The sequence below is a fragment of the Saccoglossus kowalevskii genome, chromosome 9 (assembly GCF_978046115.1).
Source record: "Saccoglossus kowalevskii chromosome 9, keSacKowa6.1, whole genome shotgun sequence".
Classification (NCBI taxonomy): Eukaryota; Metazoa; Hemichordata; class Enteropneusta; family Harrimaniidae; genus Saccoglossus; species Saccoglossus kowalevskii.
Genome location: NC_140649.1, coordinates 5,577,385 through 5,638,332, shown reverse-complemented (window position 1 = coordinate 5,638,332; position 60,948 = coordinate 5,577,385). Strand labels below are relative to the sequence as shown.

The window sequence follows — 60,948 nt, the reverse complement described above, 5'->3', positions numbered from 1 at the left end:
GTTGGAATTTAGTCAGAACGATATCCAGGTGTTACAAAAGAAACTCGACGAAACAATACACGAGTTAAGAAAGGTCAATTATCGCAATGACGAACTTGATAACTATATTAGACATGAAAACTTACGATTTTATGGAATAGGTGAGCAACCAGGTGTGGATACAGAAATGGTATCAAGGAAATTTATACGTGACGAGCTAAACATACCTGAGCCAGACGCCATGGCAATTGAATTTCAACGGGTTCATCGGCTACATGGCCAACGCACGATTTGTTAGATATAAAGATCGCGAGAAAGTTAGAAAATCAGCGGGAAATCTGAAGGATACTGCGTATTCGGTAAGAGAAGACTACAGCCAGGGAGTTTTACAAAAACGACGTGAATTGATGCCATTGCTTAAACAAGCCCGACGTGATAATAAAAGAGCATTTCTCGTCACCGACAAATTGTATATCGATGGTAATATTTATAACAAAGTACAAAATGGAAGGAATAAAGAAACTGAGAAGAACGATGACTAGAACGTAAGGGGGACTCATACGTACGTACATAACGATTTTGAATTACGAATTGGGTATTGGAATGTACATGGGCTAGGTGATAAAACTCAGGATGACGAGTTTTTAAGTTGTATAGCTGCATATGATTGTTTATGTTTAAGTGAAACTTGGCTACCTAGAGAAAAGCAGGTCGATATAAAAGGGTACGTGACCTACACTTTTCATAGGAGTAGGAAACACAAAAGGGCTAGGAAGGAAGGGGGAAGTTTTCTCATTTTCATTCGATTAGAGTTTGCAAATCTAATGGAATTAGTGGAAAGTAACGATGATTTAATTTGGTTTAGAATTTCGGCACAAAAAAAGCAGGAGAACTAGAGATTTGTTTATTTGCTTCACTTACATTGTACCTGAAAATTCAACAGGTAACGTACTTAGGAATGACAATATTACACCATTTCGCTCAATTGAACAACAACTATGTAAATACAATGATTAGGGTGACGTAATCATTTGTGGGGACATGAATGCCAGGACTGGAAACATGTGTGATTATGTTAAATTAGATGGAACAAATCATTTACCATTGCCGGACGATTACGTCACTGATGACCCAATTGAATTGCGTCAAAATAGTGACAAAGTAATTAATAAATATGGTGAATTATTGGTAAATATGTGTATTAGTACTAGAATGAGAATTTTGAATGGAAGATTTGGTACAGACATACCGGGGAAATACACATGTTTCCTAATACGTAATGGCATAGCATTAGGTGTCAGTACAGTTGATTACGTGATGGTTTCTGATTCGATGTTAACAGGTGATTTTTTGAAAGACTTTAGGGTCGGTGATATCACACGGCATTCTAACCATTCACCTTCAATATTAATGGTTGTATTTTGTGAATTTTCTGAACAGGAAATCAGAAATAAGTATCAGGATGGAAACGTGTTCGATGCTGAAAGCCATACGGCGATAATGTATGACTTGAGGGGTGAAAGTCGGGCAGATTTTATCGAAACATATAATACACCAGCAATAACGGCTGAGATTAATGAATTCAAAAAAAAATAATTATAATATTGACAAAAATGGGGTTGAATTGGCACTGTGTGATATCGAGAATATCTTACACAAAGTTTCGAAAACTGCAATGATAGAGAAAAAACGTTTTAGAAAAAGGCGTGGGGGAAAAATAAATATAAAGAAACCTTGGTTTGACATTGAGTGCAAGGAAATGAGAAGCGAGGTCAACGAACTTTATAAACAAATAAATAGGGATCCGACAAATCGAACGGTATACTGTACTTTGGCGAATACAAAACGTGTTTATAAGAAAATGCTGAAACGGAAGAAGCGGGAATAACGGAAAAAACAAATTATTGATTTGGAATCAAGTTGTTTTTCAAAAGATTATTCATTTTGGGGTAAATTTCGTAGGCTTACCCAGTCAGAAACTGGGACAAACCCAAATATTTCCGAACACAGATTGGTTTAATTATTTTGAACGTTTGAGTAAAGTGCCAGTGTCCGAGACAGTGGGCTCTGAAATTCCCACCCATGATAATACACAAGATTATATTGATACTGTATAACTTGATATGGAGATTAGTACGGAGGAAGTGACAGCTGCAATAGATAAATTAAAAATGAAAAAACAATTCGGGTTTGATGGCTTTAGAAATGAGTTATTCAAAAATAGTAATCAAGATCTTATCAAGTGTTATACAAAGGTCTTTAATTGATTTTGAATAGTGGGCATTTCCCAGAGACTTGGTCAAAGTCACTGATTTGTCCAATTTTAAAGAAAGGTAACATACACGACCCCACTAATTATCGTGGCATTTCCCTATTGAGTTGTTTCGGTAAGTTTGTTTTTACAATTATTATTAACGAAAGAATAGTGAAATGGCTTGATACAAATAATATTCTCAGTGATAATCAGGCAGGCTTCCGGGCAAATCACAGCACTGAAGATAATATTTTTATCCTGTCAACGCTAATTGAGAAATATAGAGCCGCTAGAAAGAGATTATAGATTAAAGTTATTAGAGTTTGTTTTGTAGACTATAAAAAAGCATTTGACTATGTTGACCGAGCTAGTTTATTTTTAAAACTTGTTAGAGTGGGCTTTAGTTGTAAAATAGTCAATCTTTTGCAGAGTATGTACAGTGTGGTTAAATATTGTGTAAAATTACCGCATGGTTACACCAAAACATTTACATCTGAGATTGGGGTACAACAAGGGGGCATATTAAGCCCAATTTTATTTGCATTTTTTCTAAACGATTTAGAAATGGCTTTGAATAAAGCACCATTTAATGTGGTTGAATTGGATGATTATCCACCAACATGTCTTATGTATGCCGACGACACCGTTATTGTATCTGATAGTGCTTCGGGTTTACAGTTGTTACTTGCCAGATTCCAATTTTATTGTTATAAGTGAAAAACGTTTGTAAACACCACTAAAACTGAAATTATTATTTTCAATAAGGATATTGTTGACTGTGATGACGATAACTTGGATTTTAAATTATTTGGAAATCAAATTGATATTGTTGTAAATTATACATATCTAGGCGTTGTCTTTGCCGAAAATGGTTCATTTAAGTTGGCATGTGCAATTTTGGCCGGAAAAGCTTCAAAGGCAGCGTACGCGGTCAGGAAAGGAATTGGTAACGAGATTTCACCAAAATTACTTCAACAAATATTTGACTCGAAAATTAAACCAATTTTTAACTATGGAGCGGCAGTTATAGGCAATCGGTATTGTAAACCAATTGAAGATGTTCAGTTAAAGTGGTGTAAATATATATTAGGTGTGGGGCAAAATACAACCAACAGTGCAGTTATGGGTGAACTCGGACGATATCCACTTAGTATTGGCAGAAATCTAATCCGTATTAGATTGTGGAAACGTATTCTGAAAATGTCATCTAATCGACTCGTTTACAAAGCCTATAGAGAGTCTGAAAAAATGGCACAGATAGGAAAGCCATGTTTTGCTTTAGCTATTAAGAAATTATTAATTAAACACAATATGCATACTGTTTGGGAGAATAGGTTTATCTCCCAAATTACCGATGAAACAACGTTGTTAATTGGAAAGAAAGAGAGAGATTGTTATTTCAAAAGTTAGAAAGATGCTTTATTTGACGATGTTCGTAGATCCCCAAACAGTAGAAATAAGTTACGAACGTTTCTCCAATTTAAAACAAATATTTTTTATGAGAATTATTTGGATATCGTCTGTGTTCCCCTGTACAGACAAGCTTTAACTAAACTCCGGTGCTCTAATCATAAGTTACACATTGAGACCGGTAGATATTATGGAACTGCAGTGGAAAATAGAACCTGCCAAATATGTATAGATGCTGTTGAAGATGAAACTCATTTTCTGGTAGTTTGTCCAGCATATAACCATATTCGAAAAACGCTTTTTGATCGAATTAACCGCATTGAACCACAATTCGAGTTCCTTTCGCCTATCCGTAAACTTACATATATTTTTCTCAGGATAACCATGAAATCATCCAAATTATTGCAAGATTTGTATACACAGCTTTTCAGATTAGATATAATTTGTTAGTGTGAGTTCTCCAATAGATGAGTTGTATATGTATGTATATATATATAATAATATAATGGAATGACGAGCAACTTGTCTCTAATGGAATGACAAGATCGTGTCTTTTTGTTGACACCTACATACATAGATATATCCCTTGGCCAACAGAATCAGAAAATTTAGTAACATAAGACGAAGGCAATCACCTAATATAATGAATTCAGGGTCTAATGACTCTGGAGCTCGAACATGTTTTCCCCATTCTTCAATGAATTTTGTTCAGAATGCATTGACGTGAACATAGTGGTAGAACAGGTGAAGAAGAGTTTCATTAAGCCCTTTACAAAATGTGCATGAACATGATTCAATTCTTGGGGGTATATCTTATTACCAAACGCTTCAGCGTGGTATTAAGAGTTTGTTTTCAGGGGTGGGTGATACCAAGGTGGGAAATGGATGCACATATGGGGTTAATTCCTTGAATTGCAATATAGAGGGTTCAGGCTGAAATACAATATACAGTGTTTTCATGTTTCGTCTGATATTTCTGTGGTATTCTGCTGCTGTAAGTAATGCACGATTTGTTCCGAAATTCAGTATATTGTGTGTATTCCAGGGTTATTCGTTTTTTTTGCTGAAAACACCCCTATTTTTTAGTGGCAGAGTCGAATAGTCTCACTCCCACTGGGAAATCTGCCTTGTTGCTTGAATGTGAGTTAACTAAACACATTTTCCAGACCGGCGAATGAGTATGCAACAGCCAATTTTAACAGCCTGTCATGTGATTTTAGTCTGAATGTCAACATGAAAAGAGGCTAGTCCATTTTACGCAGGAGTAATTGGGAGTAGAATATGTGAGGGATAGTATCAACAGAGATGTGTATAGTGAAAAGTAATATCTATCCTTCATTTGCATCTCTGAGCATTTCTGTTTTAGTATATTGGTTTGAAAATGTTGAACTTGCATGATTTGCAATGTGTTTTTTAATGGGACTCCCCTATTGATCGAATCCCGGGTTTGAACGAGAACGGCACACCACGTGATTCGTTTGAATACAATGCTGATGGCAAACATGCTTTGTTACTGCGGTACTCCACTGACGGGATGACTTACTCGTACTGCATGCTACAACTTCGCTTGTGATGTTGCTTGTTAGCCATGGATTACATGAATCTTGATTACCAGTCAAATGTTGCTCATTTGACGTTGGTAATCTTTATTTGGAACTGAGTAACTTCCTGTACTTCGTACTATGATAAAACTCAGTCAACATACATCAAGTTCTCTCAATCGTAGTATTCCATGTGATGTACACCTAATATGCCAAAAATGTTGCTGAACGATTTGAACTGAATAAAAATAGCAGACGAAAATTTGTTTACAAAATAAAAATACTTCGGTTGCCAATGAAAACCGGTAAAAAACAAGCAATATGTTTTCGGCTGTTATCATGGAAGGGACATGAACGTGAAGCTAACGTCTGTTTATAACTAAAACCGGGCACCTTATACGAGGTTCGCAAAATAACATGGCAGTCATTAGAAGTCACTTTATTTTATTGTTAGGACGTATTCAGCCGTTAAATGTATTATTTCCAACCGTTTTGCGATAGTATTTTCTAGATTGGAGGCAGTATTTACATTTTATTCAAAGTTCAAAGCTGCGTTGGGATTCCGTTGACAGTGGTAACAATGTCGGCGCCGGTGATCTCTTACCAGTGCGCAACGTAGCCAAAATAAAAGGCATGATCATTTGGGCACTGCTATTACAAGACTTTGGCTGTTGCCATGGTAGCGGTGGGTCAGGATTGTTTTTCCAATTAGTGATGGTACGACCTGCCTGTCAAGTATGAACCGTGACAAAATCAGCCAAGCCAAATAAAATCACAGAAGAGTCAAAAAGCCATTCCTGCTGAACAGTTACTCTAACTTCGGGATAAACTTTCTCATTAATGAAAAAAGATATCAAAAATTCAAATAGTAACTTTTTGCCCACACTCAAGCCCAGTACAATGAGCTATGTCTGAGGTGTTGTATCACAGGGAGTTGGTCAAACTTATGTATTTTAATAAATTATTGAATAATAAAATGTTATATAACTTTTCTTTTACCCCCCTCCCCTTCCTGGTATCTATTTCAAGTATTTTTGTCAGGTTCAAATCGTTCACCAGCATTTTTGGCATGTTAGATGTACATCACATAGAATACTAGGATTGGGAGAACTTAATGTTTGTTGACCACCTGGAATCTGAGTTTTATAAATCTTGAAGGGCTCTCGGAAGATCCACCCGCTGCCTGGACTCGCAGTAAAATCTCCGATTAATATGGAGCCGCAACCATCAACATCGATATACCATGAGGTTTCTGCTGGCGACGTTGCGGCGTTACTCAGTTCCAAATAAAGATTACCAACGCCAAATTAGCAAAATTTAACCAGTCTATCCACGACAAGCAAGCAACATCACAAACGAGGTTGTAGTGTGCAGCTCACGAGTCAGCGACGACCGATTTCAACGAAAGTCATTCCGTCAGTGGAGTACCGCAGTTGCACGGCATGTTTGCCAATGCACAGATCTGTGGAGGAACTTTTAACTTCAACATCAACCGTGTATCGTAGTCGCCCAGTTTAAGTTCTGGTTCTGTCGTGGTCCCAACTAAAGGGCGACAGTCGTCGTGTCGCGTCCTGTTCGATATGGGATCATAGCGACGTATACAACGCGTGTAAAATACATTGTTTATTTACATGAAATTCGAACACGCGTTGTGCTACGACCACCGCGCTTAAACATCCACGAGTTTATAGACGTCTGATTATTTTATTTTCACACGTACAGCGACACGCGTTCTACACTGACAAGCGTTGCTAGGTCGCAGCACTGTCTTGGAGCATATTAATGGGCAATTGGGTTCCCCGATCTAAATTTCTATCCCGGTTTGTTGCACGTTCTTTTTTTAATATGAAATAATTAAATATGGGACATGTGTATAATAACAGAACCCCACACTCTCCCCGTGGCTTCGCTCGTGAAAGTACGGCAGCAGGATACACCGCATCACTCGTGAAAATAACTTCCATACGCAATGAAAGCCACGGGGAGGGTATCTGTCACAATACTTCATTATCACTGAAAACATTTTCCCCCTGAAATAAATTCCAGTGAATATGCCATTTCCCTCATACTCTATTGAGACACGGCGCAGTGAAAATTGGATTCACATGTAATGCTTGAAAACATGTCAGAAAAAATAAATTAAGTGAAATTCTACGTGACTTCATAATAGTTGGAAATGAACACATTACACCCGACCCTACCACTCCATATACAATGTAAACTACACCGCAAAACATCCTTTCACCCACAGTTACTACCGTGTTTCACCAGTGTATTCTATTTGACGTCAGGAGAAATTGAAATAAACAAATTAGTTATAATTTCAGCCTCTAGTTGTCCACTGATTAAATAAACTACCTCATCTTTATGTCAACTTGCAGTTATTCGTTGCCTACATTAGTGACTTCAAAATATATGTTTCAATCCCAGGAATTTCACTCGCTATTAATTGCATGGGAGTGGCAGTCTTTAATGAATTTCTATTGTCATGTCAATTTCTTGCGATTACTGTAACCACATACCGCCTAGGTGCTGTAATTAAATCCTGGTGTAAGCACCATATGAACTATGAACACTGCATGTGAAGCCAGCTGTGGGGTATATTCAATCCTATAGATTTCTCATTGTTTGGTAACTATTTACTGCAAATGCAACAAAAATCAATATAAAAAAAATACCCACACAGTATTCTACAGGTTACTTGTAGAGTATTGTGTTTGTAACCAGGATATTGTGAGAAATTTTCCCACTGAAATTACCTTAATTTTAAATCAATGGTAAGTTTAAATGGTAAAAAAATACTTCCCAATTCATTTATAAATGAATTAAATGCTTTTATAAAGAACATTTCCGATCGCAGAGAAATGAAATAATGTTTTACAATACCCCAGGTAACTGGTTTAATTTTGCACTGACTCAGACTCCAATAAATGGTTTACCTATCTCAGTATTCTCATCATTGGTCCTTGTAAATTTTGACATATCAACATTTTGTTTCCAGCTAGATGGTATCGCTGCAATTATCCCATACCATTTCAGATAGCAGTGACGGGCACCCCTCTTGACAAGATCCCCCCCCCCCCATTGTAAGACTTGACTATGTTTATTAAAAAGATGTCCAACATACTGAAATGCAGCTTCACAAAAATAGTTGTTAAAAATACTTTTACCCCCTTGAAGAATATTATAATTATTCCAGATAGCTTGGTTGAGGAAATGCTCCTCATCTTTGCTTTCCCCAACCACAGAAATCCAGGCTGCATCATTCTAATATTTAGACCCATAAGTACAATAGGTAAACGTTTTATTTTAAAATTGGCTCTCAACAGTGATTTGACTCCACCAATACTGTGACATTTTCTATGTAAAAAACATTTTCATGAATGGGTATTGTTGTCGTGGTAACGCCTCAGCCAGTTTATACCTTGGACCTTAACTATAGCAAAAATGTCGGCCCCACCTTCTCCTACTTCCCCAACCACGGTTTTCCGTGCAACCCGATCCTTCCCATTCCACATAAATTGAAATAACAATTATATTAGGACAGGCTGTACGATTTAGTACATATTGGAGCCTAGGAATTCCCATAGATTTAATAATCTGTACCTTTCCAAGCAGAGTTAGTTTTCTGAGTTTCCAAAATTTAAATGACATTCACAGTTTCTCCATGGGCTCAGCAAAGTTCCTTTCAGTAGCTAGTTTAAATAAATTCCTACAATTTAAATAATATTCGGTCATTTCACTTTCAGAGGTTTGCCACATCGCTTCACACTGCAACTGTCAACTGCAAGACCCGACAATTTCTCAAAATTTTTCAATATTGGAAAAGTCTCCTACAGGAAGGGCGGCCCATCAATAAACATGTGAGGTCGTCTGCAAAAGAAGCATTTTTAATGGTTCCAAAACCCGGTACTGGGATTCCCTTAATTTCTCCATCTGACCGTATTATTTATTAGCATAAACATATTTCTATAGTAAGAATGAACAACATTGGTGATATTGTCTGAACCCTCGTCCTAGAGCGAAATAACCAGTATTAACACAGCTAACATTGTTTGAGTAAAGAGTTTTTGTCGAGCTATTAAAGCTGGGTCCGAAATTAAATGTTTCAAGACTTTTGAATAAAAAGGACCATTCTAACGTGTCAAAAACCTTTTCCAGGTCTATTGTTAACAATATTCCTGGCTTAGTTTCCTCATCCATATAGTCAAAAATGTTTTCTACAAGACTGACCACATCTCCTATTTGTCTATTTTTGACATAGGCCGATTGAGTATTATGAATTATATCTGGGAGAACGTTTTCTAGTCTTTTGACCAAACACTTTGTTCAAATTTTTTAATCAGTGTTGAGGAGCGAGATGGGGCGCCAATTTTTAAGAAACCTACTACCCCTACCATTTTTTCCAACAATGTGATGACTGCCTGTCGCTGAGATAGGAATAATTGACCATCTTTATAGGTGGTGTTTAGGGAATTAACTACATATTTAGACACCAATGGCCAGAATTTGCTAAAAAACTGGCAAACCATCATTTCCTGGCGTTTTATTCACAGGCAGAGTTTTAATGATTCATTTGGCTTCCTCCAAGGTGACAAGTGCCACACAATTTTGGTGTGTAAGGGTTTTGAAGAAAAGTGGATTGGATGTTAAAATCAATATCGGTTTTTAGGGTGGAGGCGAAAGCTGATGGGCCCTATGCAACTGTTGGGTTTGCTTCCACGTCTGTCTTTAGCGTGATCTAATACAATGTTAAGATCCCCCCCCCCCAGATTACATGGATATCGTGGTCAGACAGACTTTCTCTAATTTCTTGGAAAATATTTTTGGAAATGTAATACGGCTTTTCTCATCATTAGGAGCATATGAATTGAAACCCCCGTAGTACCTACACTTTCTTTTATACTGACTCGTTTTTCTGTTTTAGAAAGGAACACAAGCAAAACAAAAAAACAAAACAAGACCCCCCCCCCTCCAGCTTAGGCCACAGCCACCAAACATAGCCTGTAAATCAGAGTGCATCAATTGAACAAATACCAGTGTTACACTCCCGCCCCGTGGGCTCATAGTTCAAAACAAATCATCTCGCGGAAGTTCGCTATTTTACTGCTAAAAAATCCAGAGCGAGCCGGTCAAAGATTCGTTTACATGTCGTAACCTTTGACCTCCTCTATATAGTTTCTTTATCAGTAGACCATGTAATTCATCGCATTTCTGACAAAGTATCGTTGATCAGTATAATTCAGGCTTCAAAATGGAAGATTACTGTAACAAATGCATTAAAATAAAAAACGATTTGAATATTATGTTACTGCTCATGCGAAATATGTCATGTTTGGCTATTTAAAAAACTGCATTGTGGTTTTCGAAAATAATTATTAACAGTCTTTGAAAAGATAAAAAAGTGTTGAAAGGTAAGTTAGATACTATTTACGATGATATAAAAAATGTATTTTACCCAATCACTCAATAAACACCTTAAACTATAGTTTGACAGTTCACTGATTATAAATGGGCATAACCTGAAGAAACGTCTCCTGATACGGTCGTCATAGCAATATCAGACTGAATGTTACAACCACGCTGTTTAAAATGTCGTCGAATGATGCAGGTTGCCAATGCCGTGAGTGATAATAACAGAAGCAGTATTAGTGTACACGTAAATATCGCAATGAGCCAAGATGCAATGGGTGGATCTTCCTCAGCATAACTCACAGATCCTATGAAGAACTCTAGAGAATTCCCAATTGTGACCTGTAATAACATAAATTAACATAAATAGTATAGAATCATTTTGGAATGGTGAAAATTAAAGGGGTTATTCAGTTAAATAAAGACGTCGATATCATTGTTTCAATTCAATACAAAGCAAGGTAGGTTCATGATTAGACACACTGTTTACAAAAATAAAGGCCACCGTAAACCGATGAGGTGTGAGCTCGTGTGGCTTATATCCAGACCGAGTTAATCTGAGATTCGATTTAGGAATATTCTTCATTATTTTATCTATATATTTTCTGTTATTAGTTTTTAATTTGCGAATTTTTGTTTTGTTTTATTTGCTGTTATTGAGTTCGTTTTTATATCGTCGCCTTAACTACCTCTGATTCAATGTTTGGTATCACACAGCGCCTTACAAAAATGTTGTATGATTTGTGCATGCACAATTTATAAAATTTCAAGATGGTAAATTGTGATGCAAATTGCCTGCTGAAAAATCTGTCGCAGATAGTGATTTGGAGGTGGGTTTAGCCATTTTTATGCAAAAATATTTTCTTTCATGAGTAATAAGAATTGGAGAACATAATTTATTCGAGTTATTTGCTATGTGAGATATAGAATATCGGTCAATAATAGAGAACAGTATTATGCATTACATAACACTTTTTTTATCCACTTTTGTGAATTCTCTTCTTTTTAGGTATATAATACCTGACTTTAATCTGCTCTGCAGCAGGTTATGTGTTGCAATTTCTCTGTCACTCGTATCTTCATATATCACCCGATACTTCACTGAGTGTTAGTGCGTATTTACACTTGCTTTCTATGTGCTTAGCTTCTTCTTGTTGTATTTACGGATATATTCTTTTTTAAATATATTTTTTTATATATTCTTTAAATTTAAACATTCTAATATACGTTTCATCCGACCGTCCAGCAGTCACATGAACTGATGATTGTTGGTTCCATTCGGTAGGTGTGCAATGCCGACATAGCCACACATTTGTCAAGATTGAACTAGTGGAGTTTTCGTTTGGTAACCCGTGCTCTTATTGGTTGGTTCTTACAATATATTTCCATATGCATCCATTAATATATAAATTGGAGCCTATACCTACATCAGATTTCAATCAGATTGATTGAATAAATCCTGTTGTCTAATTAAAGCCATCATGATTAGTTCAACAAATTAATAGCAACCGTAAATGTGACACACATGATGCATAACTATTTACCCATAATTCTGCCCCGCTTTTGTCATTTCCTCCATTTGGCGGATGTGCAGGTGGCACACAGGTCAGCTGATTCCATGCCAAGGAAATCACTTCACAAAATTCACTACCAATCATTACTCTAACATCGCTTTCATCCACTGCCAAATTTAAATCCTCGCCCTGTCATAATAAAGAGATGTTTGCGGGTAAACGAATCGACACCAGATTACATACATACATACATGCCCCCCAAATATCACCCCAAACCTAATAAGAATAGAGAATTGCAATTAAAAACATCCAATAGTAACACGGACAATTCGTGAAATTCATTATATACTAAAAGGCCTTTAAAGTTGTTTGGAAAAATACAATGCATTATAATATGACCCCTCTCACAAAACTTGATGATTTAATATTATTGTAGTACAGATTGTTTAAGTTAATGTATAGGAAGCAAATGTTTTTCATGAAAGCTTATCACTGATAGGGGCCATATATTTGCTTATCGTACACAGAGAATACATGTCATCATTGCTGGTTATACATTGCATCACACAAGATACAGACCTACCATGATTACGATAGGATCCTCCCCAAGTCCTCTGTATTTTTTAACACCATCAAATGGATAGAATGCTGGGTTGGGAAAATAGGAAAATGGTCCAAATATTGTGTCTTTTAGATGTGTTGTATTTTCCACATTATCCATTATAAAGCCATAATCTACTAAATATGGTTGCTCTGCTGTTGGTTCAATGTTACTTGCCCATATATTTGGTGCTGTACACAGCATCTCACTGGAAGATTTCACTGTACATGGCTGTAAAGGAACACGATACAAGGTATAGTGCATTAGGAAAATCAATACATCAAAGTGTTAGATTATGAGTCACGTGTCTCTGCACATAAATGACATTATGCAATAAATTTTAATCGTACACAAAACATACAACTGTTACTGATTCTAAACTAAGCAAAACAACTAAAAACAGTTCTAGTGATTAATGTTAAATGCTGAACACATTGAGCAATGTGACTATGCTACATCACATCACATGGTTACTTATTCACCAATAACTTGTTCTAACACAGAAAACTAGACGCGATTAGTAGTAACTAACTCATTCCCATAACTTATATAATCTGTACGTCAATTTATGTACGATTGTAATATTTATTGGAATAAAATGAACCACACTCAAGTTAGTTAGTCGAATTAAAGTGAAATGTGATACTAATTTTATATGATTGAACAAGCTTAGACGTTTTAGAAAAGTTGAACATGTTCAATGAGCCTAAGCTGCATTTTTAGGTGAACAAGAAATATTAAAAGATGATATGTGAACTTACCGCGTCATAATGATGCATATTTATATATACTCTCAATAAGGGCGTTTGTACAATATTCAAATTATGTCCAAGAACTGTAATTGTTGTTCCGCCACTGAAACAATAAATAATATATGAATAGTGACTTATCTGTGACCAATGAACTCACACGAACATTATACAACTATGCGATTTGCAATCACAAAATAAAATCAATTTCTTTTCGCTTTCTTCTTGACAGGATCATTAGCATATTTACCACCGTGGTTAATATTTTGTTATACATATTTGGCTTATCTCTTGCAAAACCCAGCGTGAAGAATATTATCATCACATAATAATAACTATTTTAGATCATAGTTTTTCACATTGTGGTGTGACGTTAATATCCGTTTTCATGCTAAGTCATTCCTATTTTCTACCATAAAACCCACGATAAACTTTTGCATTACTTAGTTCTAATCGGTTCACAAAAAACGGTACCAGTATCAGCTTGATTAATGTCTTGCAGCTGGCACTGACACATTTTTAAAAATTGTCAGCCGTTTATTGATAGCAATGGTAGCTGAATGCTGAATGTGATAATAGGAACACAGTAGTTGAACATTTATGATGCAGAACATATCATAAACCCAACTTTGGTTTTCGGTAACAATGTGTCTGCTATATAATGAGCTAAACGTTTGACCCACGACACATATCATTTTCCCTTCCGACAAGATGTGTGAATACACCAACGTTATCTATTAATAATCGTAGTATAAATTATTGAAGCCAAATTGGATTCGTCTCGGGACCAAATATTTAAATTTACAACATATTTTTATTTTCAAAATTTGCTAGTTAGCAATATGTTGGTAACATATTAACTTAAGGAACCTATAATGTATAATGTTCACACGTATACATCCACGTGTAAATCAAAATGCAATTGTTGAAGCTTTTCAGTTTATCTAATACCACAAATTTACTAAGAAATGTGTAGTGAAGACATAATGGAGAAAATTTTAAGAATTGTTAATCACATTTCATTGATGTCACATTTTACGTATACTATCATTGTTCATTTCAAACTTTATAGCTTCCTCTTTCACGGAATTTTAACCAATCAATGCATATTTGAAATTAATTTAATGCTGAGCGTATGATTTCTCTCAAATTGTCTAGCATATTTACACAATATTAACGATACACAGACCCATTTGTATAGTATACAGACCATTTAGTTCAACAACTGCTTAACCAGCAGAAGGGATCAGATGCTGAAAGAGTATCACACTGTCCTGTATCATTGATGCTATTAACATATAGAGCAGACTAAGATTTGAAAACAGAAAAAACATACTTAATGAATGCCTTAGTTCTTGATATTGTTTGAATAGTTGGATCTTCCATATATATGAATAGCAACTCATCATTTGATATTTCTCCATCATCAAAATACATCTTGATAGTCCCAGAGCGATCTTTATATTCTGATGCCGAGGTCACACACAAAGTAGTATTGTAACTTGTACTGAATATACAAATGAAACAATGCAATGGTAAGTTACACAACATTATAAACTAATTATTTATACAAGAGTACTTTATTGCATACCATGTACCGGACATAATTAAAATACAATTATAGGGAAAATATTTAAAAAAACACATAAAACTATTACCACAAATATTTAGCACAACATTACTTTAAAACAATGGAAATAAAAGTTGATGACTATTTGAAACAAATCCCCATGCTGACATTGTTTCTACAGACATCAAAAGACTAGATTAGAAGTAAAATCAAACAGTCTCTACCAGTAATTACGAACTTTTCAGTCAATCAAGAAATGTACACTAAAGTAAAACAAAAGTTCACTGCCTTGGAATAAAATAATATAGATCAGCATCTAGACAATTGAAAATTACAACAAATTATAATATGCATATTGTGTTTCGAATCCCTGGGTTTCCAATATGAGAGAAAGACTTGGCTTTGGGTCAGAAGGTTCAATTTGTAATAAAGAATACAAAAATCCACAGTATCCACGATATATAATCATGATATATTTTACATCGTTATGTACAATACAATACAATACAATACAATACAATGCTGGAAGTCTGTAGATAAGGTGCGTAAATTTAATGACAATAATCCGATTGATATTTTTAATGAACCACTTTTTCACAATGCATTTATTAATCATCCTATTAGAAAGGAACCTTTTGCACTCCGTCACTTTGTGGACGCGGGTATAACCAAAGTCTGTGATCTGGTCCATGAAACAAATCAAACGTGGTTAGAAGTTTCAAACATCTCAGATAGAGTAAATATAAATTCTGAACGCATTCTGCAGCTCAGTCTCAAGGTTATTCATGATTCCATGCCTACCAAATGGAAGGATACTGCGAACAATTATTTCAAACGAAAAAACAATCGTGTTTATGCTCTCTCTCATCTCAGTTTTCAGCTACATTTTTCTGATGAGCTGAATCTAGCACTTCATAAACTTGAAAAAGGCGCAATATATAAATATTTAATTGAAGTTCTCAGTACTAGTGGTCGTCAACAACAACCAAGAAACGTATGGTGTGACATACTTAGTCTGCCTGAAACAACTAAACCCAATTTTCAGGACTGTTATGCAACACTAATTACGACGTATGACGGAGATATGCAGTGGCGCATATCCCATGGCGCCTTTGCAACTGGTAGTTTCCTTTTCAAAGCTCGGTTATCAAGCTCGGATAAGTGTATTTTTTGTGGCGAGGTGGATACACTTGAACACATCTTTATAGAATGCCCATCTAATAACGATCTATTGCATACATTTAAAATAATCACGTCTGGTCTGCTTCAAACAGGCTTTCGTATGCCATTCTGGTGGTTTTTAATTCTGCCACCGCGTCGTTCCAAGGGTTTTCTTTCCCGACAAGCACAACAAATGTTTTGCCTATTAACAAGCATGGTGAAAGCTGCAATTCACACCAGTCGTCGAAACAAGAGGCAACAAAAAGGTGTCAGTTATTCTCTAGAAATTTTCAAAACGAGACTTATTTTGAGGATCAAAACGGAATATGAATACCACCGTTTTAAAAATCAGCTACCTAAATTCGAAACATTTTGGGCAGTGGACGGTGTGTTATGTGACATTCAGAATGATGCACTTCAAATTCATCTGTAAACCTAGGTTTTACTTGTCCACTTCGCTGTTTAGGGCCTTTGCCCTATTGAGTCATATCTGGTCTTCTTTTATCCGCTTTGGTTATTGTTGTGGTACTCCCTGGTTTCGTGACATTAGTCGTGTCAGAGGATTTTGTTCTCATGGTGGATATCAGTCTACACACACAAACACTGAATTGCCACCCTCCTGGCTTGTCATTTTCCTCAACACACTGAACGCGCGGGTGAACGCGGTGCTTTTCAGCGCTCCCCAGATTATTACAGGTTTTGGCCTCACGACTTAGAAGTGTCGGTTTTCAGCTTTAAAACATATTTTCAGGTCCTGGGTACGACGTTAAAATTGCATCCGGTTGCGGAGTTTTTGTACTCGGGAGAATGAGGTTACCCTTTGCCGCAACTACCTCCAGGTCACCCTTGGGCAAGGTGTAGCACCTGTCAGCCTTGGGTGCCAACTTCCCACATAATAAGTTTGGTGAACGTCAGTAAGGGCATACGGTCATAAAAGCCTTGCACCAACTCGGCCTCACGTTTGAGGTATTACCTATTAAAGGCAGCGTTTACGTTTTTTTTAAATATGTATATATGTGTCCTGGGCAAGAGTTTAAACTACATCCGGTTGTGGAGTCTATGGACGTGGGAGAATGAGGTTACCCTTTGCCACAACTACCTCCAGGTCACCCTTGGGCAAGGTGTAGCACCTGTGAGCTTTGGGTGCCAACTTCCCACATAACAAGTTCGGTTGACGTCAGTAAGGGCATACGGTCGTAAAACTCCTGCACAAACAGATCCGCACAGGTGGACAATTTTTCATGTAAATATGTAGATATTAGTTTCAGTTGTTCTTAGTATTTGGCAAGGGGGATCGTAACCTCTTGTGGTGAGAACCAGTGTGACTGGCCTGCCAACGGGGTGCTAAGGATTTCATTGGAAAAGTTATCAGTTACATCCGTTAATGTAATTTCGTTTTACATACCCGTAAATCAAAAATCACAATACAATACAATACAATATACCATCATAATCGTCTCTGGACTTGGAAAAATGTATTCTTATGTGGTCATCATTAAGCCTGCCAATTAATTCAGTGTTACTAGTCCTTAAGAATATACAGTAACAGTAGCATTGTGTTATATTTCTGCTGCTAAAAACATATTAAAACAGCAAAATACCCTACTTGGCCTACTCGATGCAAACAATTACGTAAAAAAACACCCGTTTCATCACAAGGTCCAAACTCCCTGTCACAAACAATAAATGACATGTAGTGTATGATGGGGAATTAGGCCATTATGGATTGAAGCGGATCAAAAAAAAAATAAAAAAATGTGGTTATTGTAATCAATATACTGGTATATTAAAATTATAAACTTTCTGTAGATTTGATAGAGAAGGCACATAGACATAACTAAAGATTTTCTGGTATAGGTAGGAGCACAATTTATGTCCTAGATTTATGTATACTTTAGGAAAGTTCATTAAACAGAAAGTAAACCTAAATATGAACATTTTATAGGTTTGGGGACAAAAATGTTTCACCTAAATGTAAATCTATATTCATTTGTTAATATTTTCCCAAAATGTTCAGACAAATCTTTCAAGTATATAGGATTACTAGAGACCAATATAATTTTTTTTTACTTTTATCTTATTTGTTTTGAAAGTCTTTTAAAGGTGCATTACCAACGAAATATGATCATGATTTATCGTAAACTAAACATGTTTAAAACGACACACTATGATAGACATATGTATTTAAGTTATATCCCTGAAGTCCCTGTGAATGGATGTGCGCCTAGTGTCAGCCTCCATACTTCTTTCCTATAAAACTACTGAGTTTACCCTGTTAATGTTGCTATTGCCTGTATTTGGAAACATACACACACCAATGTACTGTCAAGGACCTTACTTGTGAAGTGTGTTACTCATATCGTCGATTCCCGTTTTCATAATTATCAAATTATCAGGTTGTAACCTGGTCTGTGTTACAACTGAACTGACACTGTGACATAATTTATGCGTGTTTCATTGTCTCTACTAAGTGGCTTAGTCTTTTCCACGAAACGAAATGAAACAAAATAAAACGAAACGAAACGAAACGAAACCCTAACCCTAACCCTAACCTTAGATTTTGAACGACCTCAAACATCGTCACGTCCGTATTTCACAGTGTGAAATTTTCTCAGATATTATTGGGCCAATGAAAAAAAAAATGCGAGTTAGGGTTAGGGTTAGGGTTTGGGTTTGGGTTTCGTTTCGTTTCGTTTCGTGGAAAAGACTAAGCCCTACTAAGTTATATAACTGGTGCCACTGATCACCTCCCTATTCATATGCTGACTGTCCATTCAATACTACAATGCATTACAGCACCTTCACTCTAAAGTTTTTCAACACATGCATTTCAAGACTACCAACCTCCGTTTATGATACCGTAAAATTACTGAGTATCCGGGCACGTTGTGCTACACACAGAGGCACAGGAAAGGGCTCACATATACAGGACCAACACATAAAGTAAACTACATCAAAACAATACAGCCCACCTGCAAACAAGCTTCGTTTTGTTGTAATGCAAATCGTACCAACTTTGACAATCTCATCTACATTCCACTAATAAATACAACAAATGACGGTACCCAGAACACCATTCAGCGTCAACTCCAACTTCTTCTCCCAACCAATATTCGCTCCATTCGTAACAAAGCATCAGATGTAGAAGATTATATTACTTAAAAAAACATTGACGTAATTGCACTCACAGAAACCTTGCTCAAAGACACCGGAGATGAGCATATTATTACAGAATGCACACCAATTGGATATTCTTTCAAGCAAACACCACGTGCACGATCGGCTGGTGGGGGTGTCGCCATCATCTGATCTAACTGTCTGATCATAACCCTACTAATGCCACACTTGTGTATCGTAATCCACCACTCTCCAAAAAGCGAATAACTTATTGATGTATTAAATCAATTTCACTCGATGATTTCCAGAACAACCTGAAAGTATCTCCTGAGATCATCCTGCCTTCATCCGATCCACAGGCTGCCATCTTACAATTCAATACAACTATCCTGGACATTCTTGATGATCACGCCCATTGTTAAAAAGCGGGTCATCACTCTACGCCCAGACAGTAAATGGTACACTACTGAAATCAATTACTACACCAACCTGATCGAGAACCATGTTCATGATCAACAATTCTTATTTCGCATCAGTTCAAACCTGTCTGGGAACTTAAGTCAGAAACAGCTACCATCACATAAGTGTGATCAAACACTTGGCAATGAATTTAGCAACATTTTCATCAATAAGATCAAAGATATCCGTGACAAACTATACTCAATTGGAAAAGTCAATATTCTGCCGCATATAGAAACTACATCCACCTCCACTTTTCACGCTTCCAGGACCACTAATACAGATGAACTATACGACATTATTAGTAAATCACCATCAAAATTATTATTATTATTATTATTATTATTATTATTATTATTATTATTATTATTATTATTATTATTATTATTATTATTATTATTATATGAGGCTTTTTACTTATTTCAATTGTTCATATTATTTACGAATATGGTTTATTCCAAATTCATATATTGATTTACTTTTCAACAATTGAGTTGTAACAATCACCGCTTGCATTGTCAAGTGTACATTAGTTACTCTCAACTGGAAACCTCAACTTCTAATTTCGTAGCACATTGTTTCAAAACACTGTAAAGAACGGCAGCGTTTACATATCACTCAATTTGTAACATAGCACTGAAGATCATTCGTAAGATCGTACTTACTCTGTAACATAGCACTTCAACCCAGCAATTGTCGCCGTTATATTACTACCAGCGTTCATATTTTCCCCAACTACCGTGACCTTGGTTCCGCCAGACTGTGCACCTTTCATCGGGAAAATATTATATATTTTGACTACCTGTTGAACGAGAACGTGACCATAACGTTTAGGTAAATGTAAATATTCATCAATATTCCTGTGCACACATGGGAATTAGATTACTTAATACAAACACAACAGAGTAATATATAAAAGTAATAACGAAATCCATGATATATGTTATGCAATAATTAGAAAACAATTATAGATATTTACCACATAAGAGAACTGACCAGTTGAAACGCCACTGTACGACATTAGATTATTTCCAATAGTTATGGAAACATGACCTGAATGAACACCATTACTAGCGCTGGTGAGACATTGTACTCTGTTAAAAACAAGACAACATTAATATTGCTCTTACATACAAGAACAGCTGATACAGTTACCAATGTGAATACCCACGCCTAGTATGAGAGGTATGCTACATACAACTATAACTGACCACATCAATTGATCGAGAATATACGTCATTCTTTATAAAATTATGTATTGTTTGAAAATAATACCACTTTGTTTTGGTAACATGTTTGTGTTGAGATACAATTCCCCACATAGAATATCAAAAAGGAGTAAGTGGTGATGACACTTATAGCGAGAGCATTCTGCCATTGAAACCATATATCAAATATTGGAACATCCAGGCAACGAACCAAATATCACGTGATTAACCTGGCCCAGTTGAACACATACACCTGCTGACATAACTAAAGGTTTCCCCAAAGTCATTTCTGTAAACGAAACTCTGCCAGTGATGTTAGTCTTCTTGTTGAGTGTGTGGCACCAGTCACCCAGGATGTTATAAAACTATGTTTAGCATTAGTAGTATTGTCAGTATGATTAAGTTAGCGAGACTATTATTTGTGTTGAAAATTACGATTTTCACATTTATTTATTAATTGATGAAATGCACTATAAACTTTCATCTGATAAAGTCAACATAACATAGAATGTCATGTAAGTTGGTTAAAATGTTGATTTTCTGAAAGGAAGCAAAGCAGCCTCAGTAGTGTTTTCTAAAATCAACAACACAGGTTTAATCTGAGTGCCTATAAGTTTCAAAGATTAACACAAGACAAAGCAATGTTAGGATGTGTTATCAGTAGCTTTCTGACACACAATGAGTGTTTCCAAACACTTGAGAGGTTTGTCTCCGCCCCTGTTTGTTTCACAAATTAGTCATTTGCATATGAATGTGTCAGACACAAGGTCAAACAGCCACTAAAACAAAATCATTGATTTTGGTGTTTTCATCTGCTGATTTTATCGAACTATAGCTATCTCATTCCTTTATTTTTTTGGTTTCCAATAGCCTTACACATTTGGATGTCCCTACACATGTTAAAACAGACCTTGATGGGAAAACAAATTGATTGTGCCGATAAACAAGCTTGAAAACCTTTGCCGTGACTTCATGGACGTTCTCTAGGAGTTTATTTTTTCAAAATACAAGGTCTTTAACAAAAAATAACGTATACTTTTTGTCGTCGGATTAACATCAAATTTTTACAGATTTAAGGTGACAATGAGAGGAACTTTAATTTGTCCAGACAAACTAGTTCGTGGATTATTTACCAACGTGTCGTGGTTTTAGTTGGGGCAATGCGACTAAAACGGAAATTAAAATTCAGCACACTACTAATTAAAACGCGTTGCTTGAATAAAACTGACAAGACACATTCAATTTATCAGACTATTGAACTAGGAAAAGTGAAAAAAAAACTTCTTATCACCAGCATAACTGCTAATATTTTTTTTACAAAAAAAAGTAATTTTTTATCTTTGATTGAGTAACGCGTCGTAGAATGCAGATACGGGCATGAAAAACACATTTTTGAAAAGCTTGAAGTCTGGCGATTTTAAAAATACATTTAGTCACAATTAGAAGATGAAACAAGTATGCAAATAATAGTCTCGCTATCTTAAATGGAACTATTATTAGAAATGAATCAATATGAACTCTACTAAGACGTACTGTTCTGCAATCCTATATCCATCTGACTGCGGTAGACATCCTAGTCCGGCGACATCAACATTTTTAACATGAGACACATTCTTTCCTAAATTATACCCCATGATGGTCAGCCTGGTGCCCCCTTCAATAGGACCCGCTTCTGGTTTAATCTACAATAGATGACACAATATATGTTCAATAATGGGTTCATTTTTCCAGTGACAGAAAGGGTAAAAGGGAATGGTGGCTGATAAGAACTCTTGACGTTTTAAAAGAAAAAAAAGTGTCATACCACAATTTAAAAAAGCTGTTTTGTTTTTATCAGTCTTATCAAATATTAGAAACTATTCCGTCTGTCGCTGAAAAATAGATTATAACATGATTACTCTTAGTCTATCAGATTGACTAAAGTAACTAGAATTGATTCTGCCCAAACCAGAATAAACTGGCCTAAATGTCAAATAAACTGGCTTAACTATTATATCAAGATCACACGACTGTGAGCACTGTTCATAGTGATTGCGGGTGTATGAGCAACTGATCAGGGAAACCTGATAAAAGTATTAATAAGACTACTTGAAAAATGGTAGTATGTTGCCCATTTTTGCGATAAAACTCTTTGTGAGATTTTGTCGTGCTATCTTTATAGAATATGTTCAGCCCTGAAATTTGAATACGAAACGTCGCTGGTAAATTCTACAAAATGAATCAGAATGCCAGTTTACACAAACAAAACACAATATCTACTTGCAAATCATTACGCTATTAGGTGTTTAAAAACATTGTTCCTCTTCAACCATTACGGTAGTAGTACAATCGACGTACAGGTGTTAGGATAATTGGGCATTCACACATAGCAACGTTATATAAACATCCGTTTTAATTGCGTTTCTTGTGCAATCACTCTCCAGAGAGGCTTTATATTTTCTACCAAATACCCTGCTTGCCCTTTTTAATCTCTAAATATATCTACACAATATTTAGAAACTGTATATAAATTGCCTGCAAACTATAATGCAAGTTGAATGTAAAATTATGATTGTCCCTGCAAATCAAGTATAATGTGCGACGAAATGATTAGCTTCATAACATGAATCACAAATTAAGGCTTACTTTAGTAATGGTTGGATTAGGACAAATCTCCTCGCTTGTCAGCCAAGAATTTCTTGGATTGCATTTGTTGATCACCGTACATTTCTGCTCATTTACACTATTACACCAACCACATTGGTATTTCAACTCAGCTTGCTGACACTTTCCGCAATTAGAACGGCCAACGTCACACTTGTACAGATTAACTGACGGGAAATAAAATTAAATACACATGTATTAGAATGTCACCTTTACGTCTGATACGTGTGATCTTAAAATCAATAATTGAAAAAAATGTTGCAGCGACCTATACATTTCTCACCTTGGACGTTATCAGGATTGTCAATTTCAAAATCGTTGTTCCATTTCAACTGCAAGGTGACTAATTTACTGATGACGTCTTCCGAATACATGTACTGCAAACAAACATCACCCTCATATAATTTTTCATCTTTGATGGGATCAATTAGTTGGGGTTTAGCAAGTACAATTTAATACATGTTTTGTAATACACAACTAAAGCTCTAAGCTTTCTAAACATGCATCCAGAAATACAACAATTTGACACAAAATAAATAATAGATTAAAGAAAAGCAATGTCAGCATCTTCTAATCTGTGTTGCTGTCATATTAGGAAGGACTAGATATCTTGAGACAAGTGATACAGGCTTCAATCATCATTCTGTGAGACTGCTCTCCTGCTTTCAGTGGTGCCCTCTAGAATAACAGTGTTCCTCTGAAAGCAAGACTCCTGTATTTCTTCATCGTTGTGTTGCAGAAGCCATTTCTACATCCTGGAACTGTGAGCTATCACCAATGCACACTTTCCTAGGCAATCCCCTATTTTAGTAAATTCGTTCATTGTATTTTTCTGCGCTTAGTTTCGTGTTATTATTTTGAAAGATGTTAAAGGCAGGGACTTTAGCTTAATATTTCAGTGTATGTTTATTTAATTTCCAGTACTATTGTCTTGTCTACCTTATTCTCGCAATCAAAGAACACCCCTGTGCAGTGCGAGTTCTGTGGGTGCAACGTAAGCAGATCTTACACTGTGATATTTTGGTGACAGAAGTGGGATTGCGATTCTGATTCTGATTGTAAATGTGATTCTGATTTGGTATTGATTCTGATTCACTATCGAATTGTTTTTTATCAATAATCCTCTGACTAAATTGATTGTTTCATAACTGCTTAAGGTCTAAAGAATACTGTGTTGTCAGTGTCAGACCGGCTTGTACTGCTTGGTAGACATTAAATTGCTTTATTTAATACTACTGGAACTTGAATTACACCTTTTTAGTTTGGATATTGATAAAGAAATTAAAGTTAGGTAGAGAATTGGGGTATGAGGGGAAAGGTCTGACTCAATTTGTGAGGGCAGAGCGTGAGGAGAGAGGTGAGAGAACAGCAAAACATGAGGCTGAAAGGTTGAATAATTAACGCAAATACGAGGCAGAAAAGTTGAAAAATGAATGTGAACGTGAGGCTGAAGGGTTGAAAAATGAATGAGAGGAAAGGAACAGAAAACGTGAGACAAAGAGAAAGTAGGACAGCATGAACTTGAAGTGTTGAGGTTGTGTGCAGAAGTTAATGGTCAAAATGGAGGTGTAGAACAGCTGGATCAGTCTATTGTTAGTTCCAAGGATCCAAAGCTACCTTTGTTTGATGCGACTAGGGATGAAATGGACACATTTATTTTAAGGTTGCTGCGACTCGGAAATGGCTGCGTGACAGTTAGGGTTATGAATCTTAGTGCATCATTGACAGGCAAAGCTTTGTAAGGGTTTTCGGAATTGTCTGCAGCAGTTACAATGTTGTAAATCATCTTTGTTGAAGCGTTATGGTATGAATAAAGAAGGTTATAGAAAGAGATTTCGAACTAGTAGGGCAGAAGTTGGCGAGAGCATTTCGCAATTTGCAGCTAGATTAAGTAGTTATTTTGACCGTTGGATAGTGCTGTCTGAAGAGTTTTGAAGGAGCTAAGGACTTAGTGATGAGAGATCAGTTGGTGAGTATTTTTGGTAACGAGTTGTTCATTCTCATAGGTGAAAGGTCACCTAAGTCAGTTAAAGAAATGGCTGACTTAGCTGACAGGTTTAAAGATGCATGTAGACAGACAGGTTGTACAAATCTGGAATCTAGCCAGTTTCAAGGTGGTAGTCTAAATCAGAAAGGTCAGTTTGGTGCATAGGTCAGAAGGAAAAGAGAGAGGGTCGATTTGGCCAGTCTACGCCAAAGTAAGGCTGTTCTATTTGTGATAATCCAAATCACTCTGCTGTCAGTTGCCCTAAGCGCTATAAAAGTTCCAAGCCTCAGGTCAGCTGCGATGTTGGCATATGATCGGAATAGAAATAATGATTCAAGACGTCAGTGCTACATGTGTAGTTCACGAAGTCACAGGAATTGTTACCGTTATCAAGTACTAGCACTTGCTCATGAGTCAGGTATGGTAGGTCATATGGGTGCCAAGACGACTACAGATACAATAGCAACCCAGTTCTATTAGCCTGGGACGCAGGGTGGTGTTATTAGGTATTTCAGGTCATGTGATATATGTTAGTAAACCAGGGTTGAGTTAGAAATTCCATTTCAAATAATAGCTAATGATCTGATTGATCCGATCAGGTCAGCAACCGAGAGAGGTACATTTTAACCGTAATATACGGTTGTAGACTATGCTTCACGTTACCCTGAAGCTGTATCGTTGACGAAAATTACTTCAGAGGTGTTTGCTGATGCATTAGTCAGTATAAATAGTAAGGTTGGTGTACCCAAAGAAGTTTTAACTCATTGAGAAACACAGTTTGTAACACAATAATTTGATGCAATGACAGAGGACATATGTAATTACGGAGAGAGTTGGTATGATCGATTAAAGAAAGGATGAAAATTTATCATGCTAACTTGTTGAAAGCATATTATGAAATTCAGTGTACGGAAACAATTGATGATTGTCATGTTGGCAATGAGTTGAATGTCGAGAGATTGAGTTTTGAGAAAATGTTCTGATGTTCTCATTGATTGTTCTAGAAAGTCTAAAATTGGCGAGCATCATATTAAATTGGTAATATCTGAACCAGTTAAGTCTAAACCATATTACCATTCGCTGTGACAGATAAGTCAGAGGTTAGGATCATGTTAGAGATGGGTGTGATTGAAATATCAAATTCACCTTATGCCTCACCCATTGTTTTGGTAAATAAGGAAAGTGGGGGTTTTGCATTGATTTTCGCAAACTTAATCACATTACAGTGTTCGGTGCAGAACCAATGCCATCACCTGAAGAGTTATCACCAATGTACACTCCCTTAGGCAATCCCCTATTTCAGTGAATTTATTCATTGTATTATTGTGTGCATTGTTTCGTGTATTTATTATAATAGGTATTAAAGCCAGGAGCTTTAACTTTATTTTGGTGTATGTGTACTGTACTGTTCCAGTACTGTTGTCTTGTCTACCTCATTCTCGCATTGAAAGAACCTCCCTGTCCAAAGTGAGTTCTGTGGGTGCCCCTCTCAATAGCAATAAGCAGGCCTCACACTGTGACAAGGAGTCATGTAAATAAACCTTATAAAATCACAAAATGGAAGCCTTATATATACTGTGATGTTACGTTTAGACGTAGAAAAGTTTGCACTGTAGTGACACTAATTGTATGTACATTTGCATGTCACAGCATACCTTGAAGCTTCGGCATTTAATGCTCTCTGAGCTTTCTCGTTCTCCTGTGGTAATGACTTCCGCTCCTTCTATATGTAGAATACATTCATATCCAGTCTGCCCATCCTATCGTGATAACAAATAAACGTTACAATAAGATTCCGACTGAAAAAACAATTTTTCGATATCGAAATGCAATAAAGATTTATAATTACTTGAAAACTGAAATAAATTACTTCGAACAATTCATGTCAGACAGTAACTTACCAAAGGCTGTGGGAAATTCTCTCCAACAACATAGATCTCTGCAGACAAATCAACAGGAATTAACGTTTCAGCACTTTCCTTAATTTGCGGACATTGCTGGGAACTGTTGGCTTCATTCTATAAAAGAGAAGATATTTCAAAATATTTAATGTAAATGTTACACAAGTAGATTATAATTTTACTGCAATTTTAATTGACAAACATACAGTGATTGATGTTCATAAATCCAGCAGCTAATAATTACATAAATCGTACTTACCACATTGCCTAACATTACACGTTATATAATATCACTAACAATGCAACATGGGTAACAAAATCATTAATTATCAAGGGGAACTCGTACTTACTGCATTGCCTCTGACAACACCTTCAATTTTACAGGAACTGACATCTTTAGAACAAATATTTTCAAAAACACACCAATCGCATCCACAGTTGTTTTCAGTACAGGTCATGCATGTCTTCAAGGAGTCGCAATCACAAAAATAAAAATTAGTACTGACAAACTTTTCATTGGTTTCTACTGATAATATTGACAATTTCACTTTGATGAAACCTAAAAAGAATAGTTATAGGGTTACAAATAAAATGAAATCTATCAATCAATGCATAATATTCATTCTTTTTTTAATATTAATTACTGTCAGCGACCTTTTTATAAAATATAAAAGAAACTGTACCTCTGCTTCCAGGTGACGGTATGTTACTCGGTGGAGGAGTAGTACAAGTCAAGACGTTACTTTCACCAGTCGGGGTCGCATTTGTTGTGCCAATAGTGTCAAATACACATTTAAATCCAGTCAGAGACTGTGGTAAACTGGTTACATTTAGCGTCAACTGAAAAAAATACCATTAACCTTACAATACAGTTACGTGATGTTTGTAGTTATGTCAAAAACAATTAATCAATATAGAGTTACGTTTTCATACTAAATATGTTTCTTTGGAGGTACTATATTTGTTTACAATGAATTGAATTGAAGAAGTTTCAAACAAAATCTGATGTTGGTATTTTCATTTTTCTTCTGACAAAACTATGTCATCTCTTAATATAATGAACCACTTACTAAAGCCATTCTTTCCCAATACACAGTACTCGGATAAACATCAACGCTTGGACATTGAAAATCGGCAATCCATCTATTAGTAGATCTATCTATGTGACCCTGGCAAACATTCCATCTTGAGCACCTACCAAAAAACAAAAAACTATTTCGACTGGAAAGAAGAGGGCTTTGATCGTTACAAATATGTATGCCTGTCAAATAAGCAAGGGTAAAACTACAAACCTGTTTTCTAGCGTACACCAACCACAGTATGGATCGCCAACACCGTTAACTCCAAGACAATCATTACATGTTGTAAAATTCTCACAGTTCTCGACTGGCACCTTAGTAATCTGAACAGATACAAATTGATGCCCCATCAATTCTGGTAACTCGACAAAAACTAGTATAATAATAGAATCATAAAGCACCTTACATATGACAGATGACAAACACACTAGGTAAAAATGATACAAAATTACATATCCAGCATGTCTGGACCGATGGTGCTCAACGTGCTTACAATGCACATCTTATGAAACATATTAACATTCATAACGCGAATCAAATGGACAGAGTGATGGCCGTTCTAGTTATATTTGGCATATACTAACATAAACTAGTTCTAGCATCAACCATCACAAACGTCAGCGTAATAACTCACTTGTTGCACCACCTTCACGTAATTTTCCCAGACTGACCATGGACGTACTGACATGTGATCATCACAGTACTCACCTGTCTTTTACTCATGACGTAAATATTGTTATTTTCAGCATCGAATAGCAAACCATTTTGTACAATTTCCGGGTTATCATGGACAACTTTAATATTTTCATATTCCAAAGCTGAATTGCTGTTAACCACTTTCAACTATAGAGTAAATGGGAAAAAATGGGAGTTTCGCCATAAACCATATGTCATATTTTAATGAATATGTCGAGGTAACAGGCCGAAAGTGTATCTGATTCAAAATTTGCAGCTTAGGCAAAGTTATGCACTATTTCAGTACGGGGAAATGGGCCATGCCATATTTGTGCGTGTGTGCGTGCGTGCATATCTGTATCTCGTGTATCCCTGAATTATCTTGACTGATCTTATTCTTTACAAATGCATTATACTGGTGTATGCACATATTACCAGTCACACAATAGCCCTGTATTCTTTAATTGTAGTGAGCAAAATATCTGTAATATAAAACAAATAACCAACAAATCTGCTACTAGTATGAAGTAGGCTGCCATGGATCATCCTGCCCATGATTACACAAATCACACAAACTTCATTCATACTTGAATTGAATAATATTTCATGTTGGGTTCTGGCAATATTGTCCGACTCTCAATATTGTCAAAATCTTCTCATAGCTGGCAAAGACTGGAAAACCTCCAAGCGTGTATTTAGAAAAGTGTGGATGATGGAGTAGTGATGGATCGTCAACTAGGTGTACTGGCCTTGCTACTACCAATGACAGGAGGAGTGGAAACTATGTTGTAGATGGCCAATTCGGCATGACTGCCATCATAAGGACATTCGCCATCACCAGTACGTAGGGAATCCAAGCGCCTCAAAAACTATCAAAATCGTACGCTGCTTCAAAAAGTCACAAGATCTGAAATTTTCGCGCTTTTGTTCTTTCTCCATGAATACAACACTTAATAACAAAATAACACTTGCCAAAAAGGAAAGTAGCACATTGAGTGACCACATTCCGAATAACATCGGACATAGAAACATGAAGGCCCAGCAAAAGCTTGCTTAATTGGAGCTTTCGTTACTGTGTATAAGTGAGAACACCATTACCATATTTATGATGCTAAGTCAGATGGGAAAGAGAAATCCAGAACCATAAGATTCAGTGTTGCTGAGCAAAATCTTTTTGAATGTTCAGCCTCTATCTCTAGAAAAATATTCGACCAATGGTAAAACAAACTTTAGCTTCGTGACTATAGAAAATGTTGATTCAAATAAAATAAATGTAAATTTATATTTTCTAAGGAAGTGAAACTTAGTTCAAGAGATAATAGTAAGCTTAGTGTAAATTTTTCAGTTGTGGTAAACTAGAATAACAGTGATGTTGTAATAATACTTAATTCTAGTAGTGAATGCTGTGTTAAATAAACAACAATATCATATTTGTGTCAAAGTTTATTCAGTTTGTATGTGATTCTTAATATCTACATTGTTTTAATGATATTCATTGAAATCAATTAAAAACATTTCTGAGGTATAAACAAGACAAAAGAATTTTATTTATTATCGATAAATTTTACGATTTAAACTATTTGAAATGAAAATTATACATAAAACGTTAAATTACGAATATGAAAATATATCGGAACTGCACAAAGTAACTACAACATGTACATTTAATTTAGTTTTTTTAAATACTAAAAAATAAGATTTATTTCTTTATTCTCAATCTTTTTTTCTCTTCCCTTTTGATCATTTTCTAGGCGTTCCTTGTCAAGTTTAAGTCGTTCTAGCTCCAATTCCTCACTTCTTGTCAAAGACAAATCATCAACCATGGAAGTGGAAAAACGACGTGTTATTTGTGAGAAATGGTAAAACCAACATGGCCTCCATTCAGTTTTGAATAAAATATGTATACCAAATATTGTTGTTTGTTTTGGACAAATAGAAGTAATGTTCTAAAGCAGATATGTAATTAATTACAAACATTTAAATGTATATGTATGAAGTCATGATTAAAAGAAATGTATTTTACCCGAAGTGTTGTTCATTTCATGGCTGTTAATAACAAAACAATAACTGCATGTTGTTTTTTTAGTATTGTTATTATAAAGCACAATACTACTATGCTTACTAGCTGGTCTTAATGTTTCCAGTAATGAGCCTTTATGTTTTAGCGTGCGTTGTTATCTTCGCTTGGGGCTCAATTCTCGCGCATGCGCAGGTGACGACCCCTTCGCTTTAAGTCTATATTAGTTATCAATATTGCAATGACAACAACCTACACGGTCTGAACGCGACTGCCGACCGTTCTTCCAGCATACGTGTCACGTGATGATGGCGTTACGCAATAAAATCACGCGTAGAACGCTTTCCAAACTAGACATTAGCAGCGTAAACTGAATACAAATTTAAGCAATTTTTAGGCTAATTTGTTCTTTATGTTGTAGTTTTTGTTGAATGGTCAATAGAAGGAGATTTTAGAGTGGTTTAGCCTCTCATCATTTTGAAGGTTGTGCCCTGTTAACTAGAGAATACCCATGATTCTCTGCTTCATTATATATTTTGCTATCTTCTCTATTGTGAACGCTCTATAATGTAAATGTGAATATTTGTTAACGTAACACGGCCTTACACATGTGAACTTATTAACTAAATTGACTAAAGTGCAACTCAATGTGGAACCATTGACTGGTGGATTTAAACAACGCCCGGTGTGGATAGCATTGTACAGGGGCTAGTATCAATGAAATCGTTGCGTTATGTTACACGTGGCTTGATTTGCCGTGTTACTGTTGTGCTACACCTTCGTGTTAAACCAAGTCATCTACTATGATTGCTATTATGTGAATATTTGTAACATTTTCCCCCATTACTGAATGTGTACAGAAATGTGTTCGTTGGTTCAGTAAGATATTTGGGGAGGGGTTGTTTGTAGCTTGAAGTTCAATTTGTGTAGGTAGCGTACTTGGCAGCGAATTACTACTTTGTTTGTTCATCGTATTATAAACACGGAATCTGATTGAACTGCAACTCAATGTGGAGGAGATTGATTGGTGAGTTAAGACAACACCCAGTGTGAATATCATTATGCAGGGGCTGGTGTCAATGAAACTGTCCCCGGGGGTCCGACTTGTGGAAATACCTGGAACTTCCAGGAACCCAAGTCTGTGAAAGGGGTTTTCAAAATGGCCCGAAATACGTTTTAAAAAGTAAAAATTTCGTACCCTTTTCACTGTTAGAAATCTAAAATACATACCCTAATTGCGATATTTGAGCTTTCTAGCCCTTCAGTGTAACCACGGGTTGGTCATATGCCGTGATCGCCCGTTATCGAAGGTCGTTAACCAGGGGGCCGGACGTTTTCTTTGCTTTTGCGATCATTGAATTCCTTAAAGCAATGAAAAAAACCCGATAATCTCATTTTTTTTAAATCACCCGTATCGCGTTTGCTGTACCGGAAAAGACACTCTTTTTGTCTATTTTGACTGAAATGGTAACCCTGAACGCGTAACGCCCGTAAACGTTCTTTTCTTTTAAAAAAACATCCTTTTAATGCGTTATCTTTCACAGAAATGCGTACCAGATCATTTTTAAGTAAGACCCCCGGGGTGATGTCACATATGACGAAATTGTGCATGGGGCGAGATTAGCTCACCATCCCTCACGATTGTACTAGGAATCTGGGGCATGTTCCTCCGAGAAAAATTTCAAATTTGCATCCTCCGAAACGCAATTTCCTTTGATTCACAGAAATATGCATACAGTGCACTACTGTATTCATGCGACTTGCTTCTAAGTGTATGATGATTTTTACAACAACAACGGAATTACATCGTGTAACGCAAATTAATAAGTCGCATGACATACCGAATCACATCAACCAACCAAACATAAATGATACTGGGTAACAAAAACATAACAACATAAGAGTGTTTCTTTTGTACCTTTTTAAGGTGTCCATCTTGATTTCCTGTGAATATAACGGTATGACCTGCATGGGACAATGCAGCTACAGCGGTTATCATGGAATCACTGCTAGTATGACAAGGTGTCTCAGTTATATTCAGGGTTCCACATGTCATTTTGCCAAAATCACGACAAGCACACAAATCAACACCAATAACATCAGCCTAGAAATAATAACAAATTGTTTATATTATGTCAACCAAGTTGATCCAATAGGTATTAAGCACCAGACCAGACGTATGCACACCATAATGTTTATAACACTTTAACAGGTTCAAACTACTTCTAAATTGGCTGGGTATGAATAACACTTAAACTAAGAACTATAAAAACAGTTGTTGGCTTATTAGCTATAACATTTTTAACAATTGATCCAAACAACTAATAATATTATTCCCGAGTTGTCCCAAGAATGAATGAGATAATATTATCCCGCAGTGGCCCCAATAACACGGATAGTAATATGTAGTTATGTAGTGATTTGTAAAATGTTAGTAACATTTTGCATTTCCTGCTGGTGAAGAACATTTCATTTTGCTGGAAAGTACTGTGCTAAACAATTGTTTTATATTGATAACATTTTATTAGAACGTTATAAATGTATTCTACTTACCAGCCAGGTATTGCCACAAACATCCTCCAAGGCGGTGGAAGACCAGGCACACCCAGTTGGTTGATTTATATCCGATGCACACATGTAAAGCCAATCAAAAAACTTTTCACGTATTTTTTTGATGGAGTATATACATACGGCTGATTTGTCTGTTGGTATTTTTGATGTTCCTTCTGCTTCAGCAAATGACACAACTACAATATCTTTGTTGTCATTAGAATCTAAGTTCATATTTTCTGCGAGATCATCACCAGCTTGAGTTACATATGCCGATTGTGCTAAATTGTAATCAACACCATCACTGCTTTTGCATACCAATGGTAAATCAATATAGGTTTCCTTGTACTTGTTACAACTTTGGCAAATTTGAACTATTTTCGTAACGAATGGTCCACTAGTTATGGTGTCTATCTTGGGCTGGACAGATACATAATACGTAAAACCATTGCTTTCAAATACACTAATATAATCAATGTTAAAGTCAGAATTAACTCCAAAGAAATCTGACTTTACTTGTACTAATCCAGCATTTCCAATTTCATCGTTCAGTATAGAAAATGAATCCTCATTGTTACTAGATGGAAGTAGACGACTAGAAAGAGGAATCCATCGAGTCTCACCAGGGATACCACTTCTACCAACATACAAAACATTTGGACCAAGTCCAGTATTGTCATTATTTGGACCATGAGCTATTATTGCCACCGTAGATCCATCTGTAGCTGTTGTTGCTACTTGTCTATCATACCACTCTATCAAATCTAATGTATCCATATCTCTTGTTTCACAAGAACCTCTGTACACATTTCCACAGGTTATCAATTGACTATTATCTGTATCAATGACTAGAATCTTATTGATATTGTTCGTTGAAACAAGCGTAGAATGACACAGTACAAAATCTGGTGGTATACAATTGGGGTTGTCATCTCTTGGTCCCGTTGACTCAATTTTTTCTGTCTCCAAATCACTGGTCAATTTATAAAGCCTATTTACCGATCCCACATACAAACGACCATTATTAGGATCTAAAACCATTCTTGTCAGTCTTATATCCTTGTTACTTGGATCGTTTGTCTCAACAAAGATGGAGAAATCTTGACCATGGCTCATTAAAGTTAGCTGCAGCACAAATAATAGAAGAAAGCAGCTCCTCATTTTCAGGGCCATTTGTAACATTTGAGAGTTGTTTATACTGAAAAAGATATTAACATTCAACCTTAGGTATAGCACTTTCAATAAAGAAAAGTTTCTATATTTTACTGAATTGTCAAAAACTTGAAAACTTGATGAAAAAGTTATTTCGCTAAGAAATTAAACTCATTTCATAATTTATCATTAATAACTTTATATAATAACTCTAGATCGGGGACCTATATTAAGTCATTTCATAATTTATCATTAATAACTTTATATAATAACACTAGATCGGGGACCTATATAAACTCATTTCATAATTTATCATTAATAACTTTATATAATAACTCTAGATCGGGGACCTATACAAACTCATTTAATAATTTATCATTAATAAATTTATATAATAACTCTAGATCGGGGACCTATATTAAGTCATTTAATAATTTATCATTAATAACTTTATATAATAACACTAGATCGGGGACCTATATTAAGTAATTTCATAATTTATCATTAATAACTTTATATAATAACTCTAGATCGGGGACCTATATAAAGTCATTTCATAATTTATCAATAATAACTTTATATAATAACTCTAAATCGGGGACCTATATAAAGTCATTTCATAATTTATCATTAATAACTTTATATAATAACAATAGATCGGGGACATATATTAAGTAATTTCATAATTTATCATTAATAACTTTATATAATAACTCTAGATCGGGACCTATATAAAGTCATTTCATAATTTATCATTAATAACTTTATATAATAACACTAGATCGGGGACCTATATAAATTCATTTCATAATTTATCATTAATAACATTATATAATAACTCTAGATCGGGGACCTATATAAACTCATTTAATAATTTATCATTAATAAATTTATATAATAACTCTAGATCGGGGACCTATATTAAGTCATTTCGTAATTTATCATTAATAACTTTATATAATAACTCTAGATCGAGGACCTATATTAAGTCATTTCGTAATTTATCATTAATAACTTTATATAATAACTCTAGATCGGGAACCTATATAAAATCATTTTATAATTTATCATTAATAACTTTGTATAATAACTATAGAATTGGGACCTATATAAAGTCTTTTCGTAATTTATCATTAATAACTTTATATAATAACACTAGATAGGGGACCTATATTAAGTAATTTTATAATTTATCATTAATAACTTTATATAATAACACTAGATTGGGGACCTATATTAAGTCATTTCATAATTTATCATTAATAACTTTATATAATAACTATAGAATTGGAACCTATATAAAGTTATTTTATAATTTATCATTAATAATTATATATAATAACTCTAGATCGGGGACCTATATAAAGTCATTTCACAATTTATCATTAATAACATTATATAATAACACTAGATCGGGGACCTATATAAAGTCATTTTATAATTTATCATTAATAACTTTATATAATAACACTAGATCGGGGACCTATATTAAGTCATTTCACAATTTATCATTAATAACTTTATATAATAACACTAGATCGGGGACCTATATTAAGTAATTTTATAATTTATCATTAATAACTTGATATAATAACACTAGATCGGGGACCTATATAAACTCATTTAATAATTTATCATTAATAAATTTATATAATAACTCTAGATCGGGGACCTACATTAAGACATTTAATAATTTATCATTAATAACTTTATATAATAACTCCAGATCGGGGACCTATATTAAGACATTTAATAATTTATCATTAATAACTTTATATAATAACTCTAGAATTGGGACCTATATGAAGTAATTTCATAATTTATCATTAATAACTTTATATAATAACTCTAGAATTGGGACCTATATGAAGTCATTTTATAATTTATCATTAATAACTTTATATAATAACTCTAGATCGGGGACCTATATTAAGACATTTAATAATTTATCATTAATAACTTTATATAATAACTCCAGATCGGGGACCTATATTAAGACATTTAATAATTTATCATTAATAACTTTATATAATAACTCTAGAATTGGGACCTATATGAAGTCATTTTATAATTTATCATTAATAATTTTATATAATAACACTAGGTCGGGGACCTATATTAAGTAATTTTATAATTTATCATTAATAACTTTATATAATAACAATAGATCGGGGACCTATATCAAGTAATTTCATAATTATCATTAATAACTTTATATAATAACACTAGATCGGGGACCTATATTAAGTAATTTTATAATTTATCATTAATAACTTTATATAATAACTCTGAATCGGGGACCTATATAAAGTCATTTCATAATTTATCATTAATAACTTTATATAATAACTCTAGATCGGGGACCTACATTAAGACATTTAATAATTTATCATTAATAACTTTATATAATAACTCCAGATCGGGGACCTATATTAAGACATTTAATAATTTATCATTAATAACTTTATATAATAACTCTAGAATTGGGACCTATATGAAGTAATTTCATAATTTATCATTAATAACTTTATATAATAACTCTAGAATTGGGACCTATATGAAGTCATTTTATAATTTATCATTAATAACTTTATATAATAACTCTAGATCGGGGACCTATATTAAGACATATAATAATTTATCATTAATAACTTTATATAATAACTCCAGATCGGGGACCTATATTAAGACATTTAATAATTTATCATTAATAACTTTATATAATAACTCTAGAATTGGGACCTATATGAAGTCATTTTATAATTTATCATTAATAATTTTATATAATAACACTAGGTCGGGGACCTATATTAAGTAATTTTATAATTTATCATTAATAACTTTATATAATAACAATAGATCGGGGACCTATATCAAGTAATTTCATAATTATCATTAATAACTTTATATAATAACACTAGATCGGGGACCTATATTAAGTAATTTTATAATTTATCATTAATAACTTTATATAATAACTCTGAATCGGGGACCTATATAAAGTCATTTCATAATTTATCATTAATAACTTTATATAATAACACTAGATCGGGGACCTATATTAAGTAATTTTATAATTTATCATTAATAACTTTATATAATAACTCTAGATCGGGGACCTATATTAAGACATTTAATAATTTATCATTAATAACTTTATATAATAACTCTAGAATTGGGACCTATATGAAGTCATTTTATAATTTACCATTAATAACTTTATATAATAACTCTAGATCGGGGACCTATATTAAGACATTTAATAATTTATCATTAATAACTTTATATAATAACTCTAGAATTGGGACCTATATGAAGTCATTTTATAATTTATCATTAATAACTTTATATAATAACTCTAGATCGGGGACCTATATTAAGACATTTAATAATTTATCATTAATAACTTTATATAATAACTCCAGATCGGGGACCTATATTAAGACATTTAATAATTTATCATTAATAACTTTATATAATAACTCTAGAATTGGGACCTATATGAAGTCATTTTATAATTTATCATTAATAACTTTATATAATAACTCTAGATCGGGGACCTATATTAAGACATTTAATAATTTATCATTAATAACTTTATGTAATAACTCCAGATCGGGGACCTATATTAAGTCATTTCATAATTTATCATTAATAACTTTATATAATACATATATTATGGCCAGAACATACCCAGACTTTGAACGAAAAAAATGTTGTTATTGTTCGTGCGACGTTCTTAACTGGTGTCACCATGGTGGTAGAATCAATGTGTAACACCGACGTAACTGATGTTGACATCGTGCACAACGTCGACTGCCAGCTGAAATTATTTAGGTTGTATAATGAGAAATGCATGCTCAGACCCAACCCAGCAATATACTAGCAGTCATTGCTGATATTCAGGCTGTGTATTTGTGGCCTTCTCATTACGTTCGAGTGACAGTTTGTAGATTGTAACTGTCGCACTGAATATCTAAACGTTTTTACCTAACTTCAATGCTTGCCAATGTTCGGTATTGACTATTGCTGTAGTTGACTCGAGGGTTCAATGAACAGGAAGTAACTAGTTTAAATATCCCACAAAACTGCTTTCTGGCATCCCATGACCCATTCAAACGTTATAAAACACACCTGTTTGACATTGAGGCTTACCTAAAAACCGACGATTCGAGCAGTTTTAAGAACGAGCGGTTTCGAAACCACGTTACTGTGTGCGTCACGACTTCGTAAGTTTTACGCAAGCCACTGGGTTGCTAATTTAAATAAATCTATAGTATGCTAATTTTAATATAATGAGGCCAGCCTCGTTTTGGTCACACATCTAGACAAAAAAGATGGCGGCTTGCTATACCAAAGTCTGTAAAACGTTGAAAGTTTAATGCTGGCTAAAAGAAGTGCATTTGCTCGAAATACATGAAATTATTCAGAAACACATGATTTTAACTACAATATATCACCGGTCATTGTTGGTTTGATGTTATATCGAAATAAAGTAAGTGAAATCAAAGATTGATCTTGTCGAATGATCTCGTATGCTAAAATAGTCTTCCCATTGCATGAATGGGAATGTATGGCTTTCACTGATAGGCTGTAAAAACAGGGTTAATCACTTTGAACCCATGTCAAACTCTGTACACGTATTCATGAGTCACTTCAGTACACATAGCGTGGATTTCAACAGCCTCACCCTTGTTAACGTAAATGACGCATTTGTGAACCTACGAAAACAGACCATCGTTTTCCTCATAAAGTGAAACACAGTGCAATAGTAATAACCTTAGATATTTTCTGCATGATTTACAGTATTTTTTACAAGGTTTTCACATAGTTTACGATAAAAACTGAAGCCACAAAACCCGGAAATAGTTTTAGTAACTTGTGTAAACAATTACAATAAATCATTAAATGTATATTTTTTCATATGTTTATTTGTTTTATATGTTATATTCCCTTGTTCATAATAGTGTTATTGTTAGTCAGTATCACTATATGTATAATCAAGATCTCCATTCTCTGGTATTTCTTCAATATTATCAGATATCTCATATTCACACTTCTCTTCATATTCACTGTCCTCTTCAACTTCAATATCTAGAACTTCTTCATCAATAATAATGTCCAGCAAAGTAGACTGTGGCTCACCAGTATTGACACAATGTTGACAACTACATCCAGTTCCACATAGTATGTCTTTCTTTTTGCATTTGCATTGTTTTGTTTTGCAGCATGATTTTTCACATTTGCAGCCCTTAGTAAAGAAAGCAACCCTCTCTTGTATTTTGTTAGCATTTTCTTCACTATCCCATATTGGTTGCAGTACAGTCCCTTCAATTTTATACCGAGAATCAGTATAGGGTGGAAGAGAAATGTCCCTCTTATAACACTGTCCCCAAATATTTGATATGAAACATGTTCTCTGCCAGTGGTATTGTAAAGCTATATCATTGGGCATTAAAACATACTCACACCTTATCGTAACATGAATTGTTTTCCTTATTTTATCTAACCATTTTGTATGCAGCTCGGTAATGTTTGGATATTGACTTGATAATGACTTATACAAGTCATATGGGCTGTCATATTCGGGCCTAAACTCAGAGTGGTACTTTTGGTAATATACAGTACCAATTAATCTATAAAACGATAGAAGCCCTGTTGACTGGTTATCATTGTTTGTGTGAGCGAGTGTACCTGGGGCAACTTTACCACCAGAAATAAATTCTGCAAATTGGTAAAAACATTTCAGAAAAGCTGCTTTTCCATGTCCAATAAAAAATGAAATGAAATCACAGCCAGATGTTATAAAGAGTGTTTGTAAACATTTCCCCCTATTTGTATTATCAATTTGGGCTAAATCTGGGTCATTGAACAGAGTTGTACTGATTTTTTTTTTTTTTTTTATTTATTTATTTATTATTATTTCACCAAATAATAAAAAATACAAGACACACACAGAAAAAATAATGAAAAAACAAACAAAAAACAAACAAACATATGTTCAAAATAGCTGATCTAATAAACTACAATATAATCTGAAAGGCTTTGATTTTACATTGTATATCCTTATTTTGTACATATCTATTTTCTTTTGGTATGCTAAATAATTACATAAATTTACAAAAGATGGCTTTACATTCTTGTACCTACAATTGAAAATATATTTTTTCATCAGCAGTAAAAGGTAATTTAAACAAAGAATGTAGTCTGAATTTAAATTAGAATCATGTACATTTAATCCCCAGATGACAAGATGACATCTTTTGATGAAAAATTTACCGAAATATTACAATTATCGTCAAGGGTCAATTCAAGATCATGACGCACTGAGGAAACATACATACAATTATAGAACAAATGAAGCAGTGTTTCAGGAAAATTGTTACAAAAAGGACATTTATCAGTATCAACTATATTACGTATTTTTAAAAACCTGTTTGTAGTGGTAATTTTATTAATCAGTCTGTATTGAAAATTTCTGAGTGAAACATCATCAGTAATAATGAAAGGTAGTTTGAAATAATATTCAAAATTTAGGTTTGTGCCAAATACTCTCTCTACGATTTTTGAGTAAGCTCTTTTAATATGGATAAGGGTAGATTCATTTTCATTATCTCTGCTATTCAAGGAAACTAACCAATTTCCAGGAATAGCATCAATAAGACCAAAATACTTTAAAAATTGATTTGATGATATGTTATATTTGTCTGAGAAAGTGTTAAAGGTGAGGAAATTGCCACTATCATCCAGTACATCCGATAGAAATACAATACCACTCTGGTACCAAGCTCTATAGAAAATAGTTCGCTTATTAATTAAGATATCTGGGTTAAACCAAATGCATTGCTTTGAGTAAGGGATTGTACATGTAATTGTTTTAGACCAACTCAGAAAAGCATGGTACCAAAAAGGGTTTGACTTTAACCTTTTTTCAGCAAAGTCGGCGGCTTGTTTCTGACTGAAAACTTTAAAACATGAGCAATCCATATAAGTATAAGCTTGAAATAGCCGTTTCCAGCCACTTTCGTCATATTGGCTAGATAACAGCTTATCTACCCAGGAGACATGAAGCGATTCGATAAAAGATGGTAAATGTGTTAGGCTCAAAGTCTTTTAATTTTGTCTTGTTTTTTATTCCAAATGAATTCATAAAAAGCGTCCATAATAGACTTTGTCTGTTTTTCTGGCATAGGAGGTAACACAGATAATATGTGTACCATTTTTGACAACGCTAATGTCTTCACTACTGTCACCTTGCCACATAATGTCAAAGGTCTCCAAACCCAGTTAGACAGGAGTGACTTAACTTGCAAGGCTTTATCATCAAAATTAATTTTCTCACACAGAACTAAATCCACGTCAAAATGTACACCTTATAATGTAAAAGGCTTGTCAGACCAATTTAAATTTAGGTGCGGAAGCATAGTTTCTCCACAGTGGCGTTTTGATCCTATCCAAATTACTCTTGATTTATCGTGATTTATCTGGAGACCTGAAATGTATGCAAATTGTTCAAGTATCAAAAATAAACTTTTTAGAGACGATTCTGAACCATCAAGAAAGGTAAATGTGTCATCTGCGTATTGACCTAAAAGAAATTCTTGTGTCGCTAAGGTCACCCCACTAATGTCTGAGCAGTGACGTATTTTATGGGCAAGCGACTCAACACAAAGAATAACAAGATATGGAGATAGAGGGTCACCCTGTCGCACCCCCCTATGTAATTGAAAAAAATCAGAAAAATTACCATTGTTAATTACGCAACATGGGGCACTGGATTTCAACCCACTTTCTGAATGGTTCCCAAAGTTTAGAAAATCTAGCGTTTTGTCAATAAAATTCCAAGAAAGAGTATCAAACGCTTTTGTAAAATCAAGCAGAACAAGCATGCCCGGAACGTCTTTTACAATGGATCCACGCAATACATCATAAACTAAACGCGTATTTTCACCAATATTCCGTCCTTTTAGAAAACCCTTTTGATCACTATGAATAATACTGGGCAACACTTTCCTCATTCTACCTGACAAAACACCTGATGCAATTTTATATTCTGTATTTAACAGTGAGATAGGGCGCCAGTTTTTTAAGAAAGATCTATCTTTATCAGATTTTGGGATACATGTAAGTATACCACGGCCCTGTGTTTCCGACAGTGACCCCGAAGTATATGCTTCGTTTAAAGAATTTTAAACAAAATGCCTAATGTCAGACCAAAAAAACTTATAAAACTCGGCACTAAAACCGTCCATCCCAGCACCTTTAATATTTTCTATATTTTTAAGCACCGTTGTACATTCGGTCATTGTCAGTAACCCTCCCATGGTTAAACGTTGAGTATTAGTAAGCTTTGGCTGAGTGCTGTCAGGGGATAGAATTTAAAGGCATGCAGTATAGATTAGCATAAAACTGCTTTTGTTCGTCTAAAATTGTATTCATATTGGTAATAACTGAACCATTGATATTTAATTTGCCTATTGTTTTATTTACATAATTTCGTTTTTTTCATGGAGCAGAAATACTTAGACGGTTTTTCGCCTTCCGCCGACCAGCGAGAACGAGAACGAATTCTCGCTCCCTCCATATACTTTTCTCTGATCTCAGCTAATCTACGTTTACTTTTCTTCAGCTCATTCATCAGAAAATCAGACGGGGCTAACCTATACTCTTTTTCTAAATTTTCAATATTCATTTCTAAAATATTTGTCTCATTACGACGTTTTTTGATTTTCTCTACCGAATAAGAAATTGTGGCACCGCGAATTTTCATTTTTAAAGTCTCCCAAAACAGCTGATGAGAAATAATGAACGTGTCACCTGGGGTGTCGATTTTATACTCAAAAATAGTTTCGTCAATAATTTTTTTAACAAAACTGGCATATTGTTTGTCCTTCAAAAGAGATACATTGAATTTTCGGAAACCATTACCTCGTACCGAATTGAGAAATTTGCAGTTTAATGAAATCAGGGAGTGGTCAGTCTTGTATCCAGCACTGATGTCTGCCTCTACAGTCATGTCAGCCAGATCAGATGTAACAAGAAAATAATCTAACCTGCTCTGGGTCACACGAGGACGGTGTCTAAACCACGTATATTTTCTCTCTTGGTTGTGAAGTGTACGCCAAATATCAATCAATTTTAATTCTTCACATATGTTATCAATTTCTATCTGTGCTCTGTTCTGTCGATTATGTAACCGCCCATCAGTATCTAAATTGAAATTCCTGACCGTGTTCCAATCATCAACCTATATATTTGAGTCATTACCAAAATCTAACACGTCTATTTTAATATTTTGGAAAAAATCTGGATCGTTCTCATTTGGCCCGTAAATACAAATCAATGTGAAACGCTTCTCATGAATCGTAAGATCAAATAAAACATATCTGCCATCATATGACAACTTTTGTTTATGAAGAATATATTGAACATTATTATTGAATAGAATGGCAACACCTTTACTGTTACTGGAACCCATACAAAAGAAAGCAGGAGCCCCCCATTCCAACCGCCACCTGGAAACATCCCGGTCAGTGCAATGGGTCTCCTGTAAACAAATAATCGACGCATTTTTACTCCTCAACCAATCAAATACGTCTCTTCTTTTAACAGGGTCCCTTAGACCTCGCACATTCATTGATACTATTTTGAAATCCCAAGCCATAGTAGATATTGTTATTGACAAATAAGTACAGCTATTGAAAACACTCGAAACAAAAAAAAACTAACATGTTACATAAGAACGAAAAGTGACAAGCGACAAAAAACAATAGACAATAGAAATACAAAAAATGGCGCAATAGCCTGGCCATTAGCAGCGCAGAAATCAAACGGACAATGCTATGAAAGGAAGAAATATAGCGCACGTTGGTAGCTCCCCAACGAAAAACCAAACCTTTAATTAGTCTTTGATTTCTCATCTTATGTAAGGTTAAAACAATATCATGTATTAACTACATCTAATTGACACAGAAGGTTTTTTAACACTGAAAGTTCATTAAACTACAAGGTTACCTTTTTGTTCACTTTTTAGTGTAAAGTTTACCATCAATATACAGTTGACCATTTGTAAAACGGGGTTTCTTATTTTCTTTAAATGCCTTTTCCATCACTGGCCTGAGTTCCCTTTTAACTCTATAGTCTGCAGGACAATAATCCTCCGTAATAAACCGATTAGTTCCCTTCAACATGGCCTTAGCCTTTCTAAATACATCCCACCGTTGTGGCCGTCGGAAAAATTTCACAATTATATGGCGAGGTTGACGTTGAACTGTATGGATCGCAACTGGTTGACTGCGAATATGGGCACGATGTGCATTCTCTACCATATTTTCGGGGTTTTCAAAACCACAGTCTTTTAAAATATTGCTGACCAACTCCATACAATTCTCACTTTCATTTTCTTTAACACCACCAAAACGGACATTAAAACTTCGAGAATACCGTTCAAGGCGTAGGCACTGGTCTTCTGTATTTACCAATTTTCGACGTAATTCGTTATTATTTGATTCCAAAGCAGCAACGCGATTTTCCAATGTTGCTACTTTGATTTTCAACATTTCTATTATTCAAGAATAACAGTTACAGGAAGTCAATTATCAGGCAGTGAGTCTCTTACTAAATCACAGGTTTCATATCTCTTGCAGTACACCTTTGTTGAATTAGATTTTGTACTTTGATGGTGAAGTGTTTCATCTGCTTCACAAATAGCTCTAGGGAGGGCAATAAATTGGAAGAAACTTGAAATGCCAGAACCACTTTTTATTGAATGCGACATTTGTTTCAGACACTGACCCAATAATTTTTTATCAGCTTTCTTCGTATAGATTTTTTTCAGAAAAAGTTTTGAGTTTCCTCTGTCTCACAGGAGCATTAACACTTGGTATGTTCCTAGTATTGATATAACCACACAGACCCCTTTGACCAACTTGATAAAATTGCATCAAGTCTTCATGAACAGAACCAGTTGCTATAGTGTCAGTAAACAGTTTGATTAATCCCCTGTTTTCAGTTACAGGTTTAAATGCAAAACTTTCAATTATTTTAGCAAGGTAAATTTGACAGAGGCCCTCATCATTTTTTCTCACACTGTGATTCTCTTCTCTGTATTTGTCCTTAGCTTGTGACTTTTTGGTACAATTTGTTCTTGTATATTTTTAAAACTTGCAGCTTTGTGGGGGTAAATATTTTGCCATATTATCCAGAAATTCTGGTGAAGGCTTGTGAACAGCTGTTTTCACATTTAGATTGATACACTGTTCATGAGCCTCATCTAAAGCCAGTTCCCTCCATGTACAGCCAGATAGACTGACAGTGAAACCTCCTGAACTAAGTTGATCTATTATACTTGATGGGGCTTTTAACATATCAAGCAAGTGCTTTGGTACAAGTCTCAGGTATGTTGGTCTATCATAAGCATGGTACAATGGAGCGAGTTGTTTGAGAGCGCCCATTCGCAGTGACCAATTTGAACTTCTAAATGCTATATACAGACACACATAGGAAAAAATAATCCCTATGTACAAAGGCCGACCAGAATTTGTAAGTGTCATCTTTTTTACACCTATTTTCAGTATACTCAAAGAATTCTTTCATTAAATCACCAAGATTTTGTTTGATTTCTGCCAGGAATGTTTGGATTTGATGGAGTTCATCCTCATCACTAGTTTTCAGTTTGTTCATTTTAATTGTTTGTTCAACTACTGTTTTCAAGAGATTGTTCATTTCACTATTTTCAACAGGATTATTAGATCTAGAAATAAGAAACTCAGATATTTGATATCGGTAGAATGCTTCCCACACATTCATGAGGAATCGATGACAAAGTTTGAATTTGTGGCACAATATAAGAGAAGAGTTTGAAAAAGACCATCTGCTTTAAAAGTAGTTTTTGCGATTTCCCTAAGACCGCTATCAAGATAAATTTTAAATAATACAGGCTGAGTATTCTTTAAAATATGCCAGTCACCTGGCTTGGGTATCATCCAACTGAGTTCATCTGAATATTCATATTTCAATTTGGACAAATATTCAAATATTTTGCCATCACCTACTACAACTAAATACTGAATTCTTTTACCAATTTGAAAAATGGTATAACATTTTTCGAGGACATGTTTCACCGATTCTAAATTGTCACATGGTTCATTTAATTTACCAAGATATACAACTCTTGATTTTTCAGTTTCTTGAGTTGATGCTCTTGAGAGTTCACACTTTAAATTGGGCAACATAATTTCAAGATTTAATTTGGCTGTTGCATGTTTTTGAAAGCAGTATGTGAAGGCATCAACTTTCATGTTTTCTAGAGCCAGCAATTCAGTCGCTCTTATATCAAAGTCACTTAATGTGATGCCATGAGTATTGGAAACATGAGCTCCAGAAACAGGTAAATGGGGTAAAAAATGTTCATCAAGTGTAGCTTTTAATTTTTGTATATCCCTGGAAGTGGTCTTTTGTTTTTTGGGTTTAGAAGAACCATAAGATTCCATACTTGGTGCAGCTTGAAATAACCAAACATCAATTTCATTTCTAAATTTAGTTTATTTGGGTCAACCAATCTTGCATTAGCAAGGTACCATGGGTACAATGGATTTGTGTCACCAACATTTGACAACTCATAGTCACTATCAAGCCATTCTTGACTGATTAACAGATTGTAATACCCATAACTGTTCCTGGTAACATGCATTGGCTCAACATTTTCATATTTTTCTCCAAAGATATTAAGCAATATTTTTTCAGGAGAAAATATTTTAACAGGCATTTTCAACAGAAATGATAAAGAGATCAATTCCATATAATCAGGCTGTGAATCAGTATGCTTAATTTTCTCACATCTATTTATTACATCAAAACATTGTGGAGTTAGAAGAAATTCCAATTCTGATTCTGACTGGCCTTCAAAAAAGTCTACCATCACTTCTTGACTGGCAGTTTTAGAGCAAATATAATGCCTTGTAGCCAAAGAGATTGTATTTTCTAATTCTTTTAAAGTGAGATCAACTGGTGAACCAAAACAGTCTCTTTCACACTTCCTCAATGTGGGACAAGAAGCAACTGCAATGCACCTAAAAAGAGAACTGTCATTTGCAACCTTGATATGGCACATTTCACTATCTTTCCTAGGCCTTGTGCTACAAGGAATGAATTCACCAGTTTTAAGTGTGACTGGTTTAGGCTCAACAGCTTGGTAAGATGTGGCATGGATGCCCCTGTTTTTATATGTAGTAGAAACACCTGCATATGGCTGTCCAATGTCAATGTTATCCAGACTTGCAACTGCAAAACTATCTGCTGAGAAACAATTCACAAAATTGTCTGTAACATTCTTTTTAACTAATTTATTCATGTTTTCTCTAGCAGTAGACTTTGAGCAGGTTATTCCGAAAGCATTCATCATACCAAGCAATTTTGTTGACCCACTGTAAGAATCTATACTGTCTGCTAATAATGTATGAAGTGGATGCAAACACCCATTAGACATGAACAGCAAATAGCAAGCATTATAAAAAAGTTGAAGCATTCGTTTGTGCTTGTTGAGATGTGTCCTTGTAAAACCCCAAGTACTGCTTACTCCAAGTGAATGAATTTTTAAACATTTCAGATTTTTCAGATTTGTTCTGCGTAATTACAAATAAGAAGTTCTACAAAATCGGATCAATTTCCCCAACAGCATTAAAAATGTCAAATGTTGAGGAATCAAATTGTTTGTATTTTTCATCAATTTTAACAGAGAGGTCATGTAATCGGCTATTAAAATCATCGGCCACAGTCAGGTACATTGTATTGAAATCTGGGCATTGGTTCTTGGCTATATCTACTATTTGTTTTTCTAGTCTACTGCAAGTATTACTAAGTTTATCATGGGTAGATTTTGTGGTATAATAACACGTGTGCAACATATTTTTAAGATTGGCACCTTGCCTTAAAAGGAGTGTACCGTATTTGGGGACAATTCTACCATTTTGTTTCACTGTAGAGAATTGTATATGAAAATCAAATAATTGAGCCAACTCAAGTTTGAGAAATGTATGTGATTTACCAGTGAAATAATCAAGTGTATTCTGAATTGACATAGATGAATATGACAATGTATCTTTGACTACCTCACAAAAATATTTCTTAGCTTCATGTAAAAGTACTGGTTCCTTTATCATGAGCTTTTCGCCAACAAACAGTGCCATTTTACAGAGAGAAAAATCCAGTAACTCAGTGTCACCCTTTATCGTGGAATGACAACATTTTTGTTTTATTTCATCAAGAATTTTAGAAAGATCCTCGTCCTTAGACACATTAACTTGTTTTTTGTCTTTTCTGCAATACGGTATAATTGTGAATAGCACAGAGAACATAAGGGACTGTTCTCAGTGAGGTCAACATTGATATATTCACCTTCACCTTCAAAGAACTGTTTTAACACTGGTAGATTAGGAGGATGTTTTATTTTTGATGTGATGTGTCGCATACATTCAGGCATGATGCATTTTAGTTGATTTCTGAAAATCCATTTTTGATAATGTTGTTCACAGAGACCAACTTTATTTGCAATTGTGGATACCAAGTGTGTGGCATGCAAATTAAAGAGTGACAAAAATTCATTCTTGTCCTCAACTTCAGTGTAGTGTGCAGTCGCAGCCTGACAAATAAAACACTGAAACAAAAATTTTCGTTTGCAGGCAGTGGTCTGTTGTCATCACCAGATTTAAACATTCGTTCCAAATAAAGCCTACACGAATTACAGAAACAAACATCTCTAGACAAGTGCTTAACACCTTCCAACCAATCAATGTACCAATCAGGGTGTGCAACATTTTTACCACTTGGTTTACCACCACCTAAACCACTTAAATGTACCTGAATCACACACCCTTTCAACTTTTTTACAGGTATATTACCATAGAGTGGTTTTCCGCCAAGAGTCATTAATTTGAAATATTTCACACCAATTTCAGTTTCTACACACTCCTTTAGTTTTACTAGATTTGGGACTGCAAATTTAACCAATTTTCCATGTATATTAACTTCCAAATTCACCAATTTGCTAGTTTGTTTCGACTTAGACACTAATTTGTTCAACCGACATGCTATATCACCTAAAACAAGATTAACCTGAGTGGAGGTTTTACATTTTTTAAGAAGCAAATTTTTTTTCTTGAAGATGATCTTTAAGATAATTTTTTTGCTTTTGCTTTCCTTTGACATTTTCATGAAACTAGATATTTTCTCATTTAGATTGACAGCATGAAAATTACTCCATGGACTGAAAACAAACTTGCTATTTACAACCCTTTCTCTAATTTTTAAGAATTTTAATCTTGTCATAACCATTTTAACAAACAGCTGAATATGATTTTTCTGTGAGCAATTTACAATAGACTTTGCTGCCATTAACCTTGAGGACATGATTGTATTTATCCTCTGTACACCAACTGATGTACTGATTTTATGAGACTCTATACATCTGCAAATGGGATCAATTACATGGAGACAATGTTTTGTGGATTTAGGCATAGCCATATTATGACTAATCCTATGTCTCCACAGGACCAAGCTCCTTTCAAACATTCTGACAAACCAGAAAGAATGTCCACCTGTAAAATTACTTTATTTTTGACCAAGACCAATTTCAGGGGTACCAATGAAAGTGTAGCTTTTTAATTTACACCTCAAATAAAGCCTGAATGAGGAATAGAAAAACCAGGCAAATTCTGTCAAACAACAAAAAGACAGCCCCGTATAAAACATGGGATAACCTCCAGGCTTCAAAGGAATCGTCTTGCCATTAATTTCAGTACATCTAAAAAAAGAAAGAAAAAAAAGTCAATTAATTATTAAACATGGCATTCTATTTAGACTGTCAATTTTCAGCTAGTATCCTGCATGTTTGATAAAAAACAGCAATATTTACGACTGCTACGTACTGGTAATGCAGTATTGAGAGCCGCCATATTGGGTGACAAGGTCATGCAGTTTCACTGAGTACATTTCACTTTGCGATTTCGACATTTAATACGGGCTGTTCCCAAATAAAATTGTAATAAAAATTACAATTATGATCTTAACTATATAAATGTTGAACGTTGGGGTTTCAAAAATCATGTTAACTCAAATGACGCATTATTTTAAAACGTCAGTTTAGTGCCGTTACGGAAACGCATTTTCATTTTTTATTCAGAATTTCACCACAAAACACCAACAAATATTCATTAGTGAAAGCCACGGGCAGGGTGTGGGGTTCTGTCATAGTACACATTTGATGACGACACGCGTTTTTTACGCAACTCACGAGATCTTGCAGTTGAAGTATATATGAGTGTTGTATGTGAGAGCGATTAGTACGGGTTTGACTTCAGATTCACAGTTGTCTTCTGTTAACCGCAATGAAACAATTAGCGATTTAGCGAAGTACATTGCGACATTGGGTTGCAGTTGTAAAGCAGGAATTTGTCAGGTGAACTTGAGATATTTAATATATTTGGATTTAAATCGTGTTAAAATGCTGAATGGTATAGTCGTGCGGTAAACCATGTCACTCCACCATCTATGGCAGCTACTGTACAGAGCTAAAGTTGTATCTCGGCGACATTGAGGAGTGTGGCAATGAAAATCAAGTTTATGAAATGTTTCATAGGACAGAACATAAATTCCGATATCTTTAAAAAAAATAGCGCGACCTTTGCTTCATCTCAAACGACGTGTAGTTACGTCAGAACAGTGTATTGACACACACCAAGTCCAGCTCGTACTCCTATGAAATACTCTCAATCAGAGAAGAGTTCATTTTATGTACAAATTTAATTCAGTAATAAACAAAATGTATCTTTTTATTAATTTACGAATTCATACAAATAAGAGATAAATGTAGCAACCCCGATAAATTCGAGTTACGTCATAAAATGGTAATATTGTTTGATACACTATATATCACGACATAAAGGAAAACACACTGTTCTAAGAAAACACACTGTCCTAAGAAAACACACTGTCATAGGAATATTCAATATTGCAAAATACTAGTACGCCAACGAACATTTGTTGTGAAAAACAAAAAAAAACGAGACATTCAGATGTGGAACAAAAAGTTGTGCCGATTAAACTGATATAAACAATATTTGGAATACATGCGTTGAATTATGAATTTACAATAAACCAATAATTTGAAACGAAAAATAAGTTGAAATTCAAAAATTGTAAGAAATATAATTAAATAGACAATGGCACTTGTAATAAAATGTAAACAAAATTAAAACAAAACAATACAATACAGTTGAAAATCAAATTAAACCCATTATAAATTCAATGAACAGTGCCATTAAATCGAATTAAAAACATCATAAAACTCAACATATCAATTATTAAAAATATAAATAATATGTGGATTTGAAAAATAGTAATCACATAAAAAAATACAAACCTAATTCACGGAGCGACTGTAGTCAATTTGAATTAGAAACGTCATCATTATTATCATCAAAAATAGGAATAATAAGAATTTGAAAAGTTATATAACATGAAAACAAAATTAAAATAATACTAGTACAATGAAGCAGTAATTCAAATTCCAAACTGAAAACAAAAATAAATCGATACAATACAATCAGGCATAAGTAGTAATAATGTATAAATTTGAATAAATAATAATATGAATTTAAATTAACATTAACACCACAATAACAGAATTAAACTTATTAATTCAGAGATAAACGGTAAACAAATGGAATGAAAGAGCAAATAAATTAATACGAAATAATAGTGTTCAAAATGTCAAATAGTGAAAGTACTGGTAAAATAAATAAATATGATAATACAGAAGTAATAATATCGAATAAACGAAACATGAAAATTAAAATTAAAATAGAATTCAAAACTATAAATTACAAATAAGCAATGTATATCATCGTTATTGTACTATAAAGAACATAATATAGCAAAACAATAGTCGTTATAATATTTAAGAATATAAAATATGAACTACAAACTGTAAATCGAAAGAATTTTGGTCGAAAAACGATAATGCATGAGATTAAAAACCCGTTACAATAAAAATGGGATTCAAAACATACCCGAATAAAAATAATATGAAAATAGAATTAAAATAGTAGATATATAGATAAAATATAAAATCAAAATATTGAAATCAGAAATACAAATTACAGTTTATTAAGTATCATAAATATCAATTGGGTTAATTTGAAAATGTAGATAAATACAGATAATGAAATAATAATAATATGGAATAACAGAAGTCAAAATAATAAGTAGAAGAAGAATTGGTAAGTGGGAATTAAAAACCATACTCAAATCAGAAATTAAATGTTCAAAAAAATGAATCAATATCAAAATACAATAATAATCAGGACAGAAAAAATATCCACTAAATTTTGATACACGACAGGTTACTCTAGAGGTCAATTGTTTATAAAGTGTTTATAAATGGCTAACTGTTCAAATCAGGAGACGATACGTACAAAATAAACCGTCATACAGAAAACAGTTTATAAACGTCAGATGGTTATATTCTAGTAATCCGTTGTGACTAAATTAACATGAAATATATTTGGCCAGTCTTGCTGTGTACTCAATACCCCCCCCCCCCGCGCCGCATGCGCAGTGCACGGCATTCAACCGTACAGTAATTGCTAACCTATTTCGAGTCCATAGTGGTGTGAGATAATCCAGAATTAAATGACCGATTACTAGTAAGCTGAATCACCAGATCATGCATGAATTTTATTTAATTTAATTTTATTTTATTTTATTTATTTAATTTTATTTTATTTTATTTTATTTTATTTTATTTATTTTATTATGGTACACAAATTATAGTTCCCACAGTACCCTGATTAAACTGCCCTTATTTGACCATGACTTTTGTCTTTTTGCACTATATGAAAAGATCGTTTTTAATCATTTTTCTATAATCTCGTTGTAAATTTTGACTAAAATGAATATACGTTGTCATTAAATGTTTGTATTGAATAAGATTTTCAAGTTTGGCATTTAAGGAGTTAAATTTCACGCTATGTTAATATTATTTCTTAAAGGTTACGTGGAATATGTTCAAATTGGCCAATAATAATAAACGAACGTATAATTTATTATTGTATGTATTTTATAATTATCATTAGGAAAATATTTTGATTCCGATCCTTACGGAGTCTCTTCTTAAATCTCAGAAATCGATGAAAATGAGAAGTTTACTTTCGCGTATGTAATTTGTTTGTTGTAGTTCTGTCTCATTGTCGTATATTCTTCTGATTTGCGGTAAATTTCCAGAGCACGTGCGAATTCGGCTCCAGCGTCAAAACTCATATCGATATTTGCTTTACCTTCCCATAATGCATCTCGTCTCTCAGTTAGTATTTCTGTATCGGGAAGGGAGGAAATTTGATGAACGATTTCATCTTCTACATCTTCTAATAAGATTTCGGTATCTCCGTCCGATACCTTGGTTACAGTATTATTTTTATGTTCTATGTCGTCTCTGGTTTCCTTTAAAAAGAGTGGTCCCTTGATGTTTCAATGACCATTCCTGACCTTGACAACGACATTTCTAACTGCACCTTGTTATTACATGTCAATCTACCGATACTTACCTCTGCACTTTGATGACCAATACTTACCATACTTCCGTTGTCATGTCGTAATGGAAGTACATCTGCAATGCTGGGTCCGACTTTCCTGTGATTAAGAATAGAAACGCAAACTAATTAACATGAAATGGCAAATAAATAAAACATTACCCGTGAGAACTGGTCAGGCTGGAAATATCGTCGTACTGGACAAGTGCCTTGTAACACGTAACATACTAATATATTACGTTTTCTCACCTGGATTTTCTCCTAAAACACTTTCCCAATGAAGGAAAAGAGAGTTTAACCTTGCTGTTGCACATTCCCATAATACAGTGCAGTGTAACCGAATATCAAAAGGCGGCAGAGATAGATATTTTTGTAATATCGGCACGAATTGAGAGCTCGTAAAATAACGACGTGTATAGCTTTGTTGCTCAGAGCAAAAAGCACTGGAGAGAACGTGCAAGTTTGGAACATCAAGTTGCTATGACATAAACGTTCCATTTCTTGTAAGAGTTGTTATGGTCGCTTGAGGGCGCACTCGATATCTAAACGACGTTGTTCGAATTGGCGTAGGAATATGGACACACTCGAAGCCACTTTGTTGCACCATACTTGAGCAAAAACGAAATTGAACAATAATAACTGTGTTTAAGTGAGAAACCTAACACTCTATGTTGCTTTTAAAAATATCATGTTATGGGAAGTAAGCGTGGTGAATGTAACGATTGGACGCCATTGTTACCAATATTATAAATTGGTAAAATTTTACCATCCAAAATGTTAGGACATAAAAATATTGACTCATTGTTTATATAATTAATGTTACGATTGCAGACCACATTCGGTTGTAATGTTGTCAATCTAAAGAATTGTTTTTAAGACAGGCAGAAAAAAATATCGTCTTAAAAATACAGCCATTGTGTTACGTTACGTTAAAGGGCGGCAGTCGTCGCGCCACGCATGAGCGAGGTATATGGGTCCCATATAAACAATATGGCGACGTTGACTGATGCGCAGATCAACGAGTACAAACTGAGACGTTACCAAGCTTTAATTATGTATTTTTTACATGATTGAAAGGTATCGAAGGAGTCACCGGCGGTAGTTAGTGCAAGTAACGCCCAGGTCAAACCTCATACTTGTGATTGCCATTAGAAGAGCGCATTGGACTGTGGGAAAATCAATGTTTATCAACACACATGTCGTACATGCGCGACAACTACCGCCCTTTAAGTATTTGTTCACTTATCCCATTCCGTGTATACTTGTAATAAAGTGTCAATAATTTGGAAACTGGCATTTGATATGATCCATTGTGAAGAGAACACTTGGTCAAAGGTGGAAGGCGAAATACGAATTCTGGATACCCTATATTCCAGGAAGATGGAGAATGTGTGTACACCGAGAGAGGGCGCTACGTGATGAATATGATATGGAAGATATACATGTCGTAGCACAGGGAGTCCAGGAACTATAATCAACTGTACGCAGTCTCTATGGCGGGGGTATCAGCTGGTATATTGTGTAAGAAATAGACAAGGGATGAAGGCTCCAGCCAGCTCAGATATTTTAAACTGGAAAAAACAGACGAAATGAAAGAAAAATAAAATCTATAAAAAATGCAAACTTAAAAAATATTAAATTTCGCCGGTATTTTACCGATATCTGCAGAATAAATCAAGAAAACTACACAAATTGACTACATTTACGAATATTCTAACAGTCAATGTAATGCTCTGCACAATTGGAGGCGTGGCCTATTCAGAGTGTGTCCAAAACCAATTACAAGACTGGTTACGAACCACTGCGAGTTCCCTTGTATATTTCTTACATGAGATACCAGCCGATACCCCCCCCCCCCCCCGCGCTCATAGAGACTGCGTACAATGATTGATTATAGTTCTCAGGGCTTATGCTCCCTGTGGTCGTTGGTCAACTGATGTATTTTTTGCGTCAAATTGGTACTACGGTTCAGGGTGTTGCACACTTTGCATATTCTATGACAGCTGATGTCAGAAACAGGATTGGTTGTAATTTTCAACAATCTGACACGATAGAAAAATGGTCAGAAGTAAGATAAGAAATAAATGAGTGGTTATTAGTAACTTAGCGTCGGGACTGTCCACGGTCACTTGAGGGCTTAAAATTCAAATCAATCGATCATTATTATCATTTATTATTATTCAGTCAAATGTAGCGTACTGACCGCTTCATCACCATCGTGGAATGAGTTCGCAATAAGTTGTTAAGATTTTGACTTCGACTGGGTTGGTACAATCTGATTAAAATCTGATGTAGTGTACGGGCTTTAATTATTGTGGCTATAAACTTATTTTAATTTAATTTTTTATTACTTTTGTTATTAATGCCCTTTTATTTTATTATTTTACTTTGATTTTGATTTTGTGATTTTTTTTTTTAATTCTGCCCTACCTACTGCGGAATTAAAAAAATCACAAAATCAAAATCAAAGTAAAATAATAAAATAAAATAAAATAAAATAAAATAAAATAAAATAAAATAAAATAAAATAAAAGGGCATTAGTAACAAAAGTAATAACAAATAAAATTAAAATAAGTTTATAGCCAAAATAATTAAAGCCCGTACACTACATCAGATTTTAATCAGATTGGGGTTGGTACTGCTGTTAGGTTTCTTTAGTGCGCCATCACCGAGTGGCGAGTGGAACCCCACAGTCTCTACGTGAACTTTAACCGTATAAGCCATTATGTTATGACTGCTATTAAAAATAAACCGCCCATTATAAAAGTCGAAGTAGACTTATCTGGAAATCACATTTATTTGATCAGAAATTGAAAAACTAAAATAAAAATATAAGTATAAAAATAAAATTGCGACGTACAAAAGGTGAATAACTGCGACCTTTTGGTGACCTTGCCAAGGTAAGCGTCAAACGATTTTGAAGTATAAGTAGGGTCAAAGTTGAAGGTATGTTCGGTACTTGTTTTCTTTTTTGAGACTTATTATTTACAGGTATTAAAACTATGAATGAAATTAATAGTAATTGCAATATTTAGACTAGAACTAAACAAAATTATAGCAGGTAATTTTTGCTGTTGTCATTGGACGACCTTCATGAACAATCCGAATGACGTCATTATTTACGCGCCCTGACAACGGTCGAAGGGTGAATGCCTGTATTTCAAATTATCGTGGTATTTGAGTCAAATTATGAAAGTATTTAAGTAATTTTTTATAAAAATATATAATCTACCCAAATTTCTAAATTTAATGGTTTATTTTAAATGTTAATAATTCTACTTCCGTTGTTTTCTATCCTGTGGTGACGTATATCTGACCTAATTCCATGTAATTTAGGTTTATTTTTAGCTCTTCGACCAATCAGGCGCTGCCTTCCCTTGCACAAACAGCTCTTTCTGCAGTGAGCCTCAAACGTATAAAAATGGACAAGCCATGCCGAAATATAGCATTCTGCAGTTTGTCTCTAGACAACACACACTTCAAGTCTACACCGAATATCTTCTGCAAAGCTCGCCAAGTTACGAGTACAATCCATTACCCGTACACCGATACCTGAGACATCACCGTACTACCGGTTACTACTATACTTGGAAGTATTGTATACTACGTTGTTCACTGAAAATGGCAAGTGGTGACGAAAAAGCGATCGTTTGCGAGGGACACGATGAACATCACGACCACGGCGATGAACAACACGGCCACGGACCCAGAGATACACACCACGGTCACGGCGATGCACACCACGGCCAAGGCGATGCACACCACGGTCACGGCGATCAACATGGTCACGGCGATCCACATCACGGTATGGGCATGATGGGTCATGGTTCCTGCTTTCCGTACGGTGGTACACCATTTATGTACGGGTACTACGGTCCTTTCCATCATACTATGACAATGGTACATCATCCATTTGGTTTGATGTCTGATGTCGGGCATGGAAATCTCCACCGCGGTATGGGTATAACGGGACATCCACCATGCTGCGGTGATGACAAGAAGAAATCAACTGGCGATGGTGGAGAAGATCCGCATCACTCTGGACACGGAGACCCTCATCACGGTATGGGGATGATGGGACACGGCATGCATCCTGCTTTCGTGATGCCTGGTGGGATGATGCACCCGCAATTCATGATGGGACATCCACCTTGCTGCGGTGATGACAAGAAAAAATCAACTGGCGATGGTGAAGAAGATCCGCATCACTCTGGACACGGAGACTCTCATCACGGTATGGGGATGATGGGACACGGCATGCATCCTGCTTTCATGATGTCTGGCGGTATGATGCACCCACCATTCATGATGGGACATCCACCTTGCTGCGGTGATGACAAGAAGAAAGCGACTGCCGATGTTGTAGAAGATCCTCATCACTCTGGACACGGAGACCCTCATCACGGTATGGGGATGATGGGATACGGCATGCATCCTGCTTTCATGATGCCTGGTGGTATGATGCACCCACCATTCATGATGGGACATCCACCTTGCTGCGGTGATGACAAGAAGAAAGCGACTGCCGATGTTGTAGAAGATCCTCATCACTCTGGACACGGAGACCCTCATCACGGTATGGGGATGATGGGACACGACATGCATCCTGCTTTCATGATGTCTGGCGGTATGATGCACCCACCATTCATGATGGGACATCCACCTTGCTGCGGTGATGACAAGAAGAAAGCGACTGCCGATGTTGTAGAAGATCCTCATCACTCTGGACACGGAGACCCTCATCACGGTATGGGGATGATGGGACACGACATGCATCCTGCTTTCATGATGCCTGGTGGTATGATGCACCTACCATTCATGATGGGACATCCACCTTGCTGTGGTGATGAGAAGAGTAGCTGCGAGAAATCAGAGAAATGTGACGAAAAATGAAAAAAAGGGGATAAAAAGTATTAGATAACGTGTGTGTTTGTAACTGGCTGAACAATATTGACAAAGTGACTTTTGTTTATTTATTACTGAACCAATACTCCTAGCATTTTTTTTTTCGTACATTGCATTATTTCGGTTGTTATTAGAATTTTTTCTGTGTTAGTTCTCATACAATCATATTTTTTGTACATTCAAATTATAAAATTTGTTGACATTATTTGAACATTGTCGAAGTGGCATTACCGAAGTGGCATTTCATGTTAGTAATAGCGTCCGAAAACTGACATGCTGAGTTTTACATACGCCATTTCGTGTATTGCAGTTTTCTGACATTTTAAACACTGTAAAATTGTAACATTGTTTTGGTTATCGGAATTACAAAAAAAAAAAAAACGGATTCTTGATCTGAGTATGAACGTATGTTGTGTGTGAAAGTGTTCAGTACTAGTTTTACAGATGGCACGTGATTCATTCATATCTTTGTTGACCCATGTGACACAATGAATACTTCAGTTGTTGAGTTTTCATCTACCATGTTTGACAGCCTCCCCTTTCATGTTAGTTTTCCACGAGGTATATTGTTCATGTCAATAATGTTCAATGCGTTGGCCCCTGATTTAGAGAATCGTTAGGTTACAGTCTTAACTTTTCATAAACACTGCCTAGAGCGAGACCTACCCTAGACAGCCCATGATTATTTTGAACGTGTACTTCACAGGTATTCTTGTTTTTTCGTAAACAAGTAAAAAGCAGATATTACAATAATGGTCATAGAAATAATAAAAACATAATGGAATGTCCGCGAAAAAGCAAACGACTTGTCGAGATGCGGTGTGCGAGCTAACTGGTAGTGGGAAATCACTGCCATCCATGATTTCGCATATTCCTTAACTACACAAGCGACAAAACACTGAGAACCTCAAAGCTATTCAAAATGTTATTTCTATAGCTTCCTCTTCATCGTTACGATTTCGCTGACTCGATATGCCATGATGGCCTAAATAAATCGACTTGGGTTATGTCTTCCCTTCACAATACTTACATATTTGCAACTACGGTCGTCGGCAATCACATTTATATTCTTCTCATCGTAAGGCCGTCGGTGGGGGCGGTCGACTGTGCTCGGTCAGATCAGCCGAATAATGTTATGCTGGGATATTAGGATACTTAGATGTCGATCATTACAAACTCTGGAAGGGGTGATCACAGAAACAAATATGGAAGATATTTATTCATTTAATTTTGGCTAATTTGTTATTTCTATGAGTGTGCCGTTTTTGACTCCCGTGTGCGAAGCACAAAAGGGAGTCGTTGCAGTGACCCTGTCTGTCTGTCTGTCTGTCTGTCTGTATGTCTGTGTGTCTGTGTGTGTGTGTGTGTGTGTGTGTGTGTGTGTGTGTGTGTGTGTGTGCGTGCGTGCGTGCGTGCGTGCGTGCGTGCGTGCGTGCGTGCGTGTGTGTGTGTGTGTTTGTGTGTGTGTGTATGTGTGTGT

General features: G+C 35.0%; 1 protein-coding gene across 1 annotated transcript; it reads right to left on the bottom strand.

The window, feature by feature from the left end:
* Window positions 1-9,111: 9,111 nt before the first annotated feature.
* LOC100369158 (plexin-A2-like) lies at window positions 9,112-39,227 on the bottom strand. The gene is made up of 20 exons (XM_085503083.1): window positions 39,135-39,227; window positions 33,831-35,025; window positions 33,196-33,381; window positions 29,294-29,428; window positions 28,799-28,908; window positions 28,577-28,700; window positions 28,190-28,346; window positions 27,857-28,065; window positions 27,507-27,623; window positions 27,261-27,365; window positions 23,902-23,995; window positions 23,601-23,785; window positions 22,509-22,657; window positions 20,747-20,861; window positions 20,433-20,569; window positions 14,797-14,967; window positions 13,473-13,566; window positions 12,694-12,942; window positions 12,141-12,299; window positions 9,112-10,938 (listed from the first exon to the last, which is right to left on the bottom strand). The coding sequence occupies exons 2-20, from the start codon at window positions 35,007-35,009 to the stop codon at window positions 10,690-10,692; spliced, it is 3,924 nt and encodes a 1,307-aa protein (XP_085359209.1). The 5' UTR covers window positions 35,010-35,025; window positions 39,135-39,227; the 3' UTR covers window positions 9,112-10,689.
* Between the last annotated feature and the right edge of the window lie 21,721 nt (window positions 39,228-60,948).

Bases quoted from the DNA above. Each gene is read 5' to 3' on its own strand.
- LOC100369158 (XM_085503083.1), bottom strand. From the start codon at position 35,009: ATGTTACAAATGGCCCTGAAAATGAGGAGCTGCTTTCTTCTATTATTT. The intron at 28,701-28,798 runs GTTTGTAGTTTT...GTTTTTTGGTAG, and splicing joins TGGTGTACGCTAGAAAACAG to GTGCTCAAGATGGAATGTTT. The intron at 28,066-28,189 runs GTACAGTTTCTT...TATTCTTTTTAG, and splicing joins ACCGTCACCTGGAAGCAGAG to GTTTCATCAAAGTGAAATTG.